We start from the raw sequence: 72089 nt of genomic DNA on the forward strand, positions 1-72089 counted from the left end.
AAACAAATTATTAATGCAAGTGCTTTGACTTAAGATCCCTGGGTTTAAGGTCCATTCAACTGTTTCTTTTGGTTTTACAACTCACAAATTATGGAATTAATTGCATACTTTAGACACTTCTAGCCATATTTGAAAAACTCTTGTGTTTCATTGAGGGTCTTACATATATTTATTTGGAGGAAGGATAGCAGAAGTGTTTGCTGCAGTCTAACATTAAAGACATCAACAAAAAATACCTGCAAGTTTTTCTGAACACATGAAATATGTAAACTACTATTCACAGATCAGTCTAAGCAGCACTTCTATGAATAATGATTTATTTTTTCACATAGGAAAATAGTGGTTGGTTTCATACAGAAAATAAATAAATTAGATGCTACCCAAAGGTAGCTGTAACACAATTTAACATAACCATCGAACATGTTCTCACACTATGCCTTGAATACAGCTATTTCATTAATGGAAAATGACTCGGGAATTAAAACTGGTGCTCTGCATTGAGACAACTTCCATTAGAGACATTGTAGTTGCTGCACAATTTAAGATAATGCAGTGTGTGCTTACAAATGTAATTGGAATTTCTGGCCTCACAGTCTAATGAGTTTTTAGGAAAAAGAATAAACTAATCCATGAAGAGTTGCCAGACAAGTTAAAAAATGGTATATTCACCTGCAGCACTTCTGCTTAGCTTACATTTGTGCTGATGGAAGTTTTCTACATGTGGCCATGTTAGGGCATATATCAAAATGTATGTCCATTGTTGCCAGTACCTTATTTTTTTAAAATGTTGTATGTTGCATATTGATTAGATTTCCATATACACAACAGGAAAATACTCCATCAAAAGTTTTCTTTGTGAGAACAAAAGAAGTGCAATTCTCATTCAAAACAGAAATCTGTCTACCCCAATGGATGTCCCCCGCGACCTACAGCGGGTGTTATTGGAATGGTATAAGAAATCCCACAATGTGTTGCAACACCATAGTCAACAATCATTCTGCAAATATTCTGCATTATGTGGAAAAGCACTTCTGCTTGCTTTAAAACCAATTCCTGATTCTTTTTGCTATTATGAGATGCTGGCTATTAATTATGTGCTATTCATATTCTTTATGCCAACCATGACTCCATTGGCCCCTGTCATATTTCCATTTAGTTCTCTCTCTCTCAAGCTGAGAAGTTCCAGTCTACTAAATCTCTCCTCATATGGAAACTGGTTCCAGGCTCTGATAATCCTTATTCTCTTATCTTTGTCATCAATTAAAATGCTATCTATATGGTGTATAGTTCATTCATATTATTGCTCATTTGTTGGCGGTAATTAGAGTAATTATTTGCAACTGTAAGACTATATCTGACTCATACCTGTGTAAGTGAGCACCTGTGAAATTGCACAGGGTTGGGTGTGGGTACCTTCTCGAGCTCATCCCTTCCTGTGAGCCAGGAGAGGCTTGGCAGAGGGAGTGCCTGTCTTTTGCAGGACTTTTCCCTCTTTTTAACACCTGTTGCAGAAGCCATTGTAATATCTGCTTCTTTACCTAATCTAAAGGTTTTGATCTAGCAGCTTCCACCTACTTTCTTCTGCAGCTTAGATCATTGCAAACGTTTCTGTGCACAGCTATTAATGTATATGTAGGATTTAGCAGTCACTGAAGAAACAAATAAGTCTTCCAGGACTTTTGTTTGCTTGCTTTTAAGAAAAAGGTAAACAAGAGACAAGGAAAAATATATAGTATATGATTGCCTCCAAAATTCAAGTTATTGTAAAAAAGCCAAGACTTCTGCTGATACAAAAGGTCTAAGCAGATTTACCATCTCAACAAAATGGCTGGTAATCTGCTTCTCTGTTTGTTATGGAATGCAACGTGCTGCTTTGTCAAGCTTGAGTTTATGGACAGGGCCCATTTGCTTTTCAGATACTAATTTCTTTTTGTCATCTGGGGTGACAACATTATCTTTATATATAATTTCCAGTGATTTAAAAAAAAAACCAAAACCAAACACAACCAACCAAATAAACCTCTCAGCCTGCCAAAACTTACTCTATCCTTAATTGTAATTGTACCTCATTTTTCAGAAGCTTTAATTGAGAATGTACTATTAAGCTCTATTTTGGTGAAACCCATCAATTCTAATACCTTCTTTCTAATTAGCAGATTTTGCACAACATCAAATCAAGGAGATAAGTCCCCTATTCATCTGAATTTTTCATTAAACAAGAAGCAAATGGAATAATTCTAGCAGCCATTTAGATATGGATCAACAAATCTGAATAAACTGGGTTCATTTTTATCTTTTTTTTACTAGATTTATAAAGCTAAAAAATTAATGCTGCATTTTACTGCCTCTATAAATAGTTTTCTTGAGAGAACAAAAATTTACTTGAATTCTAATGCTACCTATTTAATCCTTGGATTGCTGCAATTAAGATTAGATTTGGTGTGACTGAAAATGACAATGTGCCTTCCCATAATTTTCTCCTACAGGCAATGATATGAACCAAAGTTCACAGAACGAGGCATCCTACCTGGACAGGGTATGTATGTAGTCCATTAATTGCCAAGCAAGCTTAAATGCTAAAACAAAGTAATCATATTCAAAAGATGCACAGATATTTTTAAATCTTATTAATAAGCACTGGTTGTATACTTCAGTATGTTGCTGACATGGGGCTCAAATGTTTTTCAATATTTCAGTCTTGTTTGGGAAGCAGAAGAGCTCTGTCCTCAGCAGGAAGCGCTGTGTGCATTGCCAAGGCTGGGAGGTGGATTTTGCCTTTTTATTGAGTTAAATCCTTCTGTGATGGTATAAAGTAAAACCTGAAGAATCTGAATAGAATCTGTGTCGCACTTTGTAGCTGACTTTTTTATTTTAAAGGACTGCATCACTTCACTATTTTGTCATCTTTTTATTTTCTCTAGGAGGAGTCCATCTTCGGCTGGGTATAGCAAGAAAATAAAGGAAGATTCAATACAAAAGAAAATATAAAAGTAGTGAATGTTTTTATTTTGGTCTAGTTTTACTGAAGTTGGTGGCAAGACTGCAAGAGATTTCAGTGAACACAGGTTCTTTGTTTGGCATTTGTGCTTCTACCAAAAGAGGTTTGTTTTTACAGTGGCTTAAACAGCTCTGTTGCGAGATATTTATTTCAAGTCATTAAGTCTAGTGTTTCACTTAGCTATTAGTTTTCAAAAGCTTTTTAATGATCATAATATTGTGACAGTTTGCTTGCAGAAGAATAGAGATACATATTTAGCGTTGACTCTGTATTTATATCTATTTTTTGTAGCTTGTCAGAATCATAAACAAACACAAATTCAGTAAGGCAGAACTCCACACAAGATATAAAGAAACACTTTTTTCCTTACTGATTTGAATAAATTTGACTTTATTATATTAAAATAATACACAACTACCCTTCTGTTCATTCATCCATTTATACATGAATCTCAGCAAGTGTTTTGAATATGAAACCAGGTGAATGTTTTCTGTCTTATTGTTCATCGTGAAGCACATAATGATATCATAATCAGAAGGTATTGTTTATCTACCTGACTTCAATAACATGATATAATTTTCTTCTGTTGTGGAGTTTCATACTTGAACTCTTGATTGACTGTTAAACCCTTTTAAACCAGCAAATAGTGTAAATGGAACATGAAGCCTGCACAAAAATAGTATGTATATGGATTTCATCTCTGTAGATAAAACATTCACCTGTCACGATTAGACGCCCTTGGTTTCAATAAAAGGATTGTTTTCTCATTGCATAATGTCTTAGTGTTTGCAGATATAATGACTGGTCTGTCAGAGTGTTGAGCTTTAATAACATGCTAGTGACTGTGTCATTAAGCAGCAAAGCATTTGGAAGGGTTTAATCTGTTTTCTTAATAGTAAAACTTCAAGTATATAACTGGAATGTGCCTTTTTGATGACAGTGCTTGCATCAAGGTTCTTTTCTGATTTGTGGTTGAGTAATATTCCAATTTTACTTAAAATAGTTGACATTTCATCTTGGAAAAGGAAGTGAGAAAGCAAAGTATTCAATCAAGATGTGATCATTTTTCTGGCAGAGCAAAAATGTCATAGTTCTTTGGTATTTTCAAAATACATGTTTGGAGTCACACTTTTTTTGGTGGGTTTTTTTGATAGTAAGGGAGATGATCTCCCTGTTCCTACAGTTCTATCAGTGAAATGTTTGTATGAAGAGTATTTAGTTTATAATCCTGGATTGGAAACTGTAGAGTTGTTGCTCTAATGTTTCTTTTCTTGTAAACTACAGCTGCAGCTGGTACCTTTCCTGGCACAGACTTAAGGGGCCCTGGAAACAAAGCTTTTCTTCCAGGTGCATAATTGCTACTTTTACAGGATAGATGAGATACATTAGCTTAAATCTCTGAATGAAATTCAGCCAACTCATTAAGATTCTTTGGATAAATATAGACCTTTTTCTGTGGGACTATGCTAAATCATTTTAAAAGGAAGAAATTATAAAAGATAAATATGGCCCTAGATCATCCCTATCCATGTACCTCTTACAATCTGAAAAGTCTGTACAGGTTGGTCGTCAGTAGCTGCCAGGGCTACCTAATAGTGTTTTACCTGTGTGCTGCAGCCACTTCATATGTGTAAATGACCAGAAAGTGCAAGGGATGACTCAGACCAAACAGATTTGACCTTTTGTTGGTACATGTGGGGAATGGAGGGGTGGGAGCTCCCCCTTTGTGTGTTCAGGCACCAGAGAGGTGTGACAGTCTACCCCAGCTTCAGTGGCTTTGATTTTATGGGGACACTGAGCAGCCTGGGCCTACGTGCTGTGCTGTTCTGTTTTCATTCAGCTGTTGTTTGAGGGGAGGTTCTATGCAGTGTCGACTTTGCCATATGGCTTTATACTTGCTAACATCCTGCTAATCAAGAGAAAGAAATCACTACTGCTTGCCTTATTAATCCCAGCAAATCTGTCATCTTGCCTACTTGCCTTAGCCCTTGTCCAACATGCCTCTGTCCTGCCTTTGCTTCACTTCCAGCTCACTCTAGAAGGCAGTTCGTGTCCCGAGTGGAGGCTGGTGAGCAGCAGAGATTTTTCAGGCTGCAGCAGCCTCTTCCCCAGAAACCCGGTGGTGCTGATGATACAATTAATTGGTTGGGATCCTCTAATAGAAAAGAGCTTTCAGTTGGCAGTACTTTGAAAGGGATCGTACATTTCAAATCACTTTGGGCCAGAACAGCTAATGCAGTGGGGCAAAAAGATACACGCTGATTTAGGTTAAATTTCTAACTCTCTGGGAGATGAAGTCTAGCTTATTAATGCAGAGACCTGATTTCAAAGGCACTGTTGTGAACAGGGGTAGTCAGAGCAGTTAAGCTGCTGAAAAAGGAGTCTGGAGAAAAACCTAGTTCAAGACATACAAAGCAGACCAGCTGACACATACACCATCACCTGCCGCTCAGACCCCTGTAGTAATATATTCTTTTTTTTTTTTCTTCATATGGCCGCTTAAGTGTAAAATGCAGAAAAGGAAGTAATTGCTGTGTTGCATTAAAATATGCTTGTATAATCCAAGTAAGTAACATCTTCAACAAGAAAAAAAAGTGTCGGTTTATACAGGAAGAGCTTTATTTAAACGCTCTTTGTTAGAAGGAGTTAGAAATAAATAAGGGAATCTTAGGGCACTAGATCATATACTTGAGATTCAGAAAACAACTGACCCTCCTCTGAAGTCCTTAATCATCACCACAGAACCAAACGCAAGTGTCATACTGTCCTGCTGTGGTTCCCGGGAAGTGGTGTTGTTCTTTCATATTCTTCAAAATGCATATCAGTTACCTGAAGTTTTTAATAACAAATCTCACTTGGAGTGTGAACCGAAGCAGATGTGCAAATATAGAGGTCAGGCTTTGTCTTTGCTTTGCCTTGTTCTCAGGACGTGATTTACCTTTCTACAGAAAACAAAAATTCTAGCTTATTCTAAAAGTTCAAAAATTGTTCATCCCGACCCCGTGAACAGTTGCCAAGAGATCTGAGGAGGTACCTTGGGGTATAGAGGTGGGAGGGAGCAGCGGGAGAAAAAAAAAACCTGAAGGCATTGCTGCTGAATTCTTATTATCTGCAAATAATAGTGTCAGCCACTTGTCTCAAGATCTTAAAGTTGGTCTGAATAAGTGTTCTTTTGTACCGTGTTTTCATAACTACAAATGACTCTATATGAAGGTAAGTAATGGAGAGTAAGGCTTTTGGTTTTTCTATTGCTATTCCATGCTAGTTAGAGATTTATTGGTAAAACAAAGTTTAGCTGGAAATAGCACATCTGCAGGGCCTGAAATATTTTGATTGAAGTTATCCCAATTGGTGAGTTCTTGTCACGTTGAGCTCCCCTGGTTCCTCGAGCACTTCTTAGCAGGTCAGCCCAGAAAATGCAGCCTCTGGTGTCAGGTGGGACCGAGGACCGTCCAGGGCCTGGGGACTTGAAACTCCAGCCGGTGGCCTTGGGCTACCCCTTCCAACCTACTGTAAAGCTAAAAGCAAGAAAATCCTGGGAGCTTGAACTCCACTTTGATTTCCGTGTCTGGAAGCACTAAGAGGCTTGGCTGAGGCAGGACTGCTGGAGCTCCTGCACTCCCTGAGGTGGAGCTATGGATTTGGGCAGACTTCCCAGGGCAGCCCTCAGCATCAAGGCTGCACTGGAGCCAGAGGGTCTTGGGTGCTCACACAGCTACTGTGCAGAGCTGGCGTTCGCAGATGTTGCTGCTACTGCCAGGGACTATGTCACTGATCAGCCACAGGCTTGGGAAGTTGGGAATTGTGTTTTGCAAGTGTTTTGATGTTTCTGAGGTGACCTTTCTGGGAATTTCCAGTTTGTGGGCATTTTCAAAAGAGTTTGTTTCCTGCTTGATTTGGACCAAAGCCACCGATTCAGATAAAATCCCATTTCCTGCAAACTGGAGGCTTGGCCTGCCAGGCAGCTCTTCTGTTCCTTCCCCATCTGCTCTGGTCTTGTGATGAATCAGATTCCTCTGTCCTAACAGCAGAGTTTCTGCAGTCCCATGGCCTCTGAGGTTATCATAACTTGGCCATTACAACATAATCAATCACAGGGTTAATAATATTTTATTGCAGATTCCTCCCATGAACAGATTTCAGCTCTTGAGCAAAACTTGAGAACAGGATATGGAGTTTCTAACGTGGCCAGATTTCGGGAAAGGATAAGGTGACCTTTGTCTTCACTGAACATTCAGTAAATGTCTTTGTCTTTAGGGCCCTCTCTGGTAGTCAATGTTCATGTTTTAACTTCAAAGCTTCTAATACAATTTTGCATGGACTCTGAGTAAAGAATAGCCTTCAGCAGGCAGTTCAAGTCTGTGGTGGTTTTTTTTTTTGGAAGTGACTGAAAGCAAATTTTGGGCATATGTGACATTTTATGTGTGCAGTAGGCCCTTAAATACAAAGCAAAACAAGATGCAACTTTGATTTATAGCTCTTGTAAATAATTCTCAGTGACACAGGCAGGTTTGTGTATTATGTATATTTTCCATTGCATAAGCACTTATATAACTATGATGATAGGAATTTGCGTAAAAACCAAAGCAGCCATACTTCGATGAATTTAACATTATAGGCTTTCCAGCATATTGAAGTAGCAGGGGAACCTATCATTTTAGTGGAAACTTACTTTATGAGGAAAAGAGCAAAATTTATTGAAGCATATTAATGCCACCAGTGAATTTTTAATAAATAGTCACAGGAAGATGCTCGCTCGTTAGTGACGGCATCGCGGCCATCTGATCTGATGCAGAAAAATTCATGTTGGAAAGTTTCTGCCTGCCTTGTACTGAGTGGAAAAATCAACGTGTGTAGCTGCAGTTTTAATTTTGTTAGAAACAAGATGCTTTGTTGATCCAGAGAGAGACTGAACAGAGTATCTCCTGGAAGATGCCGAGTACTTTCACCTCCCATTGACTGTGGTTCCTCTTAGAATGGGCTAGATTGTGTCTTCCGTGCTGCATGTATGGGGCGCATTAATGAGACGCTCTCTTCTTCTGCCTCTAAATTGTGAACCCACGTGTGTCTCATCCGAGTGGTTCAGCTGAAGTGCGGATGTTGCCGGGCTGCTTGTGAACATGTCTGATCTGTGTCGTCTCCCGGTGATCACGACAAGAATACGTTCATGCTGTGAATGTGTGAAATTTATTGCATGCCTGGCATTCCTGCGTAGACAAGGAACGGATGCAGATTAAAAGAGCTGTGCAGGAACGTTCACTAAGGCACTAACAAATGCTCCTTCTCTTCCAGAATCTTTGTGATCTCTTGTATTTTGAAATGAATAATTAATTTACATGGGTTTTTTCCTGTTCTGCTGTATGCTTGTTTTCTTGTTCCTAATGTGTGTGTGACGGGAAGTCGGTGGCGCCAATGTAGTTCTATATAATGGATAAGCTCCTCCATAGCAATGACTACGAGTAGTTCACCCCAACTTAAAATGTACACGATCACTTTTTTTACACCCCTTGGTATTTTAAACTCCTTTAACTACATAGAGGGTAAAAATTCTTGACTATGGTGTGAATTTGTCTGTGGAGTGATCTCCCAAGGAAAGGAACAGAAGCGCCCCCCTCGCTTGATTCTGTTGTCCTAGACTGAGCAAAAGAGGGGGGATGAGCTGTAAGAAGCAGTTTGGAGCATAGAAAGGGAACAGAGACTTGTCCTTTTATAATCTTGACAGGTCTGCAGTTCACTCACGCAAGCTTTTTAGTGGTAATTGCCCCATATTTTGGGTTGAGGTTGAGGTTGTGGTGAAATTTCTTCTCATGTTAACGTGCTCTGTCTAAATGTTACTTTCCGTCCACATCATGGTGTTTTCTCCCGGAAAACACAGATCTGAATTCTGACCGTATATATTTGTTAAGTCACAGGTCTGAGTTTGGCTTAAACTGTCTCCTGAACTTCTGTACTGGTTTTCATTGCTGTATTAGACTGATTTTGAAAGGAGTTAATGTGAATGTTTGAGAAACAAACCCAATCTTTTGGTAGCAGAATCTGTAGAGGCTGATGTTCCTCTTAGGATTGCCCTACTTCAGCTACCTTGCCTGGTCTGACTTCCTGGGACTTTGTCCTCACTTTGGGCCTTCAAGTTTTGCAGTTTCTCTTCTTAGTAGTTTCTACTGCCTGTTCACATGTTTTCAAATACTTTCATTGAAAGCCTAATCCCAGATTTTCAATATATGAAAACAGATGAAAATAATATTACTTATAATAATGAGCAAGAATACTATAAGGAAAAACGCATGGAGTGCAGGAAATATGATTTTGTGAAGAGAGACAATGAGCATAAGAATGTCATAGATTAAGAAGCAAGTAAGTAAAATAATATTGATTAACATTGAAGAGAATTTGATTTATACGTTCCGGCTTAAAGTGGGTAGACATTGAACTACTCTGTGACTGACATTTTTTTTTATAAGCAGCAGAATTTACAATACAGTGAAATGTTATGCCCGAGCCCTGTTACAAATATTATGCCTCTTAATGACAGCCAATAATCTTCAGTGTAAACTGATACTGAAAACAGTAATTCTGTTCTGATTTGTTTAACTGGAAATAGAAAATAATATATTGTGGGAGTCTTATTAAAAGAATAAAAAGAGGCATATATTTTTGTTGACAGAAGAAATAGATTGTTTATTCCTCTGGAGTCTCGTGTTGCTCATATTGCTGCTCTGTCTTATTGCAAGTCACTGATCTGCGTGGGTGGAAATGTCAGACGTTGTATTTGTGCCATAAGAAAATCTGTATGTTATTCTTTGATTTGTCATATTCTATTAATGCTGTCCCTAGAGAACGCTCTCTTTTAGGATATTGCTGGCAACTTTAGGCATCCTTTTTTTTTTTTTTTTTCATAAAGCATCCTCCTATGTAAATTTACTCCTGGTAGTTTGTCTGTTTGTGAAAGAGGCATTTTGCAAAGAGGTATTTTCAAACTGGAATGGGGCATACTGACCTTGGGGAGGGACTCTTTATCAGGGAGGGTAGCGATAGGACGAGGGGTAATGGCTTCAAACTGGAAAAAGGGAGATTTAGATTAGATATTAGGAATAAATTTTTCATTGTGAGGGTGTTGAGGCACTGGAACAGGTTGCTCAGAGAAGTTGTGGATGCCCTGTCCCTGGAAGCATTTAAGACCAGGCTGGATGAGGCTTTGAGCAACCTGGTCTAGTGGAGGTGTCCCTGCCCATGGCAGGGGGGTTGGAACTCGATGATATTTAAGGTCCCTTCCAACCCAAACCATTCTATGATTCTATGATGTTAAGTAGTTACAGGGCTAGTTCATTCAGTCTCATGGAGGAAATGGAAGTTATGGATGTAAAGCCAAGGAGGGCGTTGAGAGATGCAACATCTCTTTGCACATCTCCCTCCACCACACTGCCAAAATTATCAGATGGTGCCACTGAAGGATGTTGCGCAAAATGTGTTTCTACCCTGAAAAGTCATAAGGTAAAAGATGCATCTGCTCACTTATCGCAGGTTCTCACTCCTAGTACTCACAACTAAAAGTCTGCTAGTGAAAAACTGGCTCTGACTGCTGATGCTGGCAACGTTGAGCTGTGTTCTCTGGGCTATATGGAGTATTTCCAGCAGAGTTTAGTTCTGTTTAGTGATCAGTAGATTTGCAGCTACATGAAAGGTATTTTACAATGGTAGTAATGCACAAAAAGGAATGGGTTTCACTTCATTGCCCCTTAGCTATGCTACTTTGAAGAGTATTCAAGTATCACCAACAAAAGTTAATATATTAAACTCTGTGAGCGTATCAGTGTGCTCAAGTGAGCAGACATGCTGAGCAAGCAGATAACCTTATTTGCAACCTTATTTTTCACTGTGTAACCACACTTTCCATGGGTTTGCACAAGTGATTCTGGAGATTTAACATGAGTGTGTTTGTGAGGTGTTGCTTAAGACATTCTCTTAAGTCAGAGGATCTGCCTAGGTGTTGCTAAGGTAGTATTTTGGCAGGATATTCATTCCTAATGTTGATGTAGTTTTCAGATCACAGAATGCATTTGCAAGCTATGAAAGACATCACTTTGCTTTTCAACCAAGAGCTCTCATATCCCTTGGTAATTACCAGATAAAGGTGGAAAACCACAATGCCATTTCTGTGGAGTTACAATGCAATGTTTCCTTTGCACTTTTTAATAATATTTCCTAGTCCCTCTATTGAAAATAGCCATTTTGCTGACAGAGGAGTTAGAGTAGTTCAAATGTATGCATTCAGTGGAAGATAACTATGGAGTGTGTGAACATCTTTGGATGGTCAAATTATTTCAGATGATATAATCTGTAATATATTGAAAGTTGGGGAAAGAGTTGCTGCAATTGCACTTTCTTGCTTGGAGCATCTGCCATATGGGGAGAGGCTGACAGACCTGGAATTGCTCAGCCTGGAGAAGGTTCAGGGCGCTCAGAGCCAGACCCTTCTCAGTTGTGCCCAGTGACAGGACAAGGGACAATGAGCCTAAACTGAAACAGAGGAAATGTCATTTAAACATGAGAAAAACTATTTTACAGTGGCTTAACACTGGAATGGGTTTCCCAGAGCAGTTGTGTTGTCTCCATCCCTGGAGTTATTAAAAACACGACTGGACATGGCCCTGAGCAACCTGCTCTTCCTGTCCTTGCTTTAAACAGGAGGGGTGGACTGGATGGTCTCCACAGGTTCCTGCCAGCCTCAGCGGTGCTGGACATGAAAGAAAAGAAATACTGGCCTGGTCCAGTGCCCCCTAGGACCAGAAGACTTCTGCTCAGGATCTGGAGAACAGGCAACGCTGGGGAAGACTGGACTTCTGTCATCATTTGCAAAGTATGTGCTTTTGGATTTTCTTAAAACCTCCACATTTTGAAGGCCTTAATTATCATCCTGAGCTGAACTATCACAGTGATGTTCATCTCTGTGCAGAGCAAGAGCAAAGGACTTTGCAGGGTTTATAACTTGCTGTACGTTTGCACAGATCCCAGAGGGACATGGACGGTTGATTTTTGGTATGACTACAATATTAAATCATTATATTGTAGTAATTTAATCAATAATCTTTAGTAAGTGGTTTTATGTGCTTCTCAGACCTATAGAGCATAAGTCCTACATTATCTCTTATCTGTGGGATGCAACCTGTCAGCTTTCTTTATAGCTATCTATTCCTGGTCCAGACAGCAGCAACTTGGAGTTGTAGTTACAATGAAAAACCTTCTTGAGTCTTGAGCTGAATGTGCCTCTGATGGATGGGATCTGCCTCTGATGGCTGGGATCAGGAAAGAAAGAAATCTTTCCTGAATTTCCTGAATATGAACTCCCAAAACCTTACGATGTGATCAGTTTTTTTGCAGATGATTCTGAGAACATAAAAAAAGCTACCTGCTGACAAATTTCAACATTCTGAGTAGAAGTTACTCAGAGTTAACTTTGGTATGTGGCAGAACCTTATTCTTAGAACCAGAAAAATTGTCTTGGATGAAATTTTCTGTAGAAGTCTGGCCTTATGCAGAAATGTGATGCAGAAATTTCCAACCCAAGCATCAAAAACTGGCAAAGCTACTGGAAACAAGCTCTTTAATGGACCATGTAAGGTGATGTTAGTAGAAGGCAGTTTTAGCTGCCCCATCTCTACTGACCACCTCTCAGCACCTTCTCACTCTAGACGTTGTCCTGCCATACTGTGAGCAAGCTCATACCAAGTGCTTTCACTTGCCCTGCCAAAGTATGGCTTTAAATGAATTTTCACAAGTGAGCTCTAAAAACCTTTATTATGGAAACAGTTCACGCCTCTTAGGGTTATATTTAGGTCTTGCAAAAGATGCCAAGTCGCAAGCTCGGGAGGCAAATTCTATATTTATAAACAAATCAGGCTAAAGTCATCCCAAAGTATTCTCTGTCTCCAAGCAAAAGCACTTCAGCCTCACCCTGCAGAGCTGGTGGTTTGGGGGCTGCTGGTGGGTGGGGGTGTGTTTGCTGGGAGCCCAGCCTGGCCCTGCATGGCAGCACCTCCTGCCGTGGTGATGACCTGTCACCAGGCTGGTGGTGGTGACACGGCTTCTGGGAACAGGAGGAGAGTCCCATCCAAAGCCCAGCAGGGCCAGTGGCTGGTTCCTGTCCTGCTGTTCCAGCATGTCCGTGGGCACCAAGGGGCAGTGACTGACCACGTGCAATGCCCCGGTGAGGGACACAGTGGTCAACGGCAATGTGGGCCCAAGGGGGGGCAATGGGGTGGCCACTTGACCCAGCAGCAGCATCAGCCAAAGAATGATAGAATTATAGAATGGTTTGGGTTGGAAGGGACCTTAAAGATCATCTTCTTCCAACCTCCCTGCCATGGGTAGGGATACCTTCCACTAGACCAAGTTGCTCAAAGCCCCATCCAGCCTGGCCTCGAATTCTTCCAGGGATGGGGCAACCACAGCTTCTCTGGGCAACACGGGCCAGTGTCTCACTATCCTCAGTGAAAAATTTCTTCCTGATATCTAATCTAAATCTACCCTCTTGCAGTTTGAAGCCATTGCCCCTCGTCCTATCACTACATGCCCTCATAAAAAGTCCCTCTCCAGCTCTCCTCTAGGTCCCCTTCGGGTACTGGAAGGGGCTATAAGGTCTCCCCAGAGTCTCTTCTCCAGGTTGAACAACCCCAGCTTTCTCAGCCTGTCCTCACAGCAGAGGTGCTCCAGCCCTCGGCTCATCTTCATGGCCCTCCTCTGGACCTGCTCCAACAGGTCCGTGTCCTTCCTGTGCTGAGGACCCCAGAGCTGGATGCTGCAGGCGGCGTCTCACCGGTCCTCTCTCCTTGCAGCACCGCAGCCGCCCGTGGACCCCTGCCAGCCCCCGGCCCTCTCTGACCCTTATGCCCGCGGGACCCATTCCCGCAGCTGCCCCGCTGCCCTCTCTCCCGCCCCACCCGCACCCGCCTCCGCAGCCGGCGCCGCCCTCGGCCTGCAGGGGGCGCCCTCGCCCGCCGTGCTCGGCGGGGACGCCAGGGGGTGCCCGAGGCCGCGCGGCGGCGCGCGGGGCGTGTGTGCGCGCGGAGCGGGGGGGCGGAGGGGAGAGAGAAGTGGGGGGGGGAGTGTGTGTGTGGCGGCGGCGGCGGGAGGAGGAGGGGGGGGGGAGCTGCCGCCCGCGCCCGCCCTCAGTCGCGCTTGCGGAGCCGCAGCCGAGCGCAGGGCGCAGCGCTGTCCCTTCAGCACCGCCGAGGAGCGTTAACGGACACCCCTCACCGCCCCCCCCCGCCCCTCCGCCGCCTCCGCCTTCCCCCCGACCCCCCCCCCCCCCCGCCGCAGCGCCCGGGCCCAGCCGCCGCCAGTGACCGCCTGGTTTGCAGTAAGTAGGGGCTCGGGGGCGGCGGGAGGGTGACCGCAGCCCGCCCCCCTCTTAAGCATCCCCCCCCAATTCCTGTGGTGCGATCCCCCCTGGGCAGCTGGGAGGAGGGGACCTCCAAGTCCCCCAGGGTGTGGGGTTGGCAAGGGAGGGGTCTCTCTACCCTCACAGGGGGCTGCAAAAAAAATTGGGGGGGGTGTGTGGTGTGTGTGTCAGGCAAAAGCACCCCTGGGGCCAGCGGGAGATGCGTCGCGTCCCTGTGAGTGTGTGGGGTTGTTTTTGGGGGGGGGTGTTTGGGGGGTCGGTGTGTGGGGAGCTGCTCTGTTTGGGGTAACGGCAGGGATTTTTGAGGGGTCTTTGTGAGGTGTCGGAGTAAGGCAGGGTGAAACGCCTGTGTCAAGTCAAGGTGCAGAACGCGGCATGTCTAGAAAGCTGGGGGTAAAAGCCTGTTAAAGCGTCCAACCCAGCAGGGTAAGGCAGGGATCCTCCCCGCTACCCTCACGACATTGACCATCTCGCTGGTTTTAGGTCTGGAAAGCAAGGTCCAAGAATGGTGAAGCTGGGGAGTAATTTGAACGACAAGAACAGCAAACCACCATCCAACGAAGATGGTTTTCAGACAGTTCCTTTGATCACACCCTTGGAAGTAAATCACCTGCAGTTCCCGGCTCCGGAAAAGGTAAAACAAAATGGAATGGCGCTCCTGCATGATTCCACACATGTACATGCCCCTTGGTTTTCAGTGCCTTGGTGACTTACTGGTCTGTGATGATACGAACCGTGGCATAGTGTTTATTCGATAAATAAAAAGGGGTTATCTTTCATAGTGTGTTTATCTGTTCTAACACGGCAAATAAACACGCAACTGTCCCCCAACTCGTTTCCTCCTCAACAAAGCCCCAAATATTCCTTCATAAATACAACTGGAAAAGGCTTAGTGTGTTTCTCTTGCAAGTGCTGGAGAAACCGAGGAGTGGTTTACAACGTGGCGTTGTTATTATCAGTAAGATTAATTGCCTGCAGAGAGAGTAATGTGATAGCTCTTCCGAAATAAGCAGCTATTTTAATTATATCGGTTAAGGTTTGTTTTGTGGTCCATGGCTTTGCAGAGCTTATTTGGGCACTGAGGATGCTGATTTCTCTGAAGAGAAAAGCTGAGTTCCCCCGTGCTCTGGGTGGTGATGGAGCAATCCAGGGGTTTGTTTCCCCCATTGGCTCCAGCCAGGGGACAGCTTAGTCCCCTGCCCACTCAACACTCTCACAACTGAATGCAGCACTAAAATGTCCAGAAATGTGCATCGGTGATTGGTTGCGGTTTGGTGGTTGGGGTTTTTAGATGCAGTATGTATGAGGAAATCTTTTGTCTGTATCGATGCAGTGATGATGCATATCAATATAACCTGGTGAGGACATGATGAGACCGTAAAAATCCATATGCCCCAACAGTCCTTACAAAAACAAAGCCTGTCTGCAATGTAGTTCCCAGATATCACAGAGATGGAGCCAACTCACCCGAAAGTACAGACAGAATGATTAGATCTCACAGGATAATGGAATAATAGTAAAATTAACACTGATGAATATTGAACATATATCCTGTTTTTACTGTAGTACAAAATGAATTTTGTCTAAATACGTTAGGAGAACATGATGATGGATGTGATAAAACTGTCTAGATAGACAAACTATGTTTATTTTATGATAGAATTGAGTCAACTGTCTTGACATCCTGGGAACAGGAGCCGTACCAGACAAAGGAGCTAGTTTCATTCTCCACGTGCCTCATGGCAATCAGGAGCAACTTCTCCGCATTCAGGAGAGTTACACTTCCATGAATTGTTGTGAATAAGAAGCTAAACTAGCCCTTATCTATGACTCCAATAAATCAGATTAAGAAGATAATTCAGGCATAGCAATATGATTTATCATAAACGTCTGAAAAGCTCAGAGGAAACTACGGATGTGTACGAGTAGCTCATTTGATGTTAGTACAAATGGCTTATTGAGATCACCCAGTGTCACACGATGTGAAATTTAAATGACTCATGTATCAGGTGAGACATGGATAACCTAACTAAAATCCTTTCGAGCTAATAAAGTGCTAATGAGTGTTCTCACGACCACTACGTTCCAATTGCCTGTTGGTGAACAAACACTGGAGTGTATTGGTCTGGTGTGATTCCTTGCTGATTTTTCTGTTTAAACATGCCTACATCAATAATTCACATGTTGTTAGGTTACATTACCTTCATTAGCATACATTACTGTCAATGCATCTACTGACATCCATATTTTTCTTTGCTGGAAGCGTGGGATGTATCTCCAGGAGTGCTGTGGATGATTCAGAACTCATTAGAGTCAATGGCATTGATTTCTGCAGGCTGCAGTTCAGCTCCTGTGGGCAGTAGGCCTGGAGTTAACGGCGACTGGAGATCCCTTCACAAGAAGGAGAGGTCGTTTATGATAAAAGCAAAATAATTCACAATCTGTTTCCTTTGCTCTTTGTAGCGGAGATGCTGTTGGTGTGAGTTCACCTGGGGGCAGAGGGTCTGTTTAAAGACCTGCTAATAAGGAGTTGAGCCTCAGGTGAAACGCTGGGGCAAAGGTTAAGTGATTGGGGGAGATTTCAGCTTTGTACTTAGGAAAGCAAAGCTGCTACTGGATTCGGTCAGACCGTGAGCCTGAGGAAGAGGAGACATGGATTTCAAGTCTTTCAGCGTGTATTCTTGTTTGGACTTGCCTTGCAGTCGGGAGGCAGGGTTAAAAAAACCCCTAAAATCTATTTGACGTTTTTCCTATGTATTGCTAAAACCTGCCAGCAGTTGATTTTTAGCTTGGGAGAGTGAGAACATAAGCCAAGGCACTTTCTGTGCCTCTTGCATGCCATGCTGCAAAAAGGACCAGAGTCAAACCAGGTTTTGTGTTGGGGTCAGCGTGCAACATCTCAGGAGGGCTTTGCTCGCTCGCTTTCCTCAACACAAGCCCATCCCTGCTCCCTTGTAACCACAAGGAGGCAATGCCCTGCTCCCTGCCTGCCCCAGCCGCTGGCCAGTCTCATCGCCTTTGCCTCCGCAACAACGAGCTGGTGCACCCTGGTGTTTTCCTGTAAGTGGAATCTAGAAAAGAAGGGGGGAAAGAATTGCTCTGCTAAATACTCCCTTTTCTGAGCTTCTCTTCACCATTAGAGGGTATCTTCATTTAAGATCATGTGAGCTCTCAACCTGAATCAAACCTTGGGTCTGGGGCAATCCAGGGTGCATCTTGCTTCAGTCTGTCTAGTAAAGAAGTAGTAAAGGAGTAGTCCAGGCTTTGGCCAAGAGTATACTAGGTCTGTGCAGGGCAGCTCAACTGCTATTACTACCAGTGTGCAATAATGCCTTCACCTAGTGTATGTATATTGCATGGCAAAGGTTTGCAAGCTCTCTTAATTTATAGGCTTTTTTCAGGTGAGTCTTAGACACCTGCGTGCCAGCTGAAGAAAGCCAAACCTGTTGTTTGTCAGTATACTCACCTTTGCAGATCCTTAAAAGCCTATGGAATCTACAGACTGAAAATTGTGTTTTAAGGGCTCTAAATACCTGATTTTTCTGCATTTGAATGATATTTTTATAACTGGATCACACTTGAGAGTGACTCTCAGCATTGATCTCTGTAGGTGTTTCACCCCAGCTTCATCTCTTTCAAAGTGTTTTCTGTATCTGGCTCCCCTTTCAGAGAAAGGGTACAGAGAAAGAATATGAGGCTTTTGCTCATGTGCTGTAATCCCTGAAACCCATCTCTTTTCAGATAGTTCCTTGATTATGAGAAATCATTATGAGGGGTGTGATAGGGCAAAACACTTTCTTAAAGGTATGCTTTAATTTATTGGCTGTCCTTCTGGGGCTGCTTTCCTAACAGCTTCCTAAGTCAGCTCCCTCTGACTTCCACCTCCATGCTGTTGGAAAAATCCAGACAGGAATTCAGGAGGTTTGAATTTGGCAACCTTTTAAAAAAATTATTAGCTACTGGACCGACTATTTCTTTTTCCACCAAATGAGGATGTCCCCTCCCAAGGTTCGTGCTATTCTTCTGCAGCATCAGCGTTCTTGTCGGTCTGTCAGCAGTTGTATGGCTGCAAGGGGAGAAATGTACCCGAGACAGTAATTTCTCCCCTAGGGTGCAAAGCCTGCTGTGTATTTATATTTATTGACTATCTTCAAGCATTTCCCTTGCCCCCTGTTCTCTTGCTGGGGCGGCATTTGCAGAAGGCAGAGACAGATGCTCTTAAATCATTTTTGTGTGGCCTTTTTGCTGAAATCCATCTAGGTAACAGGAATAATAGCCATCACCGGTGACAAGCCCCTGACCTGGCTTTTTATGTCTCTGAATTTAATTTCTTCTGCATTCAAAAAGCAGAAGAAGAAGCCTTTTTTCTTTTAGGACCAAAGGGGAAAAGGCTAGCTGTTCACTTGTTTTCCTAGGTGTAGACAAAGTGCTTTGGCTGTAATTGTTACGTGTGTCTGCAATGATAATGCTAAAAGATACGCAGCTTTTCAGGGACCATACTGTTTCACTGAAATTTTAAATGAGACCAACAACCGGGGACCCCTTGGTCTCATAGGCTCACTTCAGTATAATCCAGCAGGAAATGCCTCTGTTCTGGCAGTAAAAATCCCAATTTTACATAATACAAAAGTGCATGAAAGCTATTGTCAGGGCTGAAAAAACTTCCGGCATCTCTTTTGTGGGGAAAGCTGCAGAAGGCTTATCATGTGGTCCATTGTTCTTTATTTTGAATGCATCTGGAGCCTTGAGAAATAATTTCTCTGGTGACAAATTCATGCCATCCAACCCAAGAAAGAAAAAAACCAAACAGATGTAACTGCTCTCTTCAAATGCTTTTCCCATCCCCTGCTCCTGCCTCTCGCCCTCCCTGGCCGCACCCCTCTCCAAGTGGCCGAGGCCACGCGTTTACACAGACTAATTGAGAGTTCCTGAAAATCCGCAGGGTCCCTTGTGTTCACAGCCTGTCCCTATTGGTTTAACAGAAAATAATGTTTTGTCCTGGCCAGCTGAGCCGGCATAATTAATAGTACGCTGGATGAGTGCTTCTGTACCTAGGGGACCACTCGGAGCTCTGACCTGAAATACTGATGTCAGTCTGCCCTCTGAAGTGCACAGCGGCTGGAGGCACGTGCCATCAAGGCGGTGGGGAGATGGTTTTGCGGTGCTGCTTCTTGTGGCGGGGCCAGAGGCAGTTCAGCCTTCTCTGCCACCGGCTGGGGGGGCTCCTGATGGGGGCAGCCGGCTGTGCAGCTGCTCACACTGCTGGTGAGTTTGGTGGGATGGAGCAAATGGCAAAAGGAGAGACGGGGCAGAGCTAGTAATTGTGGCTGTTGAAGGGAGGAAAAGTAAAAAGGAGGAGGAGGATGCAAAGGGAAAGAAAATGTGAATAAAATAAAGGAAAGGAATAAAAAGAGAGCAAGAGAGCATTGCACATATGAAGGAATGGGCAAGGCTGTCTTGCCTTTCCCCATCCTTTGCTTTCTCATTTGGGATACTCTACCGAATCCCCACAAGTACCCAAGTCTGAGCCTTCCTCTCATGTGACATTTGTCCCCCATCTGCACTGTGCAAATCCATTTGTCGTCTAAATGTGTATTTGAATGTAAACACCGCCTCTGCTCATTAAGCTGTAGTTAAGTATTTGCAGCAACGCTCGCTCTGGCTGTGTGCCGTTTCTGGGGTAACCTTTTTGATTTTGTTTGCATGTCTTGGACATGAAAAGGTTGAAGTTGAGGTTCTTGGCAGTTCACGCTGCTTTTCTCTGGATACAGCTGCTGTCGGGCTATCCTTCCCCTGTAGCACCCCGAGCCCCTCTGTGCACGGCCGGTCATCGGCGTTGGAGCCGTGCTGCCATCTCAGCCGGTGCTCGCAGCCTTCGCAGGCACCTGGGGAGCGTTCAGCCACCTCACTTGCATACAGATAACGCGTTGCTGCTGCAGCTCTGGAGTATGGAAAGTCTCCGGCTTTATGTAGCCTGTGCAGAAATTTCTCTCCTTAACTGCACTGCTATCTATGTCTGAATTAGGTTGGTTAAAGCTAGCTCATGTCTGGTTTTGTGAGCTCCATTGCCTCTTTTAAACCCAGTTATGTCTGCACTGCAATTTCTAGAGCTGCCTTCTGCAGAAACAGCAGAAATGGACACAGGGAAGGTGTGTTAGGGTATGAATGTTTGGCTAAGGTGTTGCAATATGTTCTTTATTCTAACGTGAAAGCCCATTGCTGCAGGTAAAAGTTATTCCAGCAAGACTGTGACATGAACCCCGCATACCAGTTACTTACTGGTCTGGAGTGTAAGACTGGGCAGGATTCTTGTGTAGTGTAAATCAGTGTAGTTTAGATGAAATCAGTGGAGCTCTGCTAATTTACCCTGGCCAATTTACCATTGCTACGGCTGAGTGAGTGATTCTTTTGTCTGCTTTGCTATACCCTCTCCTGGCTGAACCTACTGAAATCAATTTTGTCACCCCTTCACAGCCTCCTGTGGGTTCCTGATGGTTCTGGTCACCTGGGGATTTGTAGGGAGACTTAGATGAATAATTTCCAAGCTCCCTTTGTGCTTGCAAGCTATGCCTTTCCCTTCTCAGCAGCTTTCAGCTCCCAGTGCAGCCTATGCATTTTGTACTGCCTTCATCGGTGATGCCAGGGCTGATTACATTTGCTGTCTTTGTCCTTTTGTGATGTTCCTTATGCCTGGAATATCCTCCTGGCACTGATTCAGGAGACCACTTTTTTCTACCACCCTCTGTGAAACTCATTTCCAGCACAACACCCATTAGATGAGCTGATACAGGAAAAAAATAAAAAGCTGTGTTTCTACTGACAGTGGCTTTCTCCATTGACTATGGATTTGATCCCCAGGCATCCTTTTTTTTTTCTTACCTTCTTTTTACTGCTTGATATTTCAAGCATTCCATGTATTCAAATAGCGACTAGGATGCCATGGGGACTTCCATTACACACATCCCAAATGCCAATTTTAAAATTAATCTCTGAGAACTCTGCCTGTGAGAAGTGTTCATCCTATTGATTTGGAAGCACAGCTGCCTCTCCCGTGGGATGGGACACAGTCATAATTATTTGGGAAAGTTTTTAAAGACTTAATCATCTAAAAATCTGGGAATTTGCAGCATGGTGATTGCCAGGTAGTCTCAGATTATGTCCATCCAGTTGAACATGTCCTGTACTGTTTCTAGCAGTAGCTAGTGCAAGGGTCAGAAGGAGGTCCAGGATATGCTGCAGTAGGCATGGAGCTGCTCATGTCTATGAATGTTTCATCCTAAGCCTGCAGAGAAAGAGATTGTTTTAAGCCCTGAAACATGATTTTTCCATCTCTTTTCCTATACTTTTTTACTGCTAAGTATTTTAACTTCAGCTACTGTTGGCAATGTGCACATCTCATTTGCTCTTTGAAGCTGGCTCTGTGTGAGGATTAGAGCGCATAGGTCACTGGAGAATTTTGTGTGTGAGCAGGTGGTGAATTTTAGCCATCCCTTGGCTTGTAGCACTTACGCATAGAAACCAACTCAGTCACAGCAGATTTAGTGCCAAGCCAGGGGGTCACCATTGTGCTGTTGTCAGTAACCTGGACAGCACGCTACAGCTGGGACTCGGTCTAAGGTCTGTCTCAGCTACTGATGCTCAGTTGGGTAATGAAGGCAAAGGAAACCATGATGTCAGTGCCAGTGATGAGTTTATATTTCCTGTTCCCTCTCTGCAAGGAATGAAGGTAGGCATGTCTTTGGAAGCCCGGAGTCTCATTTTCATTTAAAAGTGAGCATGACTAATCCACATGGCAACTGATGGGTGTGTTACAACCATTTTGTGGGACTACAAAGTCCAGCTTTGAACCTAGAGGAAACCTTTCTCCTTGGTAGGAGAAACACATTTTGTTTATCTTTTCTGTCAATCTGAAAGCCACTCTGTGTGAGAGACTCTTCATTATTAATAATCCCGGGAAGTAGTATTTTAAATTTTTATGGTTTGCACTTTGCAGCACCTGAACCACAATATATTACATGCACCGTGGCAGTGAAGTGGGAATTACAGCAGGGCTGCATGTCCTTTTCCAAATGAATAATTTAAAGTTTTCACAATGCCAGTTATGTTAAATATTATTACTCATTTCTTCAGGGAAAACCATAGAGCTCAAACGCAAATATAAAGTGGCAATAAATGATGTTACATTTAGCCAGTCTGAGACAAGGCTCAGAATTCATATCAGTTCATTTTCTGAAACACTTACTTCATCCCATTGCAGGAAAATCCTTTTTAAGGTTCCATGCTTAATGTGATATTTTTCCATTTGTCACATTTCATGTCTACTCTGCTCCTTCCTCCTGAAAACAAATGCTTTTAATATAGTCCACTTGGTTAGAAGCTTGCTTTCTTTTTCTTTCAGCATCCAAAATCTCTAGATTTCCCAGCACTCTCCTACTGTTTACCTTCTCAAGGTTGTTGATGATGGATTTCCTGCTGGTGTATGCAGACTCTCATCTGTTGTTTCTCACCTCAGCACACCTATAATTTTCCAAAGCATCACTACAGAGAAAAAGCCTGGTCCTGCATTCATTAAGGCTGAGGAAAGGTTTCCTATTGATTCCAGTGGTGTCACTAGCATTAAGCCTAGAATAATAAGTGCATTTAGGTTCAGGACTCGATAAATGTATTAGCAAACAGCGTCATTAGAAAAATCTTGCTTTCTGTGGAGCAGCATGATAGATGTGGCTTGTTGTCCTGTTGTGTTTGGGTTTTATAACTTTTACAGGCCATTCTCTGTAGACTGCTACTGAGCTCTTGCAGAAAAGCATTTGAGGGCTTGGAATAAGAAATCAGAAGATGCAAGAAAGAGAATAGAAAGGAGAACCCTTTCAAGACATGGCGAGTGTTATTACATCTGCTAACCTGGGATGATTGAGGACAACAATTCTGCAGAGAGCTGCCATTTTCCATAGCGCACCTGACTTCCTACCCACCCCAGCCATATCTCTTGCTAGCCCCTAATCCCAAAAACATTATATTTATGTGGAGGATGTGCTGGAGCTACTATTATCACTCAGTTAATGAAAACCCAAGGAAACAAGGTGCACTCTAAGTAGCAGCAAGCCATGGTCTGTTTTCCTGGCTTAACCACCAATTGCTGGTGTGACTCAGCACGTTACTAAGCTTCTTTTTTCCTCTTTTCTTCTGCTTCTCCACCAGTAATGTCGGGATACTGGGGTCATGCTGGTATGTAAAGCGCTTTGAGCAGTCTTGCTGAAGGATGCCACCGAAGCCCTGAGCATCAGTATTATAGCCAGCTGTGGGAAGGTGATTGAAACCAGCTTAAGCTCTGATCTGGCTGAAGCCCTTACATGCACACTTAACTTTAAATATCTGACTAATCCTGCTGTTGTTAATAGGACTACTTGCATGCTTAAGTGCTTCACTGAATTGGAAGTCAATGAGTTCAAATGCTAGATAAACTCAGTTTTGGAGGAAGCTGCTTGGACTGACAGAGTGGATTCCCATAATTAGACATGTCTTTTTGCTACTCTGTGGAAGCCCTTTTCTCTTTTCATTTATTCTTACAATCAGTCTGCAAACTTCAGCTGGGAAGCAACTTTCAAACAAGACTTGTATTTTGACTGTAAAATGAAGAAAGTCGCAGGTGATTTATTTGTGTCTCCTGTATTGCATCTGTCATAAACAGCACAGTGTCTCTGCAGTTTAAAGGTGGAGGGTCTCTGGGAAATAGTGTGAAAACTTTAGGAATAGCAGCAACATGATTTGCAGGGAGATCCCCTGAGCTACTATTCTTCTAGCCTCCATCCACAGTACTGACTTTAAAGTGCTATAGAAAGGCTGGACTGAGCTGGCAGGGAGGCTGCTCCCTTTGGTGGACAATCACAACGCACAAAGGGAGGCACACACTTAAGCTGGTGCTGAATCAGGGCCTCGATAATGAAACACAAAGGCTGACAAGCATCCATAAAAGTTCAAAGAGTATTTATCCAGCAATCGCAAAGGCTCAGACAATCCAAAAAAGCTGATGGGACTGTACTTGCTTTTTAATATTCATCTGCAGGTGTGACGGTTGCTTCATGAGAGGAGGAATTATGATGATGATGATAATACAATAATTCTCCTCTGCCCCAGTAAGCTCACAGTTAGGGATGCCAACCTAAACCAGCCAGACCCTTCTCACTATGAGGAGTATGAGCTAAGACAAGCCCTAGGGAGCATTCAGGAGCAGGTGAGAGCCAAAGAGGCAAGTGCAGAGACTGGGCAGAATGGTGCTGCAGTGGGGGTGGAGAGGGGGCTGATTGTCTTTTTGGGGAGTATTCAAGTGACTACTTGTCCATTTAAGCACCGTTTTGATTGTTTGCATTTAATGTGTATCCTGATGAGACCAGAGCACAGCCAAGCAGTGCTGCCAGCTCTGGAGGTTACCCCCTTACAGCAGTTCATCGCCACCGTAACAGCATTGCAGGGAAGGGAATGAGGCGCTGGGCATTTCTTTCAGTTTGCTTTGAATTGCAACTGACACAGGACCTTGATGTTATACTCCCTTTCACTGGTTTCAATCAAGAATAACTCTACTGAAGTCAGCAAAGCTGCAAAATGGACAAGAAGAGGGAACGGGGATGGTTCTGTTTGCTGTGGTTTGTAATAAACGCCAGTCGCTCTCCCAGGAAACCTGTCGTGGTGTGAGATGAATGTACCTTGTTTGGATTGAAACAGTGGGATTCTGGGCTCTGATGGAACTGCTCTGGGGCAGCCGGTGATAAATGAATGCTGATCATTGCACTGACTGTGGAGTCAGTGGGGTTTTTATTACTGTACATCCAACAGCAATTTGGTTAGAATTTCTGGAAGACGTTACTGCCAGGAATTTTTTCGCAGTGACAAAATGGAAAGAAAAGGTGAAAAAGGAGTGATGGCAGGGAACAGGGGGAAGGCAAATCTTCCTTCCCACCCAAACCAAATCAGAAACGGGAAAATGAAAACAGAACAACCAACCAAAATAGCAAAAAACCCAATAATGCTAAAAATATAGAAAAGTTTCTTTGTAAGATTAATTATTCCTTTCCTAAATTTGCACTTAGATTAATACTTTGTGTTTTAGAAAAGTTCTTTTGGGTTTTGCTCCCATTTAAACTTGTTTCATAGGCACTCGCAACTGACACATGCATGGGAGGCTGTCAGCATAGCAAATGCTCCGCTAAGAACTGCGTGTGGGTGTGTGTGTATCCGTGTGTTACCATCTGACAGAATTCGCTCCTGTCTCTAGATGCTGCTAAGGTAGCCCGGACTGGGGTGGTCTCACTCGTGCCGGAGGCTCAAGGGGTGTGATGAACACAACTCGATTTCCAGAAGCCTTTGCGTGGGCATCCTGATGGCAGCTTGTTGGATGGAGAGGGGGGTGAACGTTGCTGCAAGAGTGGGATCCATGCTCAGGCTTATTTATTTAGACTGTAGGGGACTGAACAAGAGGTAGCTCTTTTCTTCTAAATGTGCACCCTGTGCCCTCAGCAAAATTACATTTTTATTGTTACTGCCACAATATTGAATACTACCCCCACACTACAGGTTTTTGGCTTTCTGTTTGCCCTTTGTCATTTTATTTCTGTGCTCTCCTTTAAAGAGGAGACCTTACTGACTGCCCTTTCTTCTGCTGAGTAATTCCACCAGGTGTCTGACAAAGATACTTCTGGAGAGCAGATATTTAGCTTTTGCAATGCCGAAAGGCATTTAGCAAAGGTAGTTCTTACCTCCTCTACTAAAGCTTTTTGATACTTCTGCAAATTTCTCTGCAAAACACTGACCAGCAGGATGACTATGGCTCTGTGCACACACATTTCACTGCTGGCACAGTCAGCAAATTGTGTTTCAAGCAGCTTCTGATCTGGCTGGGGAGTGAGCTTACTTATTTATTCACAGACATGATGGACATTGCTACTGGACTTGAACGTGATGCCTTGTGAAGGGCTGTGTGGGCTAATCTTCAGTCTCATGCTGTATCCCTGTAGACAGCATAATTCAAACTTTCCTGCTTATAGGATATTGGTTGAATGTAACAGCAGTTAAAAAATACTCATTAGAAAACTGGAATAATGACAAAGAATGGAATAAATTTAAATTATATCTAAAAACAAGTAAGGCTTTTAATTTTTTTTTTCTATATTATGGCTTTGTTAAGACCTAATGTCAGAGTTTGTGGAAAAGCCTTCATGTATATTTAAAAATTTTGCCTGCAACTAAGATTTGTATCAAGCAGGAAGCATGAGTTTTGGAGAACTGGGTATTGTGACTGATAGGTTTGAAAACAGAATGAGTGCAATTCCTGAACCCTGGTGAGCAGGTGTCGATGGTTGACAATCTGTAATTTACTGTACTGGGTTTACAAAAGGCCAGCGAGAAGACTGGAAAGGTTGGGACCAGCTGCATGGAGTCCTGAGTGCGCTTGGCTCCTTTTGAGTGAAAAAATGAGGTTACTGCTTGTTCGTAACAGAGCTAACCTAGGCTGGTTCATCTTGGCTGGAGGGGGAGCTTTGTTTTATTATTTGTTCCATAGTGTGCTGGACTGGAGCACAGTGGGATTTGATTCAATAGTGGGTTCAGAGTAGGGTTGGGGTTCATCCCAAACCTGACAAATCAAGCTTGTCCCCATGTCTCATTTCCCATCATCTATGTTGTATCATTGGAAATCCTGTATTACAGAATGCTAATATAAATACATTTGGGTGGCTTTTTGTTCCTTCTTCTTCCCAAGTCTTAATGTTGCAAATGCTACTGTAATAAACATTATTGAGAGGGATATGCTGAAGGATGTAAATATTCATCAGTCTTTAATGATTTGCATTTGAATCCAAATTGGCTTATGACTCCTCACTGATTTTCTCTCACTCTGATTTTCATACGGCATTAAGTGCAGGAGGATTAAATACCTGGAGTTTTCTCTGGTCCAAACCAGACTTTGCTATCTTCATTTGGAAATAAGTTCTTCATTAGCTGGTAGCTCAACCTTGTGTATCACTTAATCTTTTTCAATCCTTCAAGACTTTTTGTTTCTGACAAAGAGCTTTAGGATCGCTCTCGTCACTCTCATATAAACCAGCCATCACTCCTGGAGAATTTAATTTTCCCCTTGGCGAGGCTGATGACTGTATAGTCCTGCAATGCAGAAGGGGAGGTCAGAAAAAGGAAGTGTTGGCCCTGGGATCGAGAACTTCAATGTTCTTTCTGTCCTTTTGTGTTTAACCTGTCCAAACCACACCAAACCATTGTATGCTTTGTGGACCTTGTCCCTGGGTTGGGAATCCTGTGCAGAAGCACCACGCTAGGGTGTGCTCACAACCACAGCTCCTGCTCTCTAGGGATGAGCCCCAGTTCTTGGCCAGTGCTGAAGATGGGGCCGTTTTGTCTTGTCTTGCATTTTCCAGCTAGAGTAAGGTAGTGTGGCTCTGCTGGAATGCTCTCACCATGCTGTTTAGCTCATAGGCTCATGGATGGGTAGTCTTTTAAGATTCTTATGTATAATGGGATGGATACGCTCACTCCTCTGAAGGGCTGTTAGTTTCAGAGCACAGCCCTGATGCTCATCCCATCTGGGAGCAGCTGGCATTAAGTGTTACCTTTTCTGTTTCTGCAGTGGGTGCATTTTACCCAAAATATTTAGGGTCGTTCTAGATTACAAATAAATTCAACGTAGATTGGCAATGCAATTTTGGCAATTTGACTGTATCCTTTTAAAAGCCACTTACAGCTTCTTCACTGGCGTAAGACACCTCATTTTTATAAGATTAGTAGGACCTGGATTAGTCAGCAAATGATACTGAGATCTTCTGGGGGACACCCAAGGTGATAGTATGAGATTAATATTGATAATCTGGAGCCTGAATAAATGAGACACCAAATGGCCTAAATTGGCTTCAGTGGAACTTACTAGGATGGGGCTTTTAGTAAGTGAGGCTCTTCTTTAGGATGGGCTGTTATTCTGCGTGTTCTGCCTTTTGAATATGATATAAAAATTATATGCCTAGTACCAAGCAAAAGTGAGTGTCAAACATTTTGCTGTCAGCTATTTTAAGACTCAATGAGATAAGCTCACTGTCTTAGGTCTGTGTATTTACCTGACTATTTATCTGTCTCTCATAGTTCCTGAGCGTATGATGAATTTGTGTTAATTTATGTTTCTAAGGTACTTGTGTAGGTCTTGATAATAAACTTGATGATAAACTTGATGGTTTATATAGAAAAGGTTCGGTAACAAAAAAAAATAATAAGTATGCTGTGTGCAGAAACCTTAAAAGTGTTGATATTTTCCAGGTAATTGTGAAAACAAGAACAGAGTATCAGCCTGACCAGAAGAACAAAGGAAAGCTCAGAGTGCCCAAAATTGCTGAATTCACAGTCAGTTTCACTGATGGTGTAACAGAAAGACTAAAGGTAAGAAATGGTTATTCTACTGTCTTCTGATGCAAATGCCATTCATTTGAAAATAACTGAATCAAAGTGACAGTAAAGACATAACAAATTTAACACTCCACTCATCACTAGGGTCAAAGAGAGGTTTATCTGCATGAGTATAAAACTTTTTTTTTTTTTAGGACAGGCATGAAAATACTTTCATAACTAGATCTAAAGTAGGAAATGTTTTCCTTTTCCCAGGAAAAGTTATGAAAATATTTTGCAGCCAAATTGAAAGTTAAGCAAGTTTGAATCTTTTTCTTCTCAAACATTTGTGTTCATAAAGGATTTAAAAAACCACAGTGAAGACTGATTGAAACAGTTTTTTTCGCCTTTTAAAAATTCTTTTGTCTTGTAGTCAAACATCCTTTTCATATTTGCATTTTTTATTATTATATAATTATATTATTATAGATTAAAAGCCATTTCAAACTAGATAAAAAAAAGAGATATTAGACAAGTATCAAAGCATATCCTGTCCTGTAAGCAGTTTTGGTTCAAAGGAATTGGAATTTTCTGATGAAAAATATTTTCTTGAGAAATTTTCAACAGGCTCTACTCAAACGTGGAAAGAAACTCATGAATTATTGAGCGCCCTCAGTTCCTGTTGACTGCAGCATATTAGAATGGCTCAGTTCCTCCTAAAATTAGACTCCAAGCGTGTAGCTGCTAACATTTTCTCCCTTTTCATTGAGAAGATACGGTGCTTTTCCTAAACCACAGAGCATGGGAGTGATAAAAATGTGAGATCTGATTTCACATTTCCAAAGTCAGAGGAAATATCAGTGATCTGAGTAAAAAACAGAGAGAGTAGGCAGTGCCTAGCTATAGTCCTGCTCCTTGAAAAGCTAGGATTGGGCTTGTAAATTTTTATGAAAGGGTATATCATCCTTGACAATTAACAGGAATTGACTCAAGGAACTGAATAGTCTTTCATTTAGCCCAGTTTTCTTATTTTTGCAAGGAATGAAATTTATTATAATTATTTTCTAGTAATTTAGAAGAAAACTATCACTTTTAAAATTGGCATGCGATTCAGAAAAAAAACTGTTACCATTCATCCTTGATAAACTTCAAGATGAGGCTTATTCAACTTACTGAAAGGAGAAATGCTTCTCTTCTGAAGCGCTGCAAAATGGCACTCTGTCTGTTTTTTTCCAGAAATTCACTAACGTACATTTCACAAGGACAATTCTGTTGCTTTCATCCAGGATATTTAAAGCTGTAATTTATTCTTAAGAGGTCTGTGAATAAATGTTTATAGCTTCTTGGGGTTTTTTATCAGTGGACATCACATGTTGTGATCTAAATTACTTACCAGGTGCTTACACGCAGCTGATTTTGACTGAATTCTTCACTCATCTTATTGTGTGCATAGTACCTATTTACCACCAATAGTGACTCTCTGTTGGTACCACCAGTAAAGTAAACAGCCAATTAGCCACAGTAAAATCCCCAGTCTTGGAAACCACAATGGACATTTTCCAGTGTGAGCAACATACAAATCAGAACCAGACACAATGTGCCTGAGAAACACCAGTAAATGTAGAGTCTCCTGGAAGTGATGCGCTGGCTTGTGACCCGCAATAAATGGCATTGTTGGTATTGTAAGTAATGGTGCTTCACTGAGTATTTAAACCTTAATCCTGCAGCCCCAAACAGTGTTAAGGTCAGTGTAAAACCGAGTTTTAATCCCATCAAAAGATCTGGCCTCGTTAACTAAAAAAGCAATCAAGAACATCTCATCCGTACACACCGTGTATGCTGGAGGTCCATAAATTAGATGTATAGCTCATCCACTGCCATGGATAAATCTCTTTTCATCTACTCCTTCTATAGAGTATCTTATTTTTCCCGTTCTTCAAATGGCCAACTTGCTGTTGCGTTCAAACCTCTCCTTGCAATGTATTTTTCCTCTGCCCTTCCTGTTTTCGGTGTGGTTCTCCCAGTGCTCTGGAGGCTGGCACAGCAGCAAGGGTGGGCGAGCCGGGGGCTCCAGCTGCACGCACAGCACTGACAGAGGTCTCAGTCGCCTTCCCCTTTGGGGCACAGTGGGGATGGCTGCGGAAGCTGTGCCTCTTCCTATGCAGCCTGGCAGCATGACAGTTTCATTTTTAAGCTATTTCCTTTCCCTAAAGTCCATATGATTTCCATTCTCTGCTCTTCAACATCAACTTATTAATCACTCAGCCTCTCGTCTAATACTGGATAAGACTATAAGCCTCTCCCTGACTGCTTTTCATAAGGCTTCCATGTATCGTATTAAGTTTGTAGTATTATTTCCTGACAAAAATGAGCTGAAATAATAGGTAATATTTCATTACCTTTTGTACTTTTTTTTTTTATTGCACCACATTTTTATACCAGTGCATATTTTTAGTGCAGTTATTAAAAATACTGCCCTCTGGTTATAAGGAAGCCTATTATCTGGTACTGATGAAATCATTTTACATTTGTTTTTTGTAAGAGGAAATAATAGTAAATACTTAACTTTTATTGTTTCAGTTTGGCTACACTTTTAAAAGCTTAAAAAAAAGATGATATAAATGAGATCATCATGTTTTCTTTTGCTGGCTGGTTGCTGTGTATAACCGTCTAGTATGTGGTGTGTTGGAAATATCATCCACATCTCCTTGCTAACGCATTGATTAAAATTGAAGTATTCATCTATACTTGAGCCGGGCTGTTGGTAGCTGTACACTGGCAAAAGCAAGTAAATCATCCCACCAGTTTCTGCAGGAGAAATGATGGAGGGAAAGGCAAAAAGTCCACCCAAGTGTAGATGGTCCATTGGCTTAGTGCACTCCAAGTACGTAGGATCTGTATGGGAAAGGCATGTACAACTAGCGTGAGTGCACAGCAATGCCTGAACTCAAGGGTTTTCATAGGGAGCAATTTTGCTCCTAAGGCTCTACTAATCTGCGTATGAGGAGTAATATGTCTGAGTATGTGGTACCCGTACTCTGGGGAAAGAGACAGGATAGTAAGAGGGTGCAAAGAAATAGCCAAGAGGTCCTCTCCTGTCTTCTATTACACTAATTTGGGATCCTGGAGAATACAAAATGAGATGTCTTGTATTTTATTTTTCACCCAAACAGTAGAATTATCATCAATTCAAACAGAAATATGGCAAAGTGAATCTCTATCATTACTAGTTATTTGTGGAAAAATGCTGCTGGGACTCCATATTTATGACTATGCTCTCCACCCTCTAATAATCTCTTAGGAGGGGTTTTTAACATTCCTGTTACAATGAATGCAGTGCTTTTCTTTCCTGTACTTCTGGTCACTTGGTATGGGAATGTTCTCAGGGAAAAGGAAACTCTCCCCAAGTTCTTGGTTTGTTAGTGTTTGCTTTTTTCTGAGTCATGTAGGTGCATTATACAGAAGAGCAGGATCTCTGGGGGAAATTTTGGGACCGTATGAACATGGCAGTCGAATCCACAGATGCCCTTTATTCTGCCTTTTGGGTATCTTTTATTGAAGAGGCTAATGAATTATTAGACAACTTTCTCGCATGAGCAAGCCAAAGCCAGAATCTAAGCTTATGCATGCATATTTTTCATCCATCCAGAATAGCACAGATCTGAGCTCTTTAATTAATCGTGAAGAAGAGACTGTCCCTAGGCAACGGTTCTTATTTCACACTACCTCTTCCAGGAATTTTAGATAGCTTCTGCAACGTGTCACATCTCCTAATAGATGAGATTATGATTCTCTATAGCTCAGCACACGGTGTCCTGGAAGTTTGACCAATTAGGCTTATTCTTCAGCTGGATGAGTCACTCCATACATACTTTATAACAAATGTTTAAATAGTTGTGTGTAGATGGGTTACAAGAAAATGGTGTTAAAATAGTGTTATGGTTGAGCCATCCATACATGAAAGAAATTTCTTTTATCATTTTACTCCTCCACAGAGAAGCAATGACAACATTTTTTTCTAAGCTGACTGGCAGTGATTTATAGACCTTGCCTCCTCCAGACTGTTTATGCCTTTTAAGTGTGTCCCTCTAGGAAGTTTTTGAACCGCAAAGGTCTTATTTTGCAGTAACGATGTATACCAAGGTTTCTCAGTCTGAAGGGGAATTGTGTCTGGTATTTGCCTTCCATTTTGCGTGCTTTGAAGGTAGTACATGTTACCATGCTTTGCCATCCAGTGATGACACTGAGGTCCGCTAGAAAAGGTCTGCAAATGTGATGACTCTCTAGCATGGAATCCTGTTACTTTGTGGGACAACAGATCTAACCCTTTGCGTTTGAGGTAGGGCTTACTGCTTCTTTTTGCCAGTGATGTCCTTACAGCTTTTAAGAGTAATCTCTCATATGCAAGTGTCTTCATTCTCTTGAGTTTCTGCCTGTATTTCTGTCAATACTGAAATGAGATCAAACGCTCTTTTGCTTTTCAAGCAGATTATCCATTGAATGAAAAGTCTTATTACTTCTGGACAACAGGTTTTCCAGTGATTCCTTTTGTCTTCCAACCAGTTCAGATAACACAGAAATCAACCAGAAGCATTTATAAGGTGAAGAGTGGGTTTCTTGTCTGTCACTTTGATGGCGCTTGTGTTCAGCACCCTGCTTAAGAAACAAGCTGGAGAATAGTTGCTGATGGATTTTGTGCTTGATCCAGTCAGACCCAGCGGGTATAGGCAGACCTGTGCTAGCCCTGACTTTGTCCAGATTTTTCTGTCTCCGAGTAGCACCAGGAAAGGCACTGGAGTGGCCTTTCACCATAGGTTTACAACACGGAGCAATGGGTTGACACAGGAAACTGTCGGTTACTGGATTTGTGGAAATTGCTCTCTTTATTACACAAGTAAGTTCATGTGCAACCAGTTTGACCTCTGCTATCACTAAATGCCATAGAGCTATTCATTACTGCTTTTTCAGGGAGACATGATTTAATAACTGTTAGCTGGGTGATAGTTACCTACCATAGTAATCTGACTTCTCAAGTCTTCCACAGTTCTTCTCTTTTCATGGATCATTTTCTTAAGAAAGCTGAACTTATCAGTCTTTCAGAGTTGGAATAATTAAACTATGTACTTGTCTTTAAAAGAAGGAGTTGGAAGTGGGTGTACCAGGGGGGAAATTAAGATATTTAAGATGTTTTCTTGTGAGCAATTTATCTACCTGAAAAAATCATCTGCAAGTATTGATCATTATGTCACTGAAGATGACTTGAAACTTCACTCTTTGCTGCAAGTTGGCCAGATCTAATTTCAGAGTCACTGGCTGCGTAATCTGTTCCTGTTGAGTATGCAATGACAATATATTTCTTATCATTAGATCAACTCTCTTCTCCCTCCACCCTGAAACTGCTCCGATACATGCAGATCCAGTGGATGTAATTATTCAACACACTTTTCATCAGGTTCTTAAAATATAGTGGAACCCATTCAAACGTTTGTGTTACTGAAATGCTCATACGGAAACAATTATTTTCCTCTGACCTAATGTGAAAGAATGAAATCGGTTTGTCGCCAGCCACACCCTACAAAACAGACATTGATGCAGTAATTGTTCATTATCAAAACCAAGCAAGTATCTGAAATACTTGACTCCTAAGTAAGAAAGATTTTTCTGGGCCAGGGCCAGAGCTTGATTTGCTGTTGGTAACAGCTTTGCTGAAATGGAAGATGCTCTCTCTGCTTGCACCCCTAGAATCCTACCCATCAAATCCCCAGGGTATTCATCTGGATATTGTAGTGGAAGGATCCTCATGTCACAGGCATTGCAGTTCAGAGGAAAGGAAGTCCTGGGTTTGTATGCTCGTGGAGGAAGGTGGGGAGCAGGTCTTGGTCACCTTATTTCTGTGGGTAAGGTCCGTTGAGACATGAGCACAAGGTGTCTCATACAGTGTGGTGTGGAGAATTGCTGTGTGCCTTTGGACTGCCAAATGACTGCATTGTGAGCATAGCTTTGAGAAACGCCTCATTTCCCTGAATGCACACAGTTATCTGTCTGCCCACCCTGCCCTTATTTTCAAGGGGCACATCACCCTTGCAGCTGTCTAGGTGGCAACTCTCTTGCACTCTGCTGCACACACACCCAGCCCCAAATGTGGCATTCCTCTTTTTCTGCTCCCTCCACTCCCCCTTCCCAAATGCCCCTTTCATGCCATGGTTCCTGCAAACTTCTCCACAGGATGTTCTGCTTTCACCTGTAGGCTGTTGCTAGTTCTTCCTCTAACCTGCAAAGGAATGAATCCTGTTAAAATGGCACAGGGCTTTTCATTGTGCCCATTCAATAGCTAAGTAATTTTAAAGATTCCTTTAATTGTTAAGTTACTATAGGGCAGGAGTAACTCCTAGAGAAAGGACTCCTCTGAGTGTGAGCAGGACAATTTTCCTTACGGCTTTTTAATACTAACAATAACAATGTTTCCATGGCGACTGCCACATCACATCGGTTATCTGGAAGATGCAGAGTGGCTGCTGAAAGATCCCATTACACTGACTAATGTGAGTGGTGCTCGAGGGAGGGAACACGCTCTAATACACAGAGATTTTTCTCACTTTGGTGATAATTGCTGATGTGGCTGAGATGTTGTTTCCAGGATGCACAGCACTCGGATGGGCTGTGTGATCCAGGAGAACAAGGGACAAAGTGGAGGAAAATCAGAAAGGTGGCAGGCACAGGGGAGCAGTGGCAATAGCATCTTGTTGTGCTGGCACCAGTGTCGGGGATGGTATAGCGCTGTCCTCTTGAGCCTTGCATTCAAAGAGGGACTTGGAGAGGTGTCAGTATGAAGGGGTTGATTTCAGTATCCAGGGACTGATTTGGAGGCTTATTCCTTTGGGAATTCTCAACTATAAGGCAGTCTCCTTTCCCAGTGGGCATGTTCTTTTTGCAGGGGTGTCAGGCAGCCCTCACTTCACCTAAGTCTTCTCCAGACAGTGATGGAGTGAGTTGTCTCTGGATCCACACTTTGCCTTGTCTTTGGAGGTTGAATATTTCCTACTGCAATGCAGAGGGTCACAATTTCTCCTTTCTCCCAAATCCAGCACCCAGCCCTGCCTGGCCTTGTGTCCACTTACACCTGATGCAAACTCTGATGTGTGTGTCTGAAAGGAAGTGAGAAATGTTGCTCATCATCTCTCTGCCTGATCTCAGAAATCATTCTTCTCTTCCTCTGGCTGTAATGGGCAGAGAGGAGGATAGGTCATACCTGTCCTAGTTGGTCTCACAGCTTGCATGGAGGTAGATTGATGGAGCCATTTGTGATCATCAGTGACAATTTGGAGCTGTGAGGATGAACTGAATGTGGATTTGTGGCTCAGCTGCCAGAAAGCAAATATTTCTGATCACATCCCCAGGTACGGTACTAAAAACCCTGCAAGCTTTCCCCTGTCTGGGTAAAAGTCGGTGGGTTTTGTAAGAGTTCTCAGCTAATTCCTGGCTTTCTGGTACAGGCTAAGTCCCAAGAAGGTAAAGCCAGGAAGAGTTTCCATGTTGAAAACACATACAAGAAAAGTATGTTTTGATTTAACTCAAGTGCTCTATACGACTGGGTTAGGGACCACCTGGCAAAGCAAAAGGAAAAAAAAAATGCAGCTTTTATTTGAAATGGATCATTCCTTAAAGTGTATTTTTGTTTTATATTCTTTTTTACAGAAACACATACTGTTGTAAAGTCAGATAAAACATCTCAAATATATTTTATTTTTGCCATCTGCGGGCACTGACAGAGTAATCAGCTGAAGAGATTTGTTCGGGGTTATTTTTTTCCTTTAATTGATTTTTGGAGAGAAGAAGAAAGTTAATTGCTATATAGAAAATGTCTAAAAATGGAAGTTACAGAGAATATTCACATGACTAAGGGTTTGTGGGGTAGACCTGCTGAATCTAATTTCTCCAGACTGTGATATATTGGAGGAATAAAGGAGTAACAAAGCAGAAACCTCAACTGACCCTTTGCTTTGGAACAAAATGCCTGAAAGAGGTTTTCATAAAAGACTGCATGGAGATACCCGTTCTGTTAATTACAAAATGTAATTGCAGTTTCCATTTAGTCTGAATGATTTCTTACACTGCATCCTGGTCTTCAACAATACAATGCCATGTTCCGTTCTGGTACCTCTGCCACCCCACAGTAAACCCTATTTGTTGGGTAATTTTCTTGTCAGCATTTGAGGTGGAATGAAATATGCTTAGTGCTAGTTTGGCTAATGTAGCAAAAGGGACAGAATGGGTTGGAGGAGGAAAGAGTTTTCAGCTGACTGAAGCCAAGATAAAGTTTATTGACTGTTGTGAAGTGCATTTTGAGTCTTGTAGCCAAACTACAGAGTTCTAAAAAAAATAATAATAATCAGGGAAGCGAAATGCTTCACTCATACATTTTTTTTTCATGTAATGTTTCATTCTCTCTATTTATAAAGCAGCACAGGCTGCTGATTGAATGTTAAACAGACCTGAGCTCCCTCTTGTTAGTACTTGCAGATGTATTAAGCCTGTTGGGTCAGATCCACAGCTAATGGAACTGGCCTCATGCCTCTGAAGGCATCATAATCAGCTAGATTATTCATTTTTGTTGTTTGTTTTTAAAAGAGTAGCTTTTGTAAGTCATTTGCAGCAATAAAGCTTCACATTCCTAATTTAAAATGGAAAGGCTTTTAATTCATAACTTACCCAGGGGACACTTTGCTGGCCAAGTTCTCACTTTATCCTTGTATGAAGCACCCATGTAATAAGATTAAGTTTTTTAAAAGAAATGGGTGTACTGGACTGTGAATGCTGTCATATTACCAGCTTTATTTCCTGACCTCTGATGGTAGACATAGATGCTGAAATGCATGTGAATATGTTGACCTTCTTGAAGGAGTGAGCTTCCAATTGATTATTTTTTTTTTTTAGCCACAAGAGTGCACTGAACCTTCGATTTGACAGGAGTGCTTGACCTTTGATTTCATTTTATCTAAGAAGTCCATAGAACTTGGGAGTGGTAGGGGAAACTTATCTTCTGCCCTGGCATATAAAGAGCTTAAACTGTTCTGGGCATTTTTAAATCCAGTCTTCTGTTGCTGATGGCTGATGAGGAAAATGGTAGTGTCACATGTAAAATCAAAATATAAGAAAGTGATGGAAGAGTCAAATACACAAGAGAACTTGCCTGGAGGGGTACCATTTTGTGCCTTAGCCCAGTACATTGGTACTCAAGTCTGAAAGGTTTGCTATGAAAATTGCCCTGTCTGTGGAAGAAGGTAATTTCGTAAAGCAGACAGACCTCAGCTTTTCCCTAGAACCGGCCTGATCCTTGGCCATGGGATGGTGTTGGTGCTTGGGTAGTTTCGCACACATGAGACCAGAAAAGGCCAAGCTTTGGGGGACATATATGCTTGCAACTTTAAGTGGATCTTGCTGGAGTGTCACAGAATCACAGAATCTTCTTGGTTGGAAGGGACCTTTGAGATCCTGTGAGTACCAGTGGGGGACAAGCTGTGGAGCTGGACCTGAGAGTGTGTCAGGTGTCAAAGAACACCAGTAACAGAGCAGGGAAAACAATCTGCATTTCCCACGTCTGTTGCTGTGTGCTAATCCCTGAACCCATTCTTACTCAGGGCTCCCTGCCACAAATCCAATGTGAGAAAAGCAGGGACAGGGGAAGATTTTGCATGTAAGAGACTTCAGAGGTTGAGCCTTGGCAGGCAAAGGGTAGGCAAGGAGACATTTTATTGATTACTTGATTTATCTTGTATTCCTGTTAATGCATTTAAAAAGGGCCCTTGATGAGCTGAGGCATCCGTTGTCATGTCCCACATGAAGTGGCCAGAGGAAATGTCACAGCCAAGGCTTTGCACGATACAATGGGAAATTGCAGCATGTTGCTGATGAAGGGTTAGCTGTTGAGATGATGTATCTGTCTGCTGCAATCCCACTAATTGAAAAACCATCTCAAATTAGTGATCTGGAAAGAAGCCTCTTCCAGCACTGCTCGGCTCATGAACCGGTATGTCAGGTGTTATTAGGACCATAGGTTTGAGAAGAAAAGCACCTTTATAAGCAGTGTTCCTGAGTCACCCCACTTGTTTAATTTGGAGATTTTGATTAATTTTTTGCTTCTTTTCTTTTGAAGGTAGCAGAGTCACAGAAATAAGGAGGAAATGACAGTTGAAAAAGGAAGAAAGTATTCTTGTAGGAGGAGGGGAAAAAGACCTTTAAATACCTGTATGGTCTGCCAAAAAGGCCATGTATTTGGTATTCCTAGGAACAATATTATAGCATCTCAATATACCAGCCTATTCTGATGAAGGATATTTTTTTATGGCATTAAATGGCAGAAAAGAAAATGCAAATCAAACAGAGTTTTTTATTTACCGAAGTGGAAATTCACTAATAGTCAATGGTGAAAGCATCCTTATTGAAATGGCATTTCAGAACTTCCATCCATAAGGAGCGGGGGCTTGGAAACCGACCCATGAATTTTCCATTCAAGGGATTTGACTTGGCACAGAAAGACGTCATGCAGACCGCGGCTGGCACCAGACACAGTTAAAAAGATCTGAGGCTATTAGTGCCTAAACAGCCACTAGAAATTATATTACATGATGGAGACTGGCTAATATAATTGAGCCAGCTAGTTATTGTGTGCATAATTTAATTATTTGACAAATTGCTTAGAAACACGGTGTTCTTGTTCCACACTCGTGCTGCACTCACAGTATTACAAGGCACAGAGCAGAGGAATTGCTGGTGGGTACGTAGTTATCTCAAAAGGTGGATGTTTCTTTTTAAGATTTGCAAACTTGGAGGGGTTCTCTGGTGTAGACATGGTGGGTGGTGTGTGCAGAGATGGATAGAGCCAACAGGGACATGGCTGGGGTAGCAAACGGGCTCAGAGACAGCTAGAGCTGGTTCAAGGGGATACTTTTGAGGCTCTAGGGTAGCCTCAACTCTGTGAGACTTTTGGACTTTGATTGCTGGGCTGTGTGGGTTGAAAGGACCCCATGAAATAGTGGAGCAGATGTGAGATGGTTTTGGACCCCAAGATTATATTATCCTCATGGATGGTGTTCAGTGTTCTTAGAATAATTCAGGCCAAATTGGTTTATGGTTATGGATTCTAAGATAAAAGACAAAAAAACCCCAACCCTTAAGCTTTATGTAAGAAGCCATGCAGCACTAAGTAGTATTTTCCCATAACTCTGAAGATTTAGATACACGACTAAGGACATTTCCCTCTTACAAGGCATCTCCTAAGATATGCTACTTAAGAATCTGGACACCGTCTGGAATAAAGCTGTGCTGTAATAATAAAGGACAAATCCTACATTGTCTTGAACGATACCAAGCAAATACGAAGACCCAATTGTGTCACTTTTTTTTTCAGTTAGCCTTTCAAAATTCCAGAGGCTAAGCTGTTGCCATAAAGTCAGCAAAATCAGCAACTTGCTACAAAAAGATTTTTAGAAATTGGGAGTGAAATGCCATTTTTGAAGAAGTGCAGCCAAATCATTTTTACCAGCAGAATGGATCAGGCTGTATAACGGGGTGCTGGGAGCAGCTCTTCTTGGGGTGTATTTCAGACTCCTTATCCCCCTGGTGGATCCAGCTGAGTGTCCTGTCAGCCTGTGGCTCCCTCCCTGCCTACACACCTGAATTTTCTTACAATAGTAATCTGGATTCAAATGATGGTGTGGTTCACACTTGGATTTCATCCTGGCATACAGGTGGGAGGCAGCCAGGATAGACAGCTGGATCTGGGAGCTGGGAAGTGCTCCTGAGTCTTTCACTTTAGCTGTAGTTTTCATGTTGAGATCTAATGTTGTCAATCATATATAATTATCAGCTGGAAGAAGTTATGGGATGAAGGGAAAAAACAGGATTTTTGCCAATTTTGTTTGTAACAAATTTTACCTTACTCAGAGTCTTTCTTCTTCTACGAAGAGAAAAGTAAAACCAAGAGAATTTCTTCAACTGAATTGCCTATTAAAGGTCACAAATATTCCCAATACTCGGCAACATTGAAGGTACCTTTGAGAACCAGACATGACACTGGCAGTGACATCCTTTCCTGACAAACTTGAGCATGAAGAGGGTGAGACTGCAGTACAGAACGGACAGAGGCATCTAGCTTCTGAGGTCCCTTAGTCACATGGCAGCTGCTAAGACTAGGAAGACTGTGCAGAATTTTGTAGGTATTTTTCCATGGTAAATGATCTTTACCTGGGAATTAAACTGATCTCCTTCACAGTGACACATAATTCTACACTGTGAGAGCATTAACTGTTCTCTGGGTGCTGCTTGTTTGGCTGGTTTTCCTATAGACAGCAATACTTTTCCTGGTTGTGGCATCTTCTTGGCTGTACTCTTATTTTGAGCATACATAACTCAGCAGTGGGAAAGGTGTCCAGAGTCAAACATTTATTTGCCAGGTTTAGAGAAAAAATCATGCTTGATATCTAAGAAGTGGCCACCCACGCTGATGAACCCCCCTGCTTGCTAGCCTCTCACAAGGATTGCATGAGCACGGAAGAGAGATTCTGTGCTGTTTTCTTTGGCCAGATTGATAGAGATCACATCATCTGTTTGCATCCTGAGAATTGCTGCACTTACGTGGCAAATGGAGGGTGGTTTCAAATGCCTGGGCACCTGAGGTGTATGCCTGATCCGCAAACAGCAGGGGGTACTTGCTGAGTTCCTCCAAAGCTGGACTGAATGCAGCTGTTTTCCTCCCAAAGAAAGGGCAGCACAGTGATTTTCCAAATAGTTTTAGACAGCAGTTGATAAGGCTGCTGCCTGAATATGAACAGTTGTGGGTTTGAGCTTTAGTAGTGGAGCACAAGGATTGCAGTGCTGCACCAGACTGGCTGACCAGCTCATTTAGAAACCCATTTCAGTGATCCAGAGGCAGATGTGTCAGAGCAATGTGTGAAAATCCAAAATGGACAATTTTTCACTCCTCTGAAGACACCTGAGCCTACAGAAGGTGCCTACTGATTCTAGCGTCCTGTAGGAAAGGTGAAACTAAAGGAGGTGATCGTCCCCCTGTACTCCGCACTGGTGAGGCCCCACCTCGAGTACTGTGTCTAGTTTTGGGCCCCCTACCACAAAAAAGACATCGAGGTGCTGGAGCCGGTCCAGAGAAGAGCAACAAGGCTGGTGAGGGGTCTGGAGCACAAGTCTTATGAGGAGAGGCTGAGGGAACTAGGGTTATTCAGCCTGGAGAAAAGGAGGCTGAGGGGAGACCTTATCGCTCTCTACAACTACCTGAAAGGAGGGTGTAGAGAGGCGGGGGTCGATCTCCCAAGTCACAGGTGACAGGACTAGAGGAAACGGCCTCAAGTTGCGCCAGGGGAGGTTCAGGCTGGATATTAGGAAAAATTTTTTCACTGAAAGGGTTATCAGACATTGGAATGGGCTGCCCAGGGAGGTGGTTGAGGCACCATCCCTGGAAGTGTTCAAAAGACAGGTTGACGTGGTGCTGGGAGACATGGTTTAGTGATGGTGTTGCTTTTTGTTGGTTTGTGGGTGTTTATTTTTGTCAGTTAGGTTGATGGTTGGACAAGATGATCTTGAAGGTCCCTTCCAACCTGGAAGATTCTGTGATTCTGTAAAGGATATTTAGACACTGGACGGCCTTTGTGGGTCTGGGTCTAAATGACTGGTTCTTGCCATCAAATACGAGAACTCAGAGGGGGAAGAGAGGGCTGTGCCTTTTGTTTTATTAAGCCCTACTTCAAGCCATGTGGAGGCTCTCCATATGAATGTCTCATCATTTCGGAATCTTACTGAGCTCCTTCTGCTGACCATATTGTACAAAATAAATGTTAGATTAATTGTGATTAATTTCATAGATTAATTGTGGTTTGGGTTAGAAAAAACCAACCCTTTTCTTCTTCAAAAGGTGTTGCTTCACAGTTTTGTAGGATGCCTTCTTCTGTGTTTCCGTGGGAGGTGGCTTACATTTAAATGGCCATGTTATTTTCTCTCCCTATCCAATTTTATTTTTTTTTACCATTTTTATACTGAGTCCTTGCAGTGTGTGACACCATCAGTGGAACCTGTGAACAAAACATAAAGGTGGAATGACAAGCCCTGACGCCAGGGCCATTATTATAAGTTATGTTCCTCCAGCTGCTAATGCAAGTAATATGTGGCTTAAGTGGGAACAAAACCACACCCCCCACAAGTCACCAGCACAAGTTGGATGCTGAATACTAATAGAGAGCCATCTGCATCCAGTCCCCACTGGGAAAAATAATATTTGTCAACTCAGTTCAAACAGTGCATAAATTTGGGGGAACTGCCATCTGCTGACAGACCCTTCCCCCACCTACACTGCCTGAAAATCCTTCCTTATGAATATCTCTGTGCAGCACTATTCCCATCAACCTCTGTTCAGCATCTGCCTTTCTCCGCTTCCTTTTTCTCCCAGGTATTTCCAGAGTTCAGGTTTCCCAGGGCTCTAAGGCACCGAAATACCTCACTGGTTTGTGTGACGGTACCAGCCCAACGCTGGTGTGTAGCTACCTGCGGGCTCTGTAGCTCAGCAGGTTATCAGTATTGCTGTCAGAGCCCCTAAGGCTCGATATTTGGAGGGACCAGCAGCTCCCTGCTCTTGTTGACTTCCACGGGGAGTGAAGGGTGCATACCCTCTCTGAAAGCTAAGGGCATAAACCAGAAATTTTTTGTCAAGAAATTCAATAAGAAATAAAATGTAGGAATTCAATAAGGAATGAAATGTAGAAACCTTGCAATGTAAAAAGCTAATAAAAGAATGCCCTGTTTGGATGTGGCATTGTTCTCTGGTTTGTTTTTTAATAAGGCTTTTCATTGTAGCTAGAGAGGGAAAAAGGGAATTTTTGATGAAAAAAAAACCATGGGCCACAGTTGAAATCAGAGAGTGAGATGGATACTTTGATAGACAGCATGAAAGCCAGGCTAACTGGAACACCATTGCAATTAGATATCATCTTGCTGGAGCAAAACCATGTGACAACTTATATCCTGTTGCCTGATGAGGATATATCTTTTTCTTTATCTGTGCTGTTGTAAAAAGGCAACATGTGCTTCCTCGATGGGAAATGTGGGGAGAAACCAAGCCAAGTGCGCTGCTGTTGACATCATCTTTCATGGATGTTAAGGGCCTCTTTCCGTGTTTTGTGGAGGATAAGGAGTTTTTTGGTGTGGTAACAATGTTCTCTCTTCTCCATTCCAGCAGACACTCCCCTCTTAAGGGAACCTTTGGGAATCATGTAAGACTTTTGGGAAAGGGCGGGCAAATCCTCCCCTTCCTTCTTTTACCCACTCGAGCAGCCACACGTGACAGATTCATGCCTGCAGCACTTCTAGGTTTTATCTGCTCACTAAATTTTATTTCCCCTCTGTGAGTGTTTATATTGCTTAGAGACTGCCAAGGTTCATGTTAATCATAAAAAAAAGTGGAGGTTTATTAGGTATTGCAGCTCTGTGATTCTTTGGTGTTTGAACGTTAATGAAGCTTTGTATGCTCTGGAATAGCTAGTGAGGTGGATCTTAGCTCTGGCGTGGCAAAACATCCGGGGGTGGATTTTTCTTCCCTTTCCTCTGGGTTTTAACATCTTACATGACATTTTATCCCAGAGCAATTTTACACTATGTATCATCATGTGTAATATTGTGTCACGCTGTAATTTTGCAAGTGCATGAAACGACAGGAGGGAGGTGAGAATGGGCTCAATTACACCCCGGAGGGAGGGGAGAGCTCAGCGGAGGGACCTGCTCCTGGGAGGTAATGAATTGGGTGTCAGCACTTTGCTGGAGCAGAGTGACAGAGCAGAGGGGAATTTATTATTTTTAGGGGCTCAGTGGGCAGACAAGAGGAAAGGAACCAGTCAAATCACGTTACTAATGGTAGTTTCCATAGGCTGTGCATGTATGTGGGATTTAACGAAAGAAGGGATGTTCATTCTTGCTCCAGACAGCTCGGTTCTTTCTTTTTCTGAATACTAAAGGAAGAACTTGGCCCTTTTAACTGTCTCAGAGTGAGAAGCCTTCAAAGCAACTTTGGTGGCAACTCCTGGGGAAGGCAGACACAGAGTCATTCCGGGTGAGGGAGACATCCCACCATCCAGGGATATTCCCCTTTCACAGCCTCTTCTCTGGGTGCAGTCAGCTCTGATGGATCTCTCTGAGATGGAGGAAACATGGATGCAGAGGGGGAGAAAGGAACCAGGTAGACATTAGGGCAGGAGGAATTATAGCACAGGGTGTATGCGTCCTGCTGGTGTGCAGCTCTTGCGAGCCCTGATGATGAGGGTTGTATTTACTAAAGGAAATTAGAGGATGAAAAGCTTCTTAATGCTCAGTAACAAGAGGTACTTTCTCACTGAGTTAAGCTCTCTGCATTCCCAGATGGCATTCGGTGTAATTTCATTGCCCTTTGTCTCTTCCTTTGCCCTGAGCACAGCTTTGTTCCTTCAGCTGAACCCAAGCAAGATTTCTTTTTTCATTGTACATTGTATTCAGGGCAGAGCAACCAAACTGCAGACCTGAGCATTTCTAATTCTCTGAATTTCTAGCCAGGGCTGTCCTCTAAGTATTAGCTTTGGTAGAGCAAGATGTACGTCTTGTCTTCAAACTAGCCTCAGAGGGTACTTGTGTCATTGTCATCTTTGTATTACTACATAAATTGTTATTGGAGGAAGTACCAGGCCTAACATGCTCCCCTTTAAATGGGGAAGAGTTGATGAACATATTCTACAGGGGGAAATGCTCTTCTACATTGGCCTGTCAGAGCTGGGTTGTGATGGGTCTTTTTGAAGAGGGGTCTTTTTTCCCAGGTTTCCTGTTGGAAAAAGTAGAGAGTATTGGCATAGTTAATCCAGGAAGTCTCTCCTTTTGATTATACTTTTTCAAAGTGTCTTATTTTCATTTTTTCAGGTGTAACATGATTTCTTTTGGGGGCAGAAATCACGACAAATTTCATTTCCATCTCCCTTGAATCCAACTGAGACTTCTTCCTCTTCAGCACTATGAGCAGGGACAAGGCTTCCCCGGGTTGGGAGCCCATGGGCTTCCATAAAGCTGGTCTGAAATATTTCTATTCAAGCTTGCAGGCAAGTGTGCTTTGATGGAGAGGAGGTGGAGCCCGTGTTTTCTTGGCCAGACTAGTGCAATTCATAGAACTGTACTTTTCTACCAGCTACCTTTTCAGCACATGAGGACTCTCTTACACATGTTCTCTGATGAGATCCAGCAGTAAGTGCTTCTCCCTCTGCAGCTGCCTTTTGCTTAATTGGCCCATCGTACAGCAGATTGGGCACCAAGGAGGAGGTTAATATGAGCAGTTATTCTAAAAGGTGGGTCGGGGCTTCAATGAACTGTTCATCACTGGAACAGCCTGTTAGCCCCAATCTTGCTACCTTTTTACACTTTATTCTAAAATATTCTAACTTAACAATGAATTTACAGATCTCTCCTGCTAGATACAGCCTCCACAGCTCTCTCTTTGCTGAGTTTTGAACTGGATGTGTTGGGTCAGATTTAACACCACCCATGCAGATTTACCTTCACTTTTTCTTTTTGTCTTAAAACAGCCACCAAAATTATAGCTCGGGATCTTCCAGCATTGCAGGTGGCATTGCCAGGGCTGTTTTAGCTTCTGTGAGTAATAGTCCCAATGTGCTGTGTGCGATGTAGGAATACATCTCACCAGGCAGTGCATCTTTCTGCAGGATTGATGAGGGTGAGAAGTCTTTTCCTGCACTGCAAGCAATTACAGTGGCCCCTTTGAGCCTGTGCAGGAGTTGCATATCATACAGGTTCTCAGAATTACAGCTGCTGCAATGACCGAAGGAGAGAAATAGAGCAAAATTTAGTGTGAACCAATATTAAGCAATCAGTATATCTTCACTGATATAAAATTACTAATATTACATAATATTATTATTGTTATAGTAATAATATATTGATGAATTCTGACATGAGGCCAGCTTGCTCTTCTATTGCTACTAATATGAACTAATATTGCTGTTCCTGACAAGCCTATCCACTATACTGTAGGAATTATCTCTGTATTTCACCACTTTCTACCATCACCAGTCTCCTAAACCTTACTTAAGGAAAACTTCAACCTGTACCTACTCTTCAGTTTCCTTGAACACCCATACAAGAAAATAAAGAGGATTGTGACATAACTGTAACAAAAGGGTGGATGAACCCTGAATGACTAGAAAGAGCTGAAAAATTTGTGGCTCTTCCTTGCTAGGGCAGTAAATGATAATGATTGCCTTCAGTATAGGTAGGTGCAGCCCTGATATTGGGATGGTGCATGTTTTGGAGGACGAGCATGTGCATAATTTGGTGGTAGCATGTCTGCAGCCGGGGGCATTAGCCAGGGCCGGCACACAGTCCCTGCCATGTCCTACCTTCTCTCAGTGGATGGGTTTTGATGTGACCAGGGAAAATTTGCAGCCTCAGGCATGGCTTCTGGTGCTATGATGGGAAAGTGGGATTCAGAAGCAAACAGATTGAGGTTGTGGGTAGGAAAAAGCCTCGTTGATCTCTGTCCCTCCTGTAAACCCATGCCTGACCTCTAACTTTTGCTGTAGGAACTTCCTTAGTGTGAGCTTTCACAGGCTCACAAGAACATTGCAGCCCCTTTCCCATGCTGGGAAACATCCTGCAAAATGTGTGCTGCTGGTGCCCAGTTCCAGCGAGCCAGAGCAAGGTGGGGAGCTGCCACTGCTGCTCCCTGCCCATGCTGCTGGCCATGCAACAGCTTTCAATGTTTCTCCTACCACTGTGCCCGCCCTCATCATCTCTGTAAGTAAGTTCATTTGATTAGGAACTCCAGTTTGCATGGTAACGCTGGAGCCCCAGGGATTATGATATTTTTTCATGCCAATCCAGAACACTGTGCGAGAGCAGCCTCGACAGGATGGGTTGCTGTAATTTAGGAGTTCATAGGAGTTTATAGCCTTTTATGCTGCATTTGCTGAATTACCAGCTGGGACCAAGAACCTTTGGGGAAGGGGAGAACAAGAGTGCATTTGGGACCCTTGCTCCATCTTTATGGAGGATACAGCTCAGCTAAAATCAAGGATCAGGGCCTCGGCCCAGACATCTGAATGGGGCCAGGAAACTTGCTGTTGAATGAACAATTTATGAGGGACCTGGAAGGGCTGGAGAGAAGGGAGCTACAGTGAAGAAACAGAATGGTGCAGCAAAGTAAGCTGCTTGGGAATGAGGAGAGGGGCAGTAATTGGGTCCAAAAAAGGGTATTGTGTCTGGAATCTCCAGCACCAGTTTCTGCTCTTGGACATGCTGCAGGATTTACATGCTGGCCTTTGTCGGTCCTTGGGGTATTCTCCTTCTACAGCTTTGGTAAATAGAGAAGGATTCCCTTTCTCCCGCCCTCCCTTCTGCAAGGCACAACTTAGCCTTGTCGCATCACCCAGAAGGCACAAAGGGATGTTTGCTACAAAGGCTTCATTCTTCCTACCTGCTCCCTCGCCTCTCCTATCAGAAAAGCGGGATCTCACCATAGCTGTAAGGCAGTTTATCTGCACAGATTAGACTCTGAATGTGGACTCTGGCTGCTGGTGGATCCTGCTGGGCCAGCAGATGATGCTGCTGGTTGAACAGCTGAGAGCATGGGAACACAAAGCCACTGAGAACACCAAATGCCTCAGCAAAATCCATACATTTGCAGGGGTTAAACACAGGAATGTGCACTCCCGAAGGTCTGTGGGGGGATGGAAATGATGTGAGAATTCAGGGCTATTGGATCTAGCATTCATTCAATTACCATGCTTAGTTAAGTACTGCACAGTGGAGTGAAGACTGCAGTCTGTTAGCATGGCTGTTACTATAAGTCATTTAATTATGAGGTTGCTCATATGCCATTTTAACATATGTAGAGTAACATTATCCCTCTTTTGTAGGTCACTATTCTCATAAGTCTGGCTCTTGCATTCCTTGCCTGCATAGTGTTTCTTGTGGTATACAAAGCCTTTACTTATGACCACAGTTGCCCAGATGGATTTGTTTATAAGGTAAGAAACTTCAGATGGATGAATTGCCTGAGATAATGATAGACTCTAATTGACTACATGGTTACAGTCTAGTCTGCTTTTTTGACCAGGCCAAACAGAACATTTGGCAAGAACGTGTTGAAATGGGAAAAGCGTTATGGGAAATGTGGACTTGCATCTGCCTCCATCAGCTACTGTTACTCTGTAATTGTTGGGATTAACATTTGGTGAACACTACAGACAGATGTTCAGGAACAATCCGTCATATTTGTGAATGGATTTATTGCAGCTGGAATCCTGCATTTGCTTCCCACACGTTCAAGTGACTGAGGTTTACTGGCATACGTTTTAGTGCAAAGCAGACTCCCAGAGTGCTGGCACATGTGTCCTTTGTGAAAGAAATCTGAATTTGCCCATCTAGTTAATTTTTAGGTGCTTTTGAGCCTCTACCAAGAACAAAACCATGTAACTTAATCGCTAAAACTCTGCTGTCCAGTGAGTTTGTCTTGAATGTTCACAGAGGACTATTTGTCTGGTCTGTTGAGATCTTTAAGAAAAAAAAATTTTTGCGAAATAGTTCACCGACTTCTTACTGTGAATAAACTCATAAACTCACAGGAGTATTGACCACACTGCGGATAGTCTGTGGGCTGGAAAATAAAGTAAGGATGTTGGTGTATTAGTCATTGTGAATTATTCTCTTAGGTTATATAAAAATGAAGTTAGGACGGAGCCATGAATTTCAGAATCAGATCCAGAGCTGAACGTCTGAAAAGATTAAAGGTTTTGGACTCAGATTTCAGCTAGTCACATTAAACTGGGAGTTGGGGTATCTCATAATTTAATAATTATACCTGGGGCCCCTTGTGTCCTTTGTCGGTGATAATCCAAAGAATACCAACCAGTTTGACATTTGTTACCATTTGATTGCTCTTTTACAGCTGTTGCAACATGAATTGTTTTATCTGTGCAGTTCTTAGAACACAAGTATCTGCCCTGGCACAGCGGGGATGCCTGGGCAGTGTCTGCACGGACAAGGAGCTCTGAGAAGGGCCGGCCACTTGGGCTACCCTTCCTTCCATCCCCAACCAAGGTGGTCATCCTGGAGGTCAGAGATAACAGTGTAACAGGCAGCACGTAAGCAGATTACTCTGCCTCTGCCTGTCCTCTGCGTGTCTGAGGATTAATTCTGGACTTCACTCTACAGAGCTTTCAGTCCAGCACGTTTCCAGGAGCTGCTCAGCCAGCCCTGCCAGGACTCCACCAAGGGGCCTGGTCTCTGTGCACACCAGTAACGTACCAAACCAGTCAGACCTTCATTTTACAGTCCCCATTTCCCATCCATGGATGAAATCAGCCTGCAACGAGGGTTGCCAATAGCAACAAGTTTCGAAGGCTGCTGCCCGACTCTAAACTTTGTGCATTCCCACGGCGCTGAAAGGCAGTCAGGGCTGCGCAGCAGATGCTCTCACTGCAGCAAGTCTGAGTCAAATGTCATCCATGCAAACAGCTAACCCTGAGATTTTTAAAGCGAGAGCCTGAGGTTGAGGGGACCACTCTTTACCTCTCTTGCTTTCTTCCCCTTTCCAGCACAAGCGGTGCATCCCGGCCTCGCTGGATGCGTACTACTCCGCACAGGATTCCAACTCCCGGGGCAGGTTCTACACTGTCATCAGCCACTACAGCATGGCCAAGCAGACCAGTTCCCGGGCCGTATCGCCCTGGATGTCTTCAGGATCGGTAAATCATGAAGCCAAGGCTGCCAAGACAGAAGGTCATTAAAGTTAACGAGTGATGATGGGCAAAGTAGGAGGGTGGGGGGACAACACCATGTTGATACTGCATTGCTCTAGCTGAGGGTGCTGTGCTAACAGCACGACAGGAATAAATAAAACCCAAGTGCAGGAGTCATCTTAATGGATATTTCTTTTCGTGCATTGTTCTTGTTGATTTGTAACCGAGTTGAGCTCTTGTACAAAGGCATGTTTGATGTTGACTGTATCTTACGATGTAAAAATATTTTTAAATCATTGCTTAACTATTTGTTAGAAAAAGAAATTAAAAAACAAAAAAAGCAAATTAGATAAACAGCCAGAGAGGGTAAAAGCAGCAAAGAGAATCCCACAAAGTTTTATCACTGGTGGAAACCTGTGACAGATACTTAACATGCAGTGAAGGAACAAGCTGAAATCCTTTTGAGAGAGGAGGTAGAAAGAACCTGGCACAAAGACATTGTGATGTTGTTTAGCTTGCCAAAGGGGGGATATTTTGCTGTCAAATTGAATCTAGCATCAGTGTTCGTTTGCTGATAAAGAAATACAAGCATCCCCTCCTCCCTCAAGCATACGCACGTGCAAACACACATGCACACACACCCCTGCGCAGTGGCCTGAGTAAACCCAGAAAGATCTAGGCATTCGTAATGAGCTGCCACTGTGCTGGTGATCTTGGCTGGGCTCAGAGGCTGAAATCCTGGCTGTGATTTGGATATGGAGCAGGATGGAAGCAGGCAGCAGCCGCTATAGTGAACTCGTGGCTATAATTCTGAGCACAGGACTAGGAGTCGGGAGTTCAGAGTTTTATTTCTGCTTCTGGCAAAGATTTCCCGCATGACCTTTGGCAATTTACATGAGGCTTCATCCTTTGGGGACCTTTTTCCTGAGGGTCACCAAGAGTCAAAGAAATGCCATTATGAGTTGAGGAGCCTCTCAAGAGCGGTCATAGTATAGAACAGTATTGAGCCTCTAACTTTTCAGCCCCTAATTTTCCTTAACCCATGAAATGGGATGCTCCTGCTTCCCTCCTTCAGCTTCAGATACTTCAGTATTTAATGTCATTCTAGGTAATTAGAGAGGGATGGCCATAGCATGCTCTCAGAGTACAAGGGTCCCATCAAATCTCCGCTTGCAAACACAGACCAGACCCCAAGCTTAATCCAGTCCCAGCCAATGTAAAACATCCTCTCCCCACAAATGGTATGTGCAATTAGTGCAGGCTGGTGGGATTTAAAATTTAAAAAAAAAGGATTCTCTTTTTTCAGAGCTGCAGGCCCTTGCTGCAAAGCAGCTCTGCTCCTCGTAGCACGGGCAGGGTGAGACTGAGCAGCAGGAGCAGAGTGCGAAGGGAGCGCAAGGTTCACATCTGACTAAGGCTGCTTTTTCAGATTTGTGGCTAGACTGGGATGGAAATTAGGAACTGGCCCCTTCTTCCCCCGCATTGGGCAGTTTTGTCCTCCATTTCGCATACATAGACACTAGAGGGTGTAAATGAGGGCAGAACTCCTCAGTCCTAACAGGCATCATGATAAATAACTGTATAGTGTAGCTAAAAATGTAGTGCCAAATGCCATTGTCTGATTTCCTATCCTTCCTTCCCCTTCCACCTGTAAATTCATTTCTCACTCAAAATGTACAAACCACCCCCTCCACTAACAATCAAAACTCCAGCAAACCACTGAACAGTTTATAATTTTGTGGTGTATTTTTTGTCAGTAGGTAGCAGAGACTGAAGTATTTTTTGGTGTAATTCTTGAACTTTTCTGACGGGATTAAAATAAAGCTAGATGTGACTGAGCGTCACTGTGGCTCCAGCAGGTTGTTTTCTTTTGGCTACTGGTGCTGTGGGCTGGGAAGTGGTGGATGGCGATGTGTGTGTGCCTGGTGCTGTCAAGTGTGGCTGCACCTTTGTGTGGGTGCTGAGGTGACTCTGGCTTTCAGGAGGCATTTTCAGAGGTTGCTATTTTCCTCTTTAATTTAATTTAAAGGGTTTATTCCCTGTCTTCTTGCTCATTTTTCAATTGCAAATATAAACATAGTAGTTAAAACCAAGCTGATCTTCTATTGGTGATTCTTGACTTTATGGAGGGACCTCCCCTCCCTTCCCATTTTCAGGCCAACAGATGATAGAAACTTTGGCTGGCAGCAGCGTCTTCTTTGCCATCCACTGCCACTGCAAGTGTTCAGCTATGCTGGAGCAGGCTCCTTCAGAAGGGCCGGTACAAAAGGAGTGCTGCAGGGAAACACAGCTGACAAACCAAGAGCCACAGCTGAACCTTGAAAAAGTTGAGCTCTGTATCCAAACTCTGCAGCTCGGTTTCTAATGTAACCACAACTATATTCATCTCACATTGTTCAGAAAACAGATTGTGTTTCCTCAAGTCCTTCAACTCTTTGAAATGAAATGATACCCTGGCATTAAATTGGCTCATTCCCAAAGGCTAAAGAACATTTTATAAAAACCTTTGGATGGCTTTCCTTCCAAAAAAAAAAAAAAAGTGTATTCAGAGTTGTGAAATTGAGCTACCATAGGAGAGAAACCACTCTGGTATTAGAGGTCACCACCGAGTTCTTGTGAAATGTATTAAAAGGGATTCAGCATGCTTTGCAGAATTGAGTCACAGGATAATTTGACCATGGCATTTCTATTGCCACTCTCTCAGTAATACTCTAACTGTATGTTTACTTTAATCTAAAAACCCCAGGAATCAAATCATTTGAATTAAAATGTTCTAGCTATTATTAGATAAGTGAGTCAGTGGGGATAACCATTCCTATTTAATAAAGGAAAGATCAAAATCTATATGGAGCAGAGTGGGGAAAAAAAAAAAAGAAGACCCAAGGAAGACTGATGGGAGAGCAAAAGAAACCAAACAACCCAAGTCCAGCTGCAAGTTCCATTACTGTGAATGTTATTATTACGGTTTTTGTACAAGCTGCAGTAGAGCTTCCAAGATCAACCACGTATTTTAATCATAGAGAGAGAGAGAGTAAACTGAAAGTGTAGTACATCTTCTTCTTATTTCAGTCTTTAAAAGCCTCCTTCAAGGTTGATCACGTTTCCAATGTTGATTAAAGCAGCGTACTGGTGCTGGTACAGGCTCATCCTGGCTGTCATCTCTCTGTGATGTCTAAAGCTCCTGACTGGCTCTGCAGAGCATTGTTTTTGCAAGCTAATGTCTGGCGAGGGCTCAGTCTCAGCTCTTAATGGTACTGATGAACAAGAGTCTTCCCTGTGCTTCTCCAAACATTTATGTGATGGCCAAGTCAAGTCACCTTCTCATCTGAGAGTGACCTTGCTAAGGCATGAGTCCTTTTGGGTGATCTTCTCTGTTATACTAGATTGCTGCAGTGGGCTCACCTTTTGAATTCTCCCCCAAAATATGTTTATGGACCACTGGGGCTGAAAGAGTTGATTTCTCTTCTGAAACAGTCGTGCAGGAGATGGGTGCCTGGACTGTTTGTTCATCCTATCTGGAGTGGTCGGAAGGGATGAATGAGCAGTGTCAGCACACGAGTGACCTTATCTTGCAGGGACAAGGGCATCCTGAACAGGCAGCCATCCTACAGAATGACTGGCAGAACATGTGGGAATGAAACTGCTTTACTAAAGGTGTGGTGGTGCTGTGATGGTAACTCGGCTGCCCCTAGCCTCGGCTCAGGAAAAGAAGGAAGAAATTGTGGCTGTTGGAGCCTGAAAAAGATTGAAAGCAAGAGAAGAAGAGATTGCTTCCAGCCAAGCATTGCTTTTCTGTGCTAACCCAATGACCCTAAAGCACTATAACCTGCTTGACTAATACAGACTGTCTTCTTGTGGAAAAGCTGCCCATTGTTGCTACAAACATCTGCTGACTGCAGTGAGCCCCGCGGGGAGTCTCTCCGCCGCTAATTCAAATCCTCTTGGACTCTCTGCAAAAACGGCATGAGAAGCGGAGGTGCCGACGGCAGGAGCCCATGGCTGGCGAGGCAGCATTGTTGGCAAAACCAGAGGTGTCTCTCAGGGTCTTGGAGGTGACTTCGTGCTTTGGCTCCACGTTAGAAAGACAGCTCATGGTGCTGCCAGTGCCTCTGTTACGAGATCGGAAAAGGAACAGTCCCTGTCCTTTTGCATGTGATTTTTTTTTCTTCCCTTTATCCTCCTCTGTGCTTGCCAGCTGTTTCTGGTTTGCAATAATAATACCTCAAGTGATAAGTGTAAGGGTCATGCACTGAACTGTCTACAATCACATTTTATACGATTAGTCAGGGTTTTTTTAAAGCTCCCTAATTATTACAGTCAAACCGGATTAAGCTATTCCTCTAATAGATTTTCAGTTCCTGTAAAATAGGCCAGAGAAAATGACTTACGGGAGAGGACGGAGGGAGGGAAGGCTCTTTCCTTCCGTCTCTTTGGTCTTCGCTTTTTTTAAATGCTGGCACCGGCAGGGGTGTTACAGGGATCCCACTGAGAGCCATGGACGAGTGCCCAGCAAAGACAGGGGTCTCTGGTACTCAGCTCCTCTTCTCACCTGGGCTGATACCCTTTGAGGGACAAAAAAGGTAAAATCCTTTTGATTGAGGATATTACTTTACTCAGGAGGGTGGCTGACAAGTCATTTGATGAGTTGTGGGTTGCTCCATCACGGAAAATTATCCACGGCAAGTTGGAGTGCAGGAAGGTGATAAACGCGGTGGCATCCTGCCTGAGCCGCCCGTCGCTGGGCAGGATTAGTGCTGAAGAGGCTTTTGTCAGGCAGACTGTGAATGGCAAAAGCGGAGCAAGAGGAAATGGAAAAGCCTCTTAACGGCAGGTTACAGAGTTCATCCTGGTACAGCCAGTGCCCTGCCCTGCTCTGACATGACGGGGTGGCCTGATCCTGAGCCCGCTGCTGTGGCTGGACCCGTCTGCTGGGGATGAGCATCATTCCCTCTGCTGAGGGCTCCTGCCTGCACAGAGGAGTCACTGCAGCTGCTGGCACCCCCATTAGTGCAGGGGCGGGAGGGGGGTGGGTCCAAAACAAGGCACCCCATGGCTTCCCTTGCTGATAATACAGTGTGAGCACTACTGGTGTGAGCAATAATGAAATGCTGCAAACTGAGGCAGCCATCAATAAAATATTTACACCACTCGGGCAGCGGCGTTTTAGACAAATGGCTGGCCAAGGCTTCCCCGTGGCAATTGGTGATTGATGGTGACATTATTACTTACCGCTCCCCTGCCCTCCAACCTTATTGAAAGCCAGCACTGGCCAGCTGGAAATGGCCAAGGAGAGACTCTCCCTTCACAGTCCCAGGGGTTAAAAAGAGACAAGCTCATGCTACGTGGGGCTGCAAAGCCACAGCTCTCCTTTGGAGTCAGTAGGTCCGTGCCCTCAGGTCACTTTAAGCGGCAGCACAGTGCGAAGCCGAGGGAGGTACTGTCGCTGGGGGAAGAGGAGTTATGCCCACCAGTGGTGCCAGCAGCTTTCCAACCACTGCTTGAGCACTATGGTGGCACCAAGTCCTCGCAGAGACAGACGCTGGGGGCTCCACCAGAACCATCTCCCTGCTGGATGACCGCACAGCTACCTGTGGCCTTTGGACAACCCAAAAACCCAAGCTCCCAAGCCCTCACAGTCACAAAATACCTTCTCTGCAAGCTCCTTTGCATGCCTATGGGTGAACCCTGCTCATCTGGCCAACAGCCAGCGCAGGTAATTAGCTCACCCTGTCACTCAAACGGAAGCGGCACCGCAGCCCTGCACAGTTTTCTGCTCAACAGTCCCTTATTCTCAGCCCCTCCAGTCGTGGCTACATTTCAATGGTGGGTAAATTGATTTCTGTGTATATTTTGTATGCCAGGTTATTACAATTACTCTTCAGGATCCTTTGGGATGAAAGGCTATTATAGAGATGAAAGCTCATTAACAATAAATATAAAGGGTCAAAACTTCCCATAAAAATGTATTAGAAACAGATTCTAGTTTGGAAATGTAAATACAGCATTTGGCAGAGGTCCGGACTGGCTAGTCTGATGTGCAAGACAGCTTAATCCACTGGGAAGATGTGGCTATTTTTATAGCAGCAAGTGGAATTACTGTGTGAATTATGGAGTTTTGGCCCATTGGAAAAACACACCCCTGCCATCAAGAAAAAAAGGAATTGTTGAGGGAGGGTAGTGGAATAAGATAATATAAGATAATAGAATTTTTGTAGTAGAGCTGGAGCATCTTTGGGAATTTACAAGTATAAGTGTTAAAGAAAAAACCAAAAATAAAAGTGAAAGGAATTTCAAAATGATAGTGGTAGCAATTAAAGTACCTAAACAGTGAAAAAAAGCCTGTCATTTTTTTTAGATATGTTTTCACAAATTCATTAATGAAGGAGAAGCTGAACCTCTCTTTTTCCAGAAACATTTGATCCACCAACATTTCAAGCACTTTCCCATGCAAGTATCTTGAGCAAACTCCAGCTGCCTCACACACGCAGGGGTGTGAATGAGCCCACATCAACCCAGTTATGGGTCGTGGTCCTCCCAACACACCGCTTCCTGGAGGTGCCACTTTGTTTCGCAGGGTCCCAACTGTCATTGTGGAGAAGCTAGAACTCCTCTGTCTGTGCTCTCATGACAAGAGAGGGTCCCTGGGGACTCTGCGAGGAGGATGCAAACACACATGGCAATTGTTTGGAGATACAGACTGCTCCATGCATGTAAGCAGGAGGAGCATTTCAAACACAGCCTCGTTGGCTCTCGGGTGCTACCAGCCAAGAGCAGGTTACAGGTTGCACAAGCTCATTCAAGTAGAGTTTTGGGTTGACGCTGCAAATAATGGGTACTTCAGAGGAACCATTTTTCTCAATCTGATCCTCAGGCTGAAGGTCTAGAGGAGAATAACAGAGGGAGAGAAGTGGGTTTATGATTTTTGCTGAGGAAGAGGCAATGTCAGCAGAAGTGGGCTCCCGTGGGGCTCCGGCATCGCCGCTCAGCGTAAGCTCTCTCAGGCTCCAGTTCAGGGAGGTGTCGCAGTCACTTAACCTTTAAAGATGTAACATTCCCTCCTTGCTCCACGTTATCCCCTGAGAAGGCATTTTTCTGATGGTTTTGATCAATTAGCATAATCACTGAGACCTTAAGATGAGTAATTAAGACTTTAAAGTGTCTGGCTCATACAAATGACAGCAATCTGTGTATGCTCCACGTCCATGCCGTCACCCCAGCTTGCCACGTGCCCCATTATCTGCTTATGTCTGTGTCTTGACCTTCCTTAAAAAAATGACAATGACGCTTTTTAAAAAAAACAAAACCAAGACATGTCACTTTAACCTCCTCAAAGTAAATAAACAAAGAATGGGAGGGGAACCTGTTCTGTTCTTTATTCAGCACCAGGGTTTTGTTGCATTCAATCTGTGTGGCACAGTGGTGACTGCCCATAAAAAAGAGATGACTTGCCGTCCCTTCAGCCCTTTTATTTCCAGTAATATTTTCCCAGGTACATGATGAAGAAGCTGTTGATTTTCGCACAGACACATATTAATAACCTGCCTGATGGAGGGAGTGCGAGAAAAGGCAGGAGACTATGAAGGGGAGCAGGAAATAAAACATTTGGGTCCCTACAAGAGCTGATATTTTGTAGGTATCGGTGGTTGCTTCTGCAAAAAGTTATTACAAGGCCCATTAAAACCACAGCAGGACTGCAAGGGTCTGTGTGCACTGTGCGAGTCTGGGGCACAGAAATGACGGCTGGGTGGCTGTCTTTGGGGGAAGGAGACAGGCACGGCCGGGCTCTGACCGGCACCTCTGCCACCGCGTCTGTGTGTCTGTCTGTCTGTGTGTGTCTGTGTGTGTGTGCCTGGCGTGCAGACAGCTCTCTGCCTCGCTCCCCACAAACACCCACGTACAAGCAAGAAGAGGCAACTCTGGTAACCCATTAAGTATGTTTTCAAGAAAACACCTCCTCCCATTACTGTTATTATTACTTTAAGGGACATACAGCCATAATCCAGCTGCTAGAACTGATTCTGATTCAATGGGGATTTACTGCTATTAAAGAAATTGGCCTTATACTGCTTTTGTGGGCCCCATATATGCTTTATTGCTGCATAGAGGAAAACCTGAAAGTCCTGAGTGAACTCAGGGTTTCCCGGTGCTTACAGCCTCTGAAAAGGTGCTGCAAAAAGACAGGGCCTTGGAAAAATGGGATTGCAGAAAGCGGGTGGGTGGCCAAAGGCGGCAGGAGTGGAACCTGCACAGAGGTGAAGTAACTCGCCCGAGGGCTGAGCGGTCCCCTAATACCGTGGGGCTGGAAGAAAACAAACCCCCAGCCTGAACAGGTCGCTGGGGCAGAGAGGAGTCCTGTTGGAGGTGAAGTGGTTTAAAAGCGATTAGCTCGGAGGATTCGTGGCTGCAGGAAGGACCCCGCCGCTCGCCCCAGGGGAGGTGTGCGGTGAGCGGCACCACACGCCCGCGCTTCCCGGGTTATCCAGGGAGTCTCAGCAAGGGATTCCTTATTGCAGTCCTTTTCTCCAGCAAATGGCAGTCAAATACTATAAGGAGAAAATAAACTCTGCAGGAACAATAAGCCCCGTGTAACCGAGCTCGTGTTGCGTCTCTGGACAAGCAGTGAATTGAAATGTCAGTTCAGAAAGAAAAGGGTACCCAGGACTATTTTCCTTGGTCATCACCCCGCCAGCACGGCTAATATTGCACCTGATTAAAATGCACAGAACACATTCTATAACAATTTCACCTTGTATATTAAAATTAATAAATGAATGGCAACGGATGAGACAGAGCCACTCACTAATTGCTTTGGAATTGCAGTGAATTTTTGTAGCAGGCTACAGACTGACAACCCATTTTAAGCATCAAGGATACAGGGTAATTCAGCCCACAGCCCATCCCCAATTTGATGAGATCTGTGCAATGTAAGTAAGTTAAAAAAGAGCTGGGTTTTAAAAACATAAGTTGAAAAAACGAGCAACATTTCTCCATCCTCCTGCCACGTTTAAGAGAGAGAGAGGGAGATGCTAAATGTAGCAATGAAGAATTTACTTATCCCTCAGCTTTTTTTTTTCCTTTAAGAAGTGATGGGATGATGCTTCTGACCCAGGCTGCCCATCCCCCTTGTGGTCCGGGCTGTGGTGGGGACAGTCCCACACCACGGCAGCGTGCACAGGCCTGCCTCAGTTTCCCCACATGAGGGAAGCTGATGAACCACATTGGGCTGCAGAAGGGGGGTTAGTTCCTGGTAGTAAACAGTATGTAGAGGCTGAAACACCAGCAGACACTGTTGTGGGCCTTGTGTCATGTCAGTGAACGCCCGTGTGAAGTAACAGGGGATTAAGGAATCACAAGTTTTTCAGAAGCACCGCGTAACCCACAGAGAAACAGCGAAGCCCTCCAAAAGCTAAGATCAAACACCTTTTTTCTAAGTCTTTGCACAAGCATAGGGTAGAATAGACAGTATATTTCCCTAAAACTGGCTTCTTTTGCATAGTAAATGTGTTCATCATGAAGTTTTCAGTTTCAAGTAGGTTCACCCACCTCCAAATTGTTTCATCCCTGCATCAGAGCGTGGGCTCTTTTCAGCAGAGCACGGGCCAGGCAGAGACAAGACCGAGGGGGCAACAACCCGAAGGGGGCCTGGGGCACCCGGAGGTGTTCGCTTCGCAGGGATTACCGGGATGAAGGACGGGTTGTGGGGTGTGGGCAGCCAAACCCTGTGCGCTGTTAGCCACACGTGTCACCCCAAAAAGCAGCAGTGTGAGGAGCCAAGCCCCATCCGTCACACTCTGCCTGTGCAGGGAACAGGACTTCACGTAATATCACATGCTCCTGGAGGGGAACGGCGGCTTTTCATCTCCGGACTGGAAGTCAGGAGGTACCCGGCAACTCCTCTGCACTTCCAGTACCTATTGCCTTCCCATGTGGTCCTCAGGTTCTTTCATCCTTTCTGTCCAAGAGTAGGTGAAAAAGGCGGTGTGAGAGATGGGTTGCCACCAGCGACGGCGCAGTGCACGCAGCGTTTGCAGAGCTTTGCTGCCAGTTTCCCTGCTGCAGAGGGGGCCTGGGAGCGCTGCCAGTCCCACGGCATCCCGGGACCTGTGTGGAAACGTGCCTGGGGCTGGACACTCGCTCCTGCGTCACCACCCAGGGCTGAACTGCAGCGCTGCATTGAGCGGCCATGCATGATCTGGCTGATCAAATAGGGTTTCCCCTCCCTCCCTTTAAAGTGTCTATCCAAAAAACCAGTATATAATGCTCAGACAGCAGAGTCCTGTATTACCTAATTCCATCACAAATCCCATCACTGGCTCCCTGCAATCGGGCCCTCAGGAAGAGCCGTGTAAACAAAACCCACGGCCCCATGGTGGAAGAAATGCTGTTCTGAGAATCTGAGTGACAGCTTCAACTGAGTGTATTTAAATCTCCCTCTATTCTGCCATGGATAATAAAATTTTTCCTGGGGGAACCCTTTAAAATTGACATAAGATAGCAAAATGCAGGAAAGTGGTGGGTAGGGGGAAGTTTATGGGATAGAAAGAGAAGGAGAGTGATCGGAGAACAACAAGGATGGTATTTAAAGCTTTACATTTCAGCAGTATATACATTGGTCAATACAGTCTCAGCAATGATTACAGATCAGAGCATGCACAGCTCTGTACCCTGATGAAGTCTGGAAGCAGTTGCTGTGAGCAAAGCCCCTGTGCCCAGAGCTGCATTGCTTCGGGAGGGGGAGGATTAGGCAATCCCTGGTCAGGAAGAAATCTAACAATTATTAAAGTCATAAAACAGAAAAGAAATATCCTACCCAACTGCTTGCCTTTATTTGGGTGCTGTTTGGGCTCTGATTTCCACGTCCTCTTAGGTTCAAACGTGAAGTCTAAGACCCAGCTGGATGGTGGGAACCTCCGGGGCAAAGCAATAGGCTCCCTGTAGCACAGCCCATGCAAATCCCTCTGCAGTTTTTCCCAGCAAAGAGCCCCACACAGTCCTGAGTCCCTGCGAGGCCAGGAGCACACGTGCCCAGTGGCACAGTCCAGCTGGCCACCAGCAGGAGACACATCTTTGGGCTCCAAGCACCACATGGACCCTGTCACCCATTCAGATCCATTGTGTATGCATTTACTGGCAGGTCTGGACTCATCCCTCTCTCCCCCTTGCCTGGATTCTGCCTCTGCATTAAGCTGGCATGAGTTTCTAAGTCCTGAGATACATATCAGAGATGGGAACAAAAAATGTCAATTTGTGCCATCTCTGAGCAGGAGAGCGGATGCCTGAGCATCACTATGAATGCTGGTAATCCAACAGCCTTTGGCTATATGGCTCTTTAAGTCAGATTTGCTGGCTCCCATGAGAATACAGACATTTAAATGGCAGTGTGTTAGTTTTTGGTGTGGGTTTTGTTTTTTTTTTCTTTTTTATTACTGAATGGCAGTTGTCCTCTTCTGCTTCCTGAAAGCTGCCGAGGCAGAGAGGTGTCCTGCAGTGTGGACAGTGCAATGCATTGAAGTGACATGAGCTTAAGCTTTGGTGCGTATTTAAAATCAAACAGCACAAATAAGCCCTTGAAGTGCACTAAGGCCTTAGAGAGGGTGCTTTTATCTGGGATGTATCTGCTGTGAGTAATTCCACCACTCACAGGAGCGAGAATCTCTCTGTAATCACTTGTGCAGGGACTAAACAAGACAACCTAATTACTTTCAGAGAGAGCATTTTACAGCATGTAATTGGGTAGAAAGATGAGAGAAAGTTAGTTGGTGTGGTTAGGCTGCTGGTCTGGGATCCCTGATTACCTCTGCCTGTGATGCATTTTGTGTCGGGGAGCTGCCCACTGTGAGAAATAAAAACCATCACGGTCATTTTAGGAAAACAGCCTGATGCCACATTCCTTCTTGATTGATGGAGAAACAACACCTGGAGGTTAAAGGGAAAGGTAGAGGCTCGCGATGCCACAAGGGTTTCTTGCTTCTCGCTTACAGGGACTGCGAGACCCCTTTGCAACGATGGGGTGAGCTGCAGGGGTGGGAGCAGGAGCGGGGCCTCGGGCTCAGCCCTCCCCAGCCGCCGCACTGGGCTCAGCAGGGTGCAAGCGGGGGATGTAAAATTTCAATTTGAATTCTGTTTCTCTGGACTGTTTGAAGACCACTCGATTCATCTTCCACTGGAAAGAAGAGCATTGTAATTGAGATGAAAAGCTCCTTCTGTTTTTTTTTCTTTCTTTCTTTTTTCAATTTATTTTCCTCCCTAGCTACAGCACGGCTTCTTTAGCTTCAGCAGAAATCCCTTCTGTGCTGCTCTCCCCTTGTTTCTAAAGTCTGTTCCTTATTTTCTTTCCCTGTATCAGGACTTTATAACGGCACAAGGAACGCAAGACAAATAGCATCTTTCAGACCCAAACAGAAGGGTCAGGAGTCACTGATTCCTTCAGACACGTGGAAATGAGAAAACACAAACTTGTAATCTGTGGCTGATACAAAACCTCTTCCCCACAGGGTAACTGACCTGGAGAGGGGCTGGATGCCCTGGTCAGGGGTTTTCCTAAAACCAGGCACAGGCACAGCGTGTTTTCCCTGGTGAAGATCAGGCGTACCCTGCTGACGGATCTCACCTGAGGCTGGATTTTCTTAATTTCTAGGACTTCTTTTTTAATAATTGTGAGGCATGAAATAAGTCTGCGAGGCTGCAGTTTGAGACCCACATAGATTGGCATTTATAACCGCGTGTTCCCTGTGTAGGCAGGATGCCTGATGCATTGCTTTAGTTCAGAGAGTTGGCAAGGGCTGGAGCTGCAACCCTCCCTGCTTTGAGCAAGAAGCCAAAGGAGCAGGATCTCTCACTTACCTATCAGCCCATGATCCCATCCACTTGGACTGGGAATGCCACCACCAGCCGCAAGAACGAGGCTTGGCTCCATAATTGACAAATCACATTTTAAAAAACCCAGCTGGGTATAACCTCACATTGACTGTAAAGTCTGGCTGGAAGGAGAGTGAGTGAAGTTTAGGGAAGCTTTCAGCGTTGCTATAAGACAATGAGTGGTGAGGTGTGTTAATGGCTCACAGCTCAGGCGACATGTTCCTCGGAGATAACAGCAGACATATAGGCATTATCGGATTAATTATCAATGTAATGAGTCTGTACTATAAAAAGGACCAGATACTATATAACCCAGAATGACTGTGAGCACCTGCTGACAAATGGCTCTATGGAGAAATAAAAGGATGTTACTGTCTGATCCCCCTGAACACAGAGCGTGCCAAGGCTATCAGACGTATCCCAAACTAATCCTACCTCCAAATCGTTATAATGGCAATCGGGTGGGTGGTGACTGCTGAGGCATGTAGAAAGGAGAGGAGTGTTGGTGCCCAGGGATTTTCGGCGGTGGTCCTTACATGCTCCATCAGCTGGCTCGGTGCTGCTTTCTAATTTGAATTCAGTCTGGCAGCACCTGGGGAGTTTCCTTTCCTACGATTGAAGGTGAAGCCCGCCAAGAGCAGCAGCTCACTGCCGTGTGCTTTATGGGGAAACAGCAATCCATCCCATCCCTCTGAGTTGCCGTGGCTGGACAGGGAAGGTGTGCATGCCCACTTCTGCAGATGTCATCATTTGGGATAGTTTTGCTGGAACACTAACTTGATCGGGGAAAAATCAGCCCTTCACCAGGGAAACAGTGAATTTTCTCCCAGAAAATATATTTCCAGGCAATTATCCTACAGCCGTCCTCGGTTCTCAACTGGGTGTCCAGATTTTCAAAAAACCCGAACAACCACAATTAGGCCTGATGGCACACGGGAACTGAACTCTTTGGAAAGAGCATCTCTGTAGCTTCATCCCAGAGGGAAGAGAAAAGTCTCAGCTTCCCAAGGAGCTACCATTCACCTCCCACCATGTCAGGTGCCCACAGTGGGGAATGTTACCTTAGGGCAGGTTCTTGGATGTGTTGAGATAGCAGCAAATCTTCCATTGACTGAAACCCCTAGATTTCCACTTAGGTAACTTTCATATATAGAATGACTGTTTTAAGATAATTTCAGGTGTTTCAAATGCTTTTCTCTGAATTCTGAATGATGCCATGAAACCTTGCTTTAGGGTCTAATAGCACCAAGGATGTATTTTTAGCCTTCCAAAATATTTTTCAAACTGTTTTTGGTAATGCGTTTACCACACACAGTATATATGACAAAGCAGAGTGGCTTAAGGGAATTTTCAGCTTGTTCTTGTAATAGTCAGAATGATTTACTCCCAGCTTCACCACTAACGAGTACTACACTCATCCCAAATTATAATGAGACAGTTTTTTGTCTCATCCTTTTATTGCCCTTCAAAATTGTCTTGCTAAACTCGCTTGTAGTTCTCTATATATCCTAGAGATGCTAAGGACCAAGCCAGTTCATGTTAATTGAGGATCTGGCCCTCTGTTTTTTAATAATTCACACCATTGATTTTTTTTACCCTGTCTGTGTTCCTGCAATCACCTGCAGGTTTTGCAAATTATATTGTAAACCCAAACTGTTGCCTTTCACTGAGCTGCACTAAGATCTATTTTTCTAATACAGTCCTATCATTTCTCTCCTTGAAGGTCCATTTATGCCAGCTATAACTCTCTTTAATAGTCTTGTCTATTTTCAGCAATTTTCCCACTCAGGAACTAAGCAAACTGAAAGGAAATTATTTAATTTAGGGAGGTGTAAAATGAAGAGCAACTATTTCTCCTGTTCATTAAAGTATTTTATTCTCTGTGCTCAGCACCTCTATTTTGTCAAAATATCAACACAAGGTACCAGAGTAAACACTTTTATCCCATACTAATTACACCAATGTTCAAGGTTAAATCTCTGGCATTCCAGAGAGAAAGTGTATTTAAAGGATTGCTGATGAGGCCTGAAGCATGACACATTTCCTATGACTTGGTCTGTTTGCTGTGACCATGGGAGTCTTGGACTGAGCTTCATCGGTTTTGTTTCCCTGAGGAGAATTCCCAGCCTACAGAGCCTTCTCTTCCCAAACCCTGCCGCTGTGGCAAAGCAGGGTGCACAGACCCAGCCTTTGTGCGTGGTACCATAATACTGGGGGAGAAACCCCCACTACTTCTTTTTGAAGAACAGCTTGTTTTTCAGTCTGAAAGTTCGTAAAGATTATACTGAAGAGCATGTGTGCAGGGAGGAGGCGGTGGAGGGGAGTACAAAATCAGAGGAGGAGTTGGAGACGGAGGATATTTCTTTGACACTCTCCTTTTCATATCATCATTTCCCTCTTTCCAAGTACCGGAAAGTTTAGCATTTCCACCCACCCCTGGCGGGGGGTTAGGAATAAGAGAAAGATTTTTTTTGTTGATGCCTTTGTTCCAGCTCATTCTGCCACACAGAGACTGTATCAGCGTTAATGTCCCCCAGCTGTTAATCAGAATGATATACAGGATATTTAAAAACATTTGTGTTGCTCTTAACTACAGGAGCCTCCAAATACCCTCAGATTGCTGTCTCTCCCAATTAGACTCCATGGCAGCTCCGGGCGCACACCAGCCCCAGCACAGCCCATCGATGGAGTGGGGTGGATGGGGCACAGCCTGGGCTCTGACTGGGGTGCGTGAGAGAACTGGAGGAGGCAGCTGTGTGGTATGAACCCTCTCAGTCAACTTGATGGCTTGCCAAAGACATTGAGAAGCTCCCTGTCCTACTTTGCCTATTGCTTTGAGGCTGGACGTGACCTTGTCTGTGGAGGTTGTATTGCAGCCATTGATATGTGGTGGAATCATCCCCAGAAAAGTCAATGGGGTGGGGTAGGGGGGTGGGTTGCGTATTGGACTACAGTGATCTGGGAGGAGGGAAAGGGAACTGTGCCATAACTTGCCTTTAATCCTTCAAACAGTGTGAGTCAGCTGCAGAGGTTTGTTATTGGGGACCAAGTCCCTCCATCACATGTGGTTGCAGAAACATCAGGAAGGCAGAAAAAACAAACAATAACCACAATCAGCATTTGCAGTGCAGCTCCTGGACCTGCACACAGAGTGGGTGGAGGGTGGGAGGACCCTTGCCCACCTGAGAGACAAGAGTCCAGGAGGCCTGGCAAAGCTAAATAGCCTGGACATGGCTATGAACAACACCAATGTATACGAGAGGGGGGAGAGAATAAAAATCCCAGGACTGCGATTGCAAACACTGTGTACCCAAAACTGAACAGAAAGTCCACAAGCCAACTCCATCCCAAGGAAGAATCAAGCCCAAGCTGACCCCTGTGGCCCTGGCTTTGGCTTCGGTGACTCCGCATGACAAGGTGACTTGCCCTTTAGAGTGAATGAGGCAGCTGTACAATATGCCTATTTATTAACCCAGCTTGCAGCAAATGCCTGCCATTTCTATACAAGCACATATATAATTTAACAGAGTCCCTTTCAAAAAGCAGCACACAGTGGGAAGCCTTGACCCCCCAAAGCACTTGGCTGATCGTTATAATCCAAACAAAGGATACACAGTCGCTGCGCTTTTGTTTACAAATCAGATGTTTGTGCACCTTGTATAGACTGCTAAATGTGGCTTCGAGGATAAGGCTGTGGAAAATTCTGCCAGCCAGCAAAATATGAATTGCTGAGTATAGTGTTTGTTTCAAGACATTGGAGCTGCGAGTCTAATCGTTAGGCAAGGAGAAAATGGAATGGCTATAAATGTGTGGCGCGGAAACACGACCAGGGGTGTGAGATCCTCCAGTGACGCTATTCCTGGCTTTCCTTGTTTCCAGTTTGTGTCACTCCCATGACATAACCATAAGGAGACAGTCATCATCACTCATCAACTGTTATGGGGGGCACAAGCATGGGGCAGGGGGAGCCAAGGCTTCAAAAGCTTTCCTCCAAGGTTTAGACTCTGCCATCAGTACAGCTGCCAGAAAGGCTCGGTGGATCCAGTTTCTCAGTCATGCGGTGCGGTACCTCCTTCATGAGATCCCAGGCATGTGCAAATAAGTGGTACAATTTTTACATTTCTCATCTTTTTTTATAACCCTTACCAGGTTACACGGTAACTTACAGCTGCAGATGTATAAGTATTTTTTTCTGTTTCCAACAAAACACGCTAACCGAGTGGTAAAGCCCACAGTAAAGCACTGTCATACCTTGTGTTTATGCTAACCTTGCCAGGACCTTTAGGAAATATTTTAAGAAAAGCAATGCATGAGAAATTCCATTATTCTTATCTTCTTATGTCCCTATCATTTTGTCAGGCTCATAGTGTAATAAGTAGCTCGTACTGGCAGAATGTCCAGTGCTCAGTCTTGCCACATTTGTCATATTGTGCTTCATACCTACCTCTGGCTAACTCTGTACATCCTCCTGTAATACAACTAATACACCCTGGAGCGTGTCTGCATAGTCGGGATTACATCTTTCTACCTTTTATCTTGTCATTTGCATATTGGTACAGAGATGACTATACTTGTAGTTTCTTCTTTTAATCCAGCTTTGACGAGACTCTCATTTGCCACATTATTTTTTAACATGGTCTTCTCAAAGAAAACCATCTCCACCTTGGGTTTTTTTCCCCCCATTCTTTAATCGTGTATTACTTACCATTGCCTGTCTAATGACTGTGTCTCATTTACAACATAACCTTCATTTAGTTTTGGTACTAGAGAACCAGTTAGTCTATTGTCCGTCTCTGATGAAGTTTACTATCATTATGTGCTCTTATTTTGTGGCACCCACACATCTCTTCCTCTGACCTTCCTGTCAGCATAAAACTTATCTTCATATAACTTCACAACTGTGATGTTATTCACTGTGAGTTTCTTCCTAATCCTTCTGTTTACCCTGTCCAGTTTACTCTTGCATCTGAATATCATATATATGCTTCTTCTCTTGTTTATATTGTGCATGTTAAATTTATGAGTTTAGCTAATTAATAGTTTTTTCCTTCTGAGGAGCTTCTAAATGACTATAGAAGTCATTTCTCTCAGTGTCTCCTAATATCCTGTTAAATGGTCCTCCACCGCATTTGTGAAGGGCTTATTAGTACCCACACTTGTTTGACCTCAATATTCTTCCTATATATTTCAGAAGGGGGAAAAAAAAAAAAGGAAAATGTCTGCAGTTTTAGCCATAAAACTCATAACAGCTCTGTAATTCCAGATTCACTACTGAAAGAAATGCCCTTGGCCTCTCTTTTTTAGAAATTAAATAGTCCTTCTTTGTACATATGAGCACTGAATCCAGTATTTAACTTTGCACAAATACTGTTATTATGAATGCTGCTGCGGTTGTTATTTCCCTCAAGGAAAGTCAAGAAAAATCCTACCCATTTCTATTCCTGGTATAATTTACCTCCTGTTTGGCAAAATCCCATCACTATGGTAATGGCACCAGGCATGATGCGCTGCGGCAAGGAGCCAACACAGAGAAGAAAACGTATGGTCACTGCACCAGTGTAGCGGATCCAAGAGAGGGTGGAGTGTCAGGAGGTTGAGGTCCCCATCCTGTTTCTCCCCTGGAGCTGCAACGCAACCATTTGCCCCACCAACGTTTCTGCCTGAGAAGGTGTGAAAGGAGCAGCCCCATCGGAGCAGGTCGGTTTGACCCAACCACTGAGCGATGGCAGCCACCTTGGGAAAAGCAGTAAGAAGCAAAGTGGGCACCTCGTTTCCCCATCTGCAGGCAATGACAACAAATTTGTGCAGCTTTAAGAAGCTGATCTGCTTAGTTGTATGTCTCTCTGGAAACCAAGTTAGCCTAATAACTGTGATTGGTAACAACTGCTGCTCACCGGGGACGGTATTAGCAAGTTCTGCTTATCAAGGGCATATTTAGGTACTGCCGCAGTATTCAAAGTGGTGCTCGCTTAGCAGGGCAGAAAACTGGCCCTGCTCCTTCCGTGTCTTTGTAATTTCCCTATCCTGCCACTTCCAGACGTTGTACCAGAAACCCAAAAAAAGAAGAAAATGTGAAAACACAGCCAAAATGAGCTGCCCAGCCCAAGCAGTTGGCCAGGGAGATATGAGGGATGGCTTTTTGAAGGAATAAGACATATGAAGAAATGTCAGTTTAGTTTGATTCCTATTTATAATCCCCTTTTTTCCCTGATTTGTAGGCTTTCTTTTTTTTTCCCTGTGGCCTAAATACAGCGACTTTTTAAAAGCATCCTTTTTCAGGCTCGGCAAAACCCTACAGTGCAATTTACCCCTGTGCCTTAACCGAACATGTATTTAATCTGGTGCTGAATCGGATTCCTAATCCAGATGAGGACATGGGGCTGATGCAGCTGCTGGCTGGGCTGGAGGGGGCAGCTGGATGGACTACAGCAACTGAAGTTCCTCCTCATCCTCTAGAAAATTTGGCCTCATGCAGTGCCTGATGGATGGACCCCCGGGTTCATCTCCCTCAGCAGCGATCCTGTGGGGACCCAGTCCCTGTGGATCATAAACAGCTCTGAAATCCTCAGGGGAGAGATGTTCCAGTTGCACAAAACAGTGTTATGACCTAGAGGTGTGGGGACTGTTTCCCACTTACAGGAAAGCGGAGGAGAAGGGTAAGCACAGGCCACCACAACAGCTGCCCTGGGGAGCATGGGCGGCTGCCCTGCGGCAAGCTGAGCAGGACCAGAAGAGAGCCACTGCATGGCCACCTCCGGGGCTGGAGTGGGGCTGGCTGCTTGCCTCTGCCCCTGCCAGACACCAGAAAGAGTCCAGATTTCTTTGCTTTGGTAGGGACTGGAAAGAAAGATGCTCAGGGTGGAGGATACAGTGAAAACCTCCCCCAAGGAGCAGCCCTCAGGAGGAGAAGCTTTATGTATTTCCCCTGTGCAGAACAGGGGAACAGCCAGAAGAGAAAGCTGAGACAATGCTGCAGTGATGTTTGTTATTAACAGAGACTCTGCTGTTACTGAGCTTTCTAAGGACACAAGGAGCAACCAGGAGACCTTGCTGCCATGGGGACCATGAACCTGGGGATCTTTGCTACTTGCAGAAATAGAAATTTACCATTTTAGAAGGTAATGGGCAATAGTTTTGGCTGAAGAAAAGCAAGCTGGAGCATGGGGTTTAGAGGATGGGAAAGTGAGTGCCTCTAATCAACTGGTATTTCTGCCAGGCAGGGATGAAAGATATTGTATAAATGGCGAAAACTCAAATCTCTCTGAACTGTTTGTTGCAATGCCTTTTCACCTATTGCCTTTGAATGGGGCCATCCATTACAGAAATACCATTCATTCAAAACCTCCCCTTGTTTATGACAATTCCTCTGGGTTAGGAAGAAACAGGAGGATGTTTTACTGCCTCAGTTCAGCTGTTACCTGCTGCTCAGCCCTCCAGAGCCAAGCACCAGAACTGTCCTCACAAAGAGAGGGAATGTCAAAATTAATCGCAGTGCTTGGAATACAAAATGAAAAATGTAAACCATTCTCCTGCAACTTTCAGGATGGTTAACGATGAGAGCATGGATTTATCTAATGGGCCACTTTGATCATTTACTTCACACACTGTCTCATCCTTGCAAAGGGCTGAACGCATCCTGCGATGAGCGGAGGATCTTACACTCCCCGTGCGGAGCTGAGGACACTCGACATCACACAGAAAGGGGTCCCCAGAACTAATTTGATCCTGACAAAGAATTCTTGTAGAGAAATAGCCCTATAGAGCTTTGCATGCAATAAGGTAATTAACAGATCATAGGACCACTTGGGACATTAAAGACTTAGCGTACCCAATAGACCACAAGGGCTGTAAATTCTGCCAAGGCTAATTCAACTGTGATGCATTAAAATAAGTGAGAGAACAGAAATAAATAGGTTCAGAGTTTCTCACACAGCGGCTCTGAGCTATTGCTTTTTTCTTCCATCTGAAATCTTATTAACCTGCAAGTGATTTTTTTTTTTTTTTATTTTTTTCACCCCCCCTTTTTTGATTGCTTGGTTTGTACTACATCCAAATGACTCTGGGATGTATGAATTCCAAGAAAGCTTTTGAAGTAGTTTGCAAATGCAGTAGAAAATAGTTGTAAACAGTAATTGAAAAAGGTAAGAAGAAAGCACAGTCTGCCTTTTTTAAAAGCATTGTTCACTGGGAAGATCAAACGTATATTGAGCTCATTTTGCATGAAAGAATTTGGGGGAGGGAAATCATCTTGGTCTTTGTCCTGCCTGTCCAGGTGAGATGCCCCACGATGCAGGCTCTGCTTCTTGTTACGGGTATGGAGAGAGCTAAACAAAATGGAGTTCTCATTGGCCTTCTTCATCTAATTAGTAGAAATTCAGTTAAATAAGTGGAAAAGTACCTAGATGGTATCTCAGCCTGCAGAAGAACCACTGCAGAATGGAAAGTAGTGGTCTGCCCAAGGCGTTGGAGGAATATTGAGATGCCCTGAGCAGCTGGTGACCAGGGTAATGTCCTCTGATGCATGGGCACCAGCAGCAGCACGGCAGCCCACTGCCAGGAGCAATAGGCAGCAAGGGCACTCATTTGTCCCTGACAAGGGACCATTTGCTACCCAGTTCCCACTAAGTCTGGAATTCAACTCTCTCTTCCCAAAACCTCTGTCTGCTGCACCCCTCTATCTTCTCCAGCTGGT

General features: G+C 43.8%; 1 protein-coding gene across 2 annotated transcripts; it reads left to right on the top strand.

Annotated features, from left to right (window-relative positions):
* The first annotated feature begins 14901 nt into the window (after positions 1-14901).
* NSG2 (neuronal vesicle trafficking associated 2) lies at positions 14902-50587 on the top strand. 2 transcript variants are annotated; one of them, XM_074156340.1, is made up of 4 exons: positions 14902-15030; positions 28704-28823; positions 48716-48826; positions 50396-50587. In XM_074156340.1, exons 1-4 carry the CDS (start codon positions 14902-14904, stop codon positions 50585-50587), a joined length of 552 nt encoding a protein of 183 aa, XP_074012441.1. The 2 variants fall into 2 exon arrangements, with proteins under 2 accessions (XP_074012441.1, XP_074012442.1); XM_074156341.1 differs by having other exon boundaries at positions 28704-28787.
* The last annotated feature ends 21502 nt before the right edge of the window (positions 50588-72089 follow it).

Source organism: Numenius arquata, chromosome 11, assembly GCF_964106895.1.
Source record: "Numenius arquata chromosome 11, bNumArq3.hap1.1, whole genome shotgun sequence".
In the NCBI taxonomy this organism is placed as follows: Eukaryota; Metazoa; Chordata; class Aves; order Charadriiformes; family Scolopacidae; genus Numenius; species Numenius arquata.

What these genes read in the sequence shown, in the direction of transcription:
- NSG2 (XM_074156340.1), top strand. Translation starts at nt 14,902, where the DNA reads ATGGTGAAGCTGGGGAGTAATTTGAACGACAAGAACAGCAAACCACCA. An exon ending in AGTTCCCGGCTCCGGAAAAG is followed by an intron (nt 15,031 to 28,703) that starts GTAAAACAAAAT and finishes GATATTTTCCAG; the next exon opens with GTAATTGTGAAAACAAGAAC. An exon ending in CAGATGGATTTGTTTATAAG is followed by an intron (nt 48,827 to 50,395) that starts GTAAGAAACTTC and finishes TCCCCTTTCCAG; the next exon opens with CACAAGCGGTGCATCCCGGC.